Source organism: Mauremys mutica, chromosome 8 (genome assembly GCF_020497125.1).
Source record: "Mauremys mutica isolate MM-2020 ecotype Southern chromosome 8, ASM2049712v1, whole genome shotgun sequence".
Lineage (NCBI taxonomy): Eukaryota > Metazoa > Chordata > Testudines > Geoemydidae > Mauremys > Mauremys mutica.
Genome location: NC_059079.1, coordinates 25,074,648 through 25,135,595, shown reverse-complemented (window position 1 = coordinate 25,135,595; position 60,948 = coordinate 25,074,648). Strand labels below are relative to the sequence as shown.

At 40.9% G+C, this 60,948-nt stretch overlaps 1 protein-coding gene across 1 annotated transcript; it reads right to left on the bottom strand.

The window, feature by feature from the left end:
- Positions 1–1,161: 1,161 nt before the first annotated feature.
- IFI44L (interferon induced protein 44 like) lies at positions 1,162–16,873 on the bottom strand. Its single transcript, XM_045028575.1, has 7 exons — positions 16,378–16,873; positions 16,244–16,295; positions 9,925–10,120; positions 9,520–9,672; positions 6,884–7,055; positions 4,774–4,871; positions 1,162–1,774 (listed from the first exon to the last, which is right to left on the bottom strand). Exons 1-7 carry the CDS (start codon positions 16,871–16,873, stop codon positions 1,586–1,588), a joined length of 1,356 nt encoding a protein of 451 aa, XP_044884510.1. The 3' UTR covers positions 1,162–1,585.
- Positions 16,874–60,948: the final 44,075 nt, after the last annotated feature.

The window sequence follows — 60,948 nt, the reverse complement described above, 5'->3', positions numbered from 1 at the left end:
CATCCTGGGGAGGGCGGCAGATGGCCCCGGTGGCCCTCCCTCAGGCATGCCTGCGGGAGGTCCACCGGAGCCGCCGACCCGCAACCGCCAGAGCGCCGCCCCCCGCCCCAGCAAATCCTAGCCGCGGCTGGGAGTTAAAAGGCTCTGGGCTCCCTGCCCCGGCGGGCAGCTCGGAGCCCCCTCTGATTCCCGGCCGCGGCTGGGATTTAAAAGGCTCTGGGCTCCCTGCCGCGGCGGGCAGCTCGGAGCCTTCTGATTCCCAGCCGCGGCTGGGAGTTAAAAGGCTCTGGGCTCCCTGCCCCGGCGGGCAGCTCGGAGCCCCCTCTGAGTCCCGGCCGCGGCTGGGATTTAAAAGGCTCTGGGCTCCCTGCCGCGGCGGGGAGCCCAGAGCCTTCTGATTCCCAGCCGCGGCTGGGAGTTAAAAGGCTCTGGGCTCCCTGCCGCGGCGGGCAGCTCGGAGCCTTCTGATTCCCAGCCGCGGCTGGGAGTTAAAAGGCTCTGGGCTCCCTGCCGCGGCGGGCAGCTCGGAGCCTTCTGATTCCCAGCCGCGGCTGGGAGTTAAAAGGCTCTGGGCTCCCTGCCGCGGCGGGCAGCTCGGAGCCTTCTGATTCCCAGCCGCGGCTGGGAGTGAAAAGGCTCTGGACTCCCCGCGGCTGGGAGCCCGGAGCCCCCTCTGATTCCCCGCCGCGGCTGGGAGTTAAAAGGCTCTGGGCTCCCTGCCGCGGCGGGCAGCTCGGAGCCTTCTGATTCCCAGCCGCGGCTGGGAGTTAAAAGGCTCTGGGCTCCCCGCCGCGGCAGGGAGCCCGGAGCCCCCTCTGATTCCCAGCCGCGGCTGGGAGTTAAAAGGCTCTGGGCTCCCCGCCGCGGCGGGCAGCTCGGAGCCTTCTGATTCCCAGCCGCGGCTGGGAGTTAAAAGGCTCTGGGCTCCCTGCCGCGGCGGGCAGCTCGGAGCCTTCTGATTCCCAGCCGCGGCTGGGAGTTAAAAGGCTCTGGGCTCCCTGCCGCGGCGGGCAGCTCGGAGCCTTCTGATTCCCAGCCGCGGCTGGGAGTTAAAAGGCTCTGGGCTCCCCACTCTAGAGCTGGCCCTGGTGGGGGAGCTCCGCGGGCCGCAGGGAAGAGCTCCGCGGGCCGCATGTTTGAGACCCCTGTTATAGGCTAACAGACGTATTGGAGCATGAGCTTTTGTGGGTGCATACCCACTTCGTCGGATGCATGTGGAGGAAGGAATATCTTTAGGCAATTCCTTAAAAGGTTTATGCAAATGATTCTTTTAGTGGAAAGGGCTGTCTCTGACTGGAAGGTTAGGAGAAGAGTAAGAATGTGGAATGTTTAATAAAGGGATCCCACCTTGAAAGCTGGACAATCTATTCTTCCCTTGATGCATGCAAAAATACCATTAATCTTACGTAGGCAATAACAAGATATAGAACCATTGGGCCAAATTCACCACTGTCATAAGCAAGTGCAACTCCACTGAAGTCAATGGAGTTGCATCTGCTTAGGGCAGCAACAGATTTGACTTCTGATGTCAGAATTTTTAAAAGGTTAGCACATAAAATATCCAGCGTCACAGGTAAACATAAAGTTAGAGCTCTTCCTTTGGCCTCTCAAAAGGGAAATTGTCAAGGTAGCTTTCTGCTAAACGTATAAGCTGCCTCACGGCGGAAAGTAACAGGATGTCAACATCGCACGAAAGATCCAACTCGGAGCAGTAGTTTTTAACAGGTACAATCTGAGCAAGAGGGATTCCAAGTTTCTCTGCAGTTATCCGCATCTGTAGAAAGGGCACAACATGGATTATCCTAAAGAGATCCCTGACTATTTTTCAATCTTTCTGTTCCTTGAGGAAGCTAAGCAAAAGCTTCAAGGATTTTCACAGATACTGTTTGGTGAGATTAAAAGTGGAAGATATTTTAGTTCTTTAAACTTTCTTATATTGAAGGCATAACTACTTTCACACATACCCATCCTGCAACTGAAGTAGCAACTACATTTTGATGCAGCTACAGTTAAAGGCCATATTCACTTTATTTTATGTGTCTTTAGCAAATTCACTGATAGAAACTGACTGCGTAAACTGAGGCCAAAATCCTCTATTTAATCTCAGAGGTGATATCTAGAACACAGGGCTATTTTTCCTTCATAATGATCTAGAGCAGAGGTTCTCAAACTGTGGTCCATGGACCACAAGTGGTCTGTAAGCTCCATTCAAGTGGTCCGCAGATAGTTCCCTCTAAGGTGCGTGCCTGGGCGGCCACACACAACAAAATGAAGGGCCACACACCTAATTACTGAAGCTGCACAGGAGGGAATAGGGGGCTTCACTTGGGGGAAATAGAGGGTAGGTGGGAGGGGGCAATGGGGTGAGAAGAGGGGGTGGATGGAATTTGGGCTGTGCAGGGCTGCAGTGGCCAGAGAAAGGGGCGATTTTCCCCAGCTCCAGGGCTGCAGCTGCCAGGAAGAGATGGCCCTCCTTCCCAGCCTCAGCTCTGTGGCTGCTGTGGTGGGGGAGGAACCCCCCCCCCTCCTTCTCAGCCCTAGCTCGGGGGCTGCTGCAGTGGAGGAGAGAGGGAGAGACCCTCCTCCTTCCCAGACCCAGCTCGGGGCTGCCGTGGCGGGGGAGATTTCCCTCCTTCCCAGCACCAGCTAGGGAGCTGCGACAGCGGGGGAGAGAGGGCACATCCATCATATTAGAAGGGTCAGACTACTGACATTAAAATATGCATTGTGTGCTTTTATTTGTAGAACAAAAAAATGTAAATTAAGGGTTTTTTTTTATATAGCGCTTTTTTCCAAAGCGCTTTACAATAGTTAGCTAACGGTACAAAAAACATCTGGAAAGATCATTAAGTGGTCCGCTGAGACCCTCAGCGATTTTCAAGTGGTCCACAAAAAAAAAGTTTGAGAGCCACTGATTTAGAGAGAACACCCCTAAGGATTCATCTCTGGTATAATTCCACTAAAATCGATATTTGGCCTCTATAGATACAGAGAGATGCATTCTCTATACCAGTCCAGCTCCTTTGTACTGGATTTTGGTCAGAACTAGGCAGTTCAGATTCTGATGAGAATAGCTCTTCGCTGGTATAAAACTGACACAAGCCAGCTTCTCCGGAACCACGCTCCCGCACACATCCTGACCCAGCGTCGTGTGAGATGTAGGAGTATGGGGAGTATCTCAGAGGCAGGGAGGGACCAAGGCAGAGCTCTGCTTTGCTGTGCTGAACCCTTAGACCATGGTTCACACTGAGGCCAGCCCACGGAGTCAGGGAGCTGCACTCAGCTCTCTGACAGCCCTTCCCCCATAGAAAGCAATCATATCTCCTAAGCCAAGAGTCCTCAAACTTCATTGCACCACAACCCCCTTCTGACAACAACAAAAATTACTACACACCCCAGGAGCGGTGACCGAAGCCTGAGCCTACCCAAGCCCCACTGCCCTCGGTGGGAAGGCAAAGCTGAATCCCCAGGGCTTTAGACCCAGGCGGAGAACCTGTAGCCCGAGCCCCACTGTCCAGGACTAAAGCCCTTGGGCTTGAACCCTGGGGTCCAGCAAGTCTAGCGCTACCCCTGATAACTCCGCTAAAACGGGGTTGTGACTCACTTTGGGGTCCGGAACCACAGTTTGAGAACTTCTGTCCTAAGCTAAGGATTCCCCAGGTGGGGAAGTCTTCAAATGGCATAGAGTTGGCTATTCCTCTTGGCAATGCCTGACAGAGATGGCCACTTGGGCCACATTCCTCAAAGGTATTTAGGCACCTAACTCCCATTGAAATCAGTGAAGTTATGTGTCTAGATACCTCTGAGAATTGCTGATGGCTGAATCAGCCCCAGGCCAGCCTCAGTATTGGGGAACTGCAAACCACCACCAGCTTCTGATTTTCCACAACTTTCCACCTTGTGTTAGCATTTATGGCTGTGTAAAGAGAGTGCAGAGTAGGTGTAAAATTTTACCAAAGCAGAATGACAGCATTTTACAAGCACTCTGCGCAGGAGTGAATATCTACACAAGATAGAAGGCAACAGAACAGGGCCCCCTTTCACTTCCTTCCTCCCCTGAAGTGTCTCCAATGCCAGGATGAAGAGGCTAGTTGGTGCAGAAACTCTGTCTCCCCCCCGCCCAAGTTTTACAGCTATTCACACCAGGGGAAATTTGCAGCTGGCCAGTTATGGCCAGACTCCAGCTCCTTTATATGAAGTGGGGTTCAGCAAAAGAATCTGGCCCTTAATTTTTCATGAGGTTTCGGTATCTCTGGCTATGTCTACACTACTGTGGTAAGTCGACCTACACTACACAATTCCAGCTACATAAATAACGTAACTGGAGTCGACGTATCTTAGGTCGAGTTACTGTGGGGTCTACACCACGAGGAGTCGACGGGAGAAAAATCTCCCATCGACTTATCTTACTCTTCTCATCGGGGGTAGAGTACAGGGGTCAACTGGAGAGTGATCTGCTGTCGATTTGGCAGGTCTTTACTAGACACACTAAATGGACCACTGGTGGATCGATCTCAGAGCATCAATCCCAGCTGTAGTGTAGACCTGCCCTCCATCTTTTGCTGTTATACAGTTTTATTCTTCAGAGGTAACCACCTGAAGTATTAAATTTTAAGTTATATTTTCAGCTTGTGCCTACAAGACCAGAATGAGAATGTGTGTAGGAATACGCGGGGATGCAAGTATTGCAGAAGTAGAGTATCACAATACCTTGATTTGTTCAAGGCAACTGAGTTAATATGTAGCACCACAGTCAACAATGCCATAGTTTACCTGTTTCTCAACAGCTTTGCTATTGTACACACACTTGACATCTTCAAGAGTAGAGCAAATTTCATCCACTTTAGTTAGCAAAACCAGTTGTGGGATCCCTGTACCAAAAAATGAGTAAGATTTTACACCTAATTTCCCATCAGTTCTTCATTGCAGCTGCTTCTGCTTATATAAGGTGAAAGTGTTTTGGTTTTGCACAACAACATTAAAAATAAAGATTATTAAACTCATATTAATTGAACAGTTATTGGGCAGCACCCCAATTGTCTTGATGGGAAGATGCTTTTTAAGCAAAATGATTATTATTTCCCCAGTACAGTTGACAACACACCTAATGACTCACTCACCTTATTGGGAAGATTGCCAGGGCTGAGATTCAGTGCAATGAGTTCAATGACTTCAAACAAGGGACACAGAAAACATGACATACCTAGCTGAGTTCAATAGCACAACTGGGGCCCGCTTTTACCCCCATAGGTTATGTCTCTGTCTATTCCCTCCTATGGAAGTGACTCATATCGTGTAGGGAGAAAAATCAGGCCCTAGGTGTTGTGTCCAAACACAACCACAAGAGCTAATGGTGTAAACTGGCATTTGCAAGCATAAGACTCCCATTCTTCAGTTCTCTTCACTTTTTGTTGCATCCCATCTCCATGGCAGCTGCTAAATGAAACAATGTTACCTCTACTCCTTTTTTAAAAGGTTTTATTGCCTTGGATTATATGTATTTTTAAAGTAATTAATGAAACCAAAGTGAATATTTCCTGGTAAGATGTATTCCTAGAAGCCTTTACTCCTGGGGGAATTCATTGCCACTGCATGCACGCATATTCATGTTCCGGCACGTATTTTTGAAAAAAAAAATTTCCAGAAAATAGTTTCTACTGAAAAGTTACTGCAGTTCCACCTTTTGCACAACAGAAGGTGCTGTGGAGCTAGAACACAGCAGCCACTCCTGGCCAGCACCAGCTCTGATAGGGAAGAGAAAGAGCCTGCCTTCTTCACAGTGCCTCTTGGGTGACATCAGGAGACAGGGGCTATGGGGAGACAGACTGGAGTTCATAAGGGCTATTGAGGGAGGACACACTGGGGCAGGGGGAGTGGTGAAGAGCCACATGGGGATGGGGGCATGGGTGTCTGAGTGGGGATGGAGGGACACATAGAGACAGAGAAAGATATGCCTGACTGAATGGGGGAGGCGAGGAGTCAGCCAGAGTCTGCTCCCTAACAATCCCTTCCTGTCCTCCTCCCTCCCCAAAAAAACCTTTTCCATACTTTTCCCACCCATACCCAAAAATACTTGAAGTTCATACCCAGGCTCCTTCCCAGCAATTACTTCCCTCTCTCTCAGCTCCTCTGTTACCACTGACTTCCCAAAGCCTTTGCACTGCTTCTGAGGAGTGTGGGAAATATGGTTCTGTACTGTAGTTTAAATGAATTATTACTCAGAGTTCTGTATTAATATGCCTAGTAAGGAATCTATTTGTCAAAAAACTTTTCCTGAATCTTTTTTGTTGTCTGTATTATTACAGACATACTTACTGACAGGTATTTTGAAATAAAGTACTAAATAATTAAAACTGTTTGATTATACTGTGTTTATTTGTGTTTTGACAAATAAAATATGAAGAATTTTGCAGAATTTTAAAATATTGTGTGCAGAGTTTTTAATTTTTTGGTGCAGAATTCCCCCAAGAGTAATAGAAGCCTAGTGCACAGCTCTGTTTCTCTAGTGGTCTGTGTCAACAGGAGAGCTTTGCTGTACTGAGGAGCAGAAACTCAATAGGGCACACTGTAAAACCAAAAAGCAGAGAACAATGGAGGTGATCAGGAATTCCTCTATTCTCCTACCACACAAGAACCCATTGCAGTTCCCATACTTCCATCAGACTGGGGGCCTGTCCCACCAGAGTGCATTAATCTCATTCAATCTTGAGTGACCCTCAAGTACAACATGTGGCTATTTTTCCTCCCAGACCAAGGATAACCCTGGCTCCTAGCAGTACTTCAGGCCCCTAATGACCCAAGCTGCTCAGGCTTGAAAGTCAGATCACCTCCTGGGAGTGCCCACTTGATTCAGTTCTACGATATTAGGAGACATAAAACATACCAAACTGGTTCACTTTCCTTCGAAGCTGTTTCAGCTTGTCTTCCAGTTTCTCAGGAAGAATCTCAATTTTGCACCCATCAATAACAAATGCAACACAATGAATCTGATCCTTCAGAGAAGGGGTCTTGACATAGCCTGGAGAATCTGAATGAAGGGTGGCAGCTGGATTAAACTGCAAAAAAAATATTTATAATAATAATTAGCACTTCTAAAGAACTGGAGGTTCAAAGAGCTGTACAAACACTGATTCTTACAATACCCCTTTGGAGCAGGGAGACAAGCATTTTACAGAGAGGAATACTGATATTCAGAAGGGGGAAATGATTTACACATACTCATATATGGAGTGATCAAATTCTGGATTTCTCAATTCTCAGTCTAATACTATTTCTTCCAGATGGAGAGCCAGATTCTGATCTCTGTTATTGTAAACATGTGTAAATCCAGAGACACTCCTTTGAAGTCAACAGAGTTCCTCTGAATTTATATCCCTTGTGGAAAAGTAAAAATGAAACCAAAAGACAGCTCTAGAAATAAAAAGGATTCTTGACATATTACTTGTGTATGTGTGTGTGTTTTAAATCACACTTTTTATTAAGGTTCCATCTATCAAGCATTAATAAATTATGAACAGATGTTTTAATAAATGGTTAATTGATTGTTGTAGAGTCCATCAAAAATGTACTCAAAACCATGGCTTATAACCATCTGTAACATCTACTCATGTGCTTATAACCATCTTTACACATGCTGCTCAGTACTGTAACATGCTTTTAACATTCTTCATTTATTACCTCTTTGTAAACCATTTATAGATGGAATTTTAATATAAAGTGGGACCAAATAAATCACAGGAAAATCGGTTTGTGGTTAAAGCATAAAACCAGGACTCGGGCTATCCGGCTTCCAATATATCATTGACCAAGATAATTAATCACTGCTCCTCAGTTTAATATTTTAAAAATGGGATTAATAACACTTTATATCTCACTGGGTTGCATAGGCGTGTGCACGGGGTGTGCCAGGTGTGCCCAGGCCTAATGCTCGCGGGCCGGATCCGGCCCCTCAGGGCTTTGGATCCAGCCTGCGGGATTTGCCCCCTGTGGTGCCGCAGGCCCCGCACTGCTCTCAGAACATCCCTGGGGCCTCCGGGTGGGGGGCAGAGGGCTCCGTGCCTTGCTCCAGGCATCGCCCCCTGCAGCTCCCATTAGCCGGGAACGGGGAACCGCGGCCAATGGGAGCTTCAGGGGAGGTACCGTCCTGGAGGCGTGGCAAGGGCAGCACATGGAGCCCTGTGCCCCCCCTCGGGGGCCGCACAGGGACGTGGTGAGCAGCGCGGCATGGGGCCAAGGCAGGCAGCCAGGGAGCACCCCACTGCAGGTAAGCAGCGCTGGGCTGGAGCCCGAACCCCTCCTGTACCCCGCACCCCAACTCCCTGCCCTGAGCCCCTGCTGCACCCTGCACTCTGCACCCCTCCTGTACCCCAACCCCCTTCCCTGAGCACCCTCATACATCCCGCACTCCTCTGCCCCAATCCCTTGCCCTGAGCCCCTTCCTACACACCGCATCCCCCCACACCCCGCACTCCCTCCCGCACCCCAACCTTTATGATGTTCACCTTTAAAAAAAAATTCCCTGGGTGCACACCCTAATGAAATGTGCTGCGTACACCTATGCTGGGTTGTTGTGAGGATAAATTAAGGTTTGTGAGGGGCCAAGATACTACAATGATGAGAATCATACAATGACCTTAACCCTCCATCTTTGCTCCTGTAACAAGCTCAGTTCATATGGAATGGAGAATCTAAGTCTACATCTCTTGCATATTACAACAGTTAATATTTGGAATGGTTTGTAGGCAGCAGCTATCTAGTAATCGAGACAAATGACCAGATAGGAAGGCGCTATACTAAGCTTGAATATGGTGGAAGTTGCTCTTTTCTAGAGCTGGTGAAAAATGTTTTAAAACTATGCTTTCAAAAAATTCAAAATGTCAATATTGTTTCTGTTTCACCAAAATAACCCATTCTTCATTTTTCATCAGAAAAAAATATATTTAAAAATGCTTATTTCCTGAAAACCAGGTTTCCAGTAAAAAATTAATTAGAGAACCATTTCAATAATGGAATTGGTGACATTTTTGCTAAAAAAATCTTGGAAACAATTTAAAGAAAAACAAAAAAATTCAAAACACAACAGAAATTTGAGGGAGATGTGGTGTTAAAGTCCATTTTTCCATTTAAAACCTTTTTGTTCAAAATATTTCAACCAGATCTACTCTTTATATACCTTAAGCCTGATTCTCCCTTGGCTTGTACCCGTATAAAATAGGTACCAAACGTTACCCAAGCAGAGGGGTAGATAGCAATTTAAATCAACTTTGCATAACTGTAAATGACTACACAAGGTGCAGGAGAGTGGAGAATCAGGCCTAAACACCTTTCCATAGTTGATTCATTTTCAAATACACCTTACCTGTGATCACCATTCATAAGCTTTCTCTGTACAAATGAGCACAGTGGGTATTTTGTTCCACGGTAATTAAATGTAGGATATAATATTTGTACATGTAAAGAAACATTTAAGGACATCACTAGGTCTAATAAGGAACTGCACAGAATTTGGTTAAATCCTACCTGGTACCTATCAGGAACGTGGCCTTTTATTATGTTGGGCACTTCATCAATTTCCAGACCCGTTCCTGATTTTTCTTCTATGCCCATTGTGTCACAGAGGATAATAGGCAGAGGCTTGCCATCCCTTCCATCTTTAACTGGGTAAGTCCTGTACTATTGGGGCAAAAAAAAGTAAAATAGTATAGAAAGACATCACTGAAAAATGAATATTTAAAGCCAGATTACTATTTCTTAACCATATTGAGTAATGCCTTTCTCATCACAAGCAGATGCATGGAATTCAGTGGGGGAAATCACAGACCATCTTTGGATTTTCCATTTAATGGGGAGGGGAGGGAATGTGGATTTTTAACTAAGAGACTGTGATTTAGCTTGGATGTTGTTTAATTAGAAGCAAATATTTACCTGTGTTGTCATGCTAGCATTATCAGATCCTGCTAGGGCTTGGCTTGTCACATAACCTCGGAAAACTGAATTCACAGAGTTGAAAAAACTGGACTTCCCAGCTCCAACTGGACCAAGAACCAAAATCCGAATCTGTGGCACTGAGTTTAAATAAGGTTTGTAAGATCTGATTTCCTCCATTATTTTCCCTCTTTCCCTGTTAAGACAAAAAGATTTGCATAGTGTTAAACACCCATGAGATCACAGCACATGTTTTGCACTATAGTGAAATTAGGAAACTTCAAATATTCCCCATCTTTCCCTATACTCCATTTTTAACTATCATCAAACACACACTGCTAAACAATCAGTGGGGCCATTGGACAATCAAGGTGCTAAAGGAGCACTTGAGGAAGAGAAGCTAAATGCTAAATTGCAGAGAAGCTAAATGAATTCTTTGCATCAGCCTTCACTGCAGAAGATGTGAGGGAGATTCCCACACCTAAACTATTCTTTTTAGGTGATATATCTGAGGAATTGTCCCAGACTGAGGTGTCATTAGAGGAGTTTTGGAACAAACTGATAAATTAAACAGTAATAAGTCACCAGGACCAGATGGTATTCATCCAAGAGTTCTGAAGGAACTCAAATATGAAATTGCAGAACTACTAACTGTGCTTTGTAACCTATTATTTAAATCAGCTTCTGTACTAGATGACTGGAGGATAGATAATGTAACACCATTTTTTAAAAAGGCTCCAGAGGCAATCCTGGCAATTATAGGCCAGTAAGCCTAACTTCAGTACCAGGCAGATTGCCTGAGATGATAATAAAGAACAGAATTATCAGAAACACAGATGGACATGATATGGTGGAGAAAAATTAACATGGCTTTTGTAAAGGGAAATCATGCCTCTCCAATCTATTAGAATTCTTTGAGGGAATCAACAAACATGTGGACAAGGGTGATCCAGTGGATATAGTATACTTAGACTTTCAGAAAGCCCTTGACAAGGTCCCTCACCAAAGACTCTTAAGCAAAGTAAGCAGTCATGGGATAATAAGGAAAGTCCTGTTATGAATCAGTGACTGGTTAAAAGATAGGAAACAAAGGACAGGAATAAATGGTCAGTTTTCAGAATGGAGAGAGGTAAACAGGGGTTCCCCCAAGGATCTATACTTGAATCAGAGTTGCTCAACACATTCATAAATGATCTGGAAAAGGGGATAAACAGTGGGGAGTCAAAGTTTGCTGATGAAACAAAATTACTAAGATATTTAAGTCCAAAGCAGACTGCAAAGAGTTACAAAGGAATCTCATAAAACTGGGTGACTAGGCAACAAAATGGGAGATGGAATTCGATGTTGAATATAATCCCAACTATACATACAAAATGGTGGGGTCTATATTAGCTGTTACCACTCAAGAAGGAGATCTTGGAGTCATTGTGCTCTGAAAAATCCACTCAATGTGCAGCAGCAGTCAAAAAAGCTAACAGGATGTTAGAAACCATTAGGAAATGGATAGAGAACAAGACAGAAAAATAATGATACATCTATATAAATCCATGGTACGCCCACACCTTGAATACTCTGTGCAGATCTGGTCACCCCATCTCTAAAAATATATATTGGAATTGGAAAAAGTACAGAGAAGGGCAACTAAAATGATTAGGGGTATGGAACAACTTCCGTATGAGGAGAGATTAAAAAGATTGGTACTTTACAGCTTGGAAAAGAGACGACTAAGGGGGATATGATAGAGGCCTATAAAATCTTCACTGGTGTATAGAAAGTGAATGAGAACGTGTTATTTACTCCTTCTCATAACACAAGAACTAGGGGTCACCCAATGAAATTAATAGGCAACAGGTTTAAAACAAACAAAAGGAAGTACTTTTTCACACATCGCACAGTCAACCTGTGGAACTGTTTGCCAGGAAATGTTGTGAAGGCCAAAACTATAATAGGATTCAAAAAAAGAAGTGAATGGTGGATAGTTCCATCAATGAATATTAGCCAGGATGGACAGGGATGCAACACCATGCTCTGAGTGAACCTAGCCTCTGGGTGCCAGAAGCTGGGAGTCGATGACAGGGGATGGATCATTTGACGTTTCTGTGTTCTGTTCATTCCCTCTGAAGCACCTGGCATTGGCCACTGTCAGAAGACAGGATGTTGGGCTAGATAGACCGTTGGTCTGACCCAGTATGACCATTCTTATGTTCTTATGTACATAGTCTACTGAGGACCATTGCAGCAGCCGGAGTGACCATGGTTGATGGTGTCACACCAGGCATCATGTTGTGAAGTTCCTAGCTATGGCTCATTCCTGCAAATCCATAAATCTCCAGGGTAGTCTCATAGACACATCAGGTAGAATCAAGACATGCACCCCTTCACAGGTCAATGGAGAGTTTGAGAGCATCCTGGTAACATGGCCAAAGAGCATGCAAAGGTGCTTTTGAATATAGTGAGCAACTGAAGAACAGACAGATCTCTTTGAGAGTATGACCTTCACACAAAGTCAAACCACTTTATGCTCAGTATTTGGTGCTGGTATCACATATGGAATGGATATTTAACTATGGTGTCCTCTATTTTGGGTGCCCAATTTAAAGCACCTAGGGCCTGGTTTTCAGAAAGTGCTGAGTACTCACAGTTCCTATTGAAGCCAATGGGAGATTCAGGTTCACAGAACATATACAAATCTACTCTAAGGTGTCTCAGTCTGTGTACCCTAAATCAGTGGTCATCTTTAAAATTTTTGAAAAAATATTAAACCAATGCTGCCTACAATAGTTGCTTTGAACGTCACAGGGGAATAAAATCTCTGTTGCAATGTGCTGGCTCTGTCACAGGAATGGCAGCAAAGTTACATTAATTCAAACAGGTTTAGAAGTAAACTAAAAGCTATTAGTAAGGTAGGGTTAATCTGTTTTCACAACATATGTATACAGAGCATACAAGTTGTCATGCATTACGCATGTATTCTGGTAACCAGCCTCAGGTACCGTAAACCACGAAATGCAGCTTAGGTCTTGTAAGCTGTGCAGTGTGAAAACATAGCAAATAAGCAGAATCAGACAGAACTGACACATCTGAACCAACATCTAGCATGCAGTCATTGGAGTGTGACTGTTTTCTAGGTGTGCAACTGTCAACATAGCAAAGGAGTTTCTGAATAGGATGAGGTGAACAGCAATTCTCTACAATCACTGTTATAACATCAGGCACTGTGACTTCATGTTCCTGATTTCTGAAGTAAGGACAGTGGCATGTTTTATAGAAAGGTCTTTTTATACTGTTGACACATGGCATCTTTGACAGAACATCCTGTACAGATAACTACGTACAGCATATATGCTTAGTGGAAGCACAACATTCTTTCATGGAGGGTGTTTTAACTAACCTGACATCTGTTGGAAAAGTAAGACAGCAAAGCACAGCACAACCAACAAGTTCTCTGAATGTGCTGGGACCATGTTTGTTTCAGACAATGAAGGAAGTAACCAAGTGGCAACCATTTTAGACTTCATTCTGAATAACAAGGAGGAATTGGCTGCAAAACTGAAGGTAGAAGGCAATTTAGAAGTGATCATGAAATGATAGATTTCATGTTTATAAGGACAAGGAGTGAAAGCAGCAGCATGAAGACAATGGACTTCAAAAAAGCAGACTTTAACAAACTCAGAGAAGTGGTAGGTAAGGTCCCATGGGAAGAAAATGTAAGGGGAAAAGAAGTTAAGTAGAAATGGCAGTTTCTCAAAGAGACAATATTAAATGCACAGCACCAAACTATCCAGATGTGAAGGAAAGCTAGGAAGAATAGTAAGGGGCCAATATGCCTCCATCAGGAGCTTTTTCATGACCTGAAAATCAAAAAAGAATCCTACAAAAAGTGGAAACATGGACAAATTGCTACAGATGAGTACAGAAGAGTAGCACAAGGGACAAAATCAGAAAGGCTAAGGCATCAAATGAGTTACATCTAAAAATGGACATTAAAGCAGGGTGGATTATTTAAATTTTGATATTTAAATTATAAGTTTTTCTTTTTAAAGATAAACCTGTTTAAAATGAAATCTGAAATTAATACAAAATATATTAAGGCCTAAATGTATAATCTCTTAAAATATTTAAATTAAAAAATTAGCATGCTGAATCCATGAGTTTCCATCAAAAACTTTGAGTTAAAGGCTGCTTTTCTATATAAAGAAAGTATCAGGTAGAAAACATTTAATTTTTGAGGTCAAACTTTATAAATATGATACAAGAGTAGTAAATAAGCAATATAATCATTCACTATTTTCTAACATACTAAAAATGTACAATTAATAAGAATATGAAAATATTAAGTTTCAGGGTAGCAGCTCTGTTAGTCTGTATCCGCAAAAAGAACAGGAGTACTTGTGGCACCTTAGAGACTAACAAATTTATTTGAGCATAAGCTTTCGTGGGCTACAGCCCACTTCATCAGATGCATAGAATGGGACATATAGTAAGAAATATATATACATACAGAGAACATGAAAAGGTGGAAGTAGCCATACCAACTGTAAGAGGCTAATTAATTAAGATGAGGTATTATCAGCAGGAGAAAAAAAACTCTTTGTAGTGATAATCAAGATGGCCCATTTTAGACAGTTGATCAGAAGGTGTGAGGATACTTAACATGAGGAAATAAAATTAATTAGCCTCTGTTTGCAAAACCTGATGAAATTCACCCTAGGAAATAGCTGAAGCAATCTCAGAACCATTAGCAATTATCTTTGAGAACTCAGGGAGGATGGGTGAAGGACTGGAGAAGAGCAAACATAGTATTTATCGTTAAAAAGAGGAACAAAGAGGACTTGAGGAGTTACAGACCTGTCAGTCTAATTTTGATACATGAAAAGATACTGGAACAAATTATTAAACAATCAATTTGTAAGCATCTAGAGGATAACAGAATGGTAAAAAATAGCCAACATGGCTTTGTGAATAACAAATCATGCCAAGCCAACATAATCAGTGGATCAGAAGTGAAGCTGTAGACATGATGTATCTTGATATTAGTAAGGTTTTTGACAGAATCCCATATGACATTCCCATAAGCAAATTAGGGGCATATCGTCTAGATGAAAAAATTACAAGGTGGGTGCAAAACTGGTTAAAAGATTATACTTAAAGAGCATTTATCGAGGGTTTCCTATCATACTGGGTGGACATATCTAGAGGTTCCACCGGGGTTGGTCCTGGGTCCGACTTGAATAATTAAGTGAAGAGTACACTTATAAAATTTGTGGATGACACCAAGCTGGGAGGGGTTGCTAGCACTTTGGAGGACAGAATTAGAATTCAAAATGATCTCGACAAATTGGAGAATTAGTCTGAGATTAATAAGATGCACTTCAATAAAGACAAGTGCAAAGTACTAAGCTTAGGAAGGAAAAATCAAATGTGCAGTTACAAAATGGGGAATAACTGTCTAGGTAGTAGTACTGTTGAAAAGGATCTGGGGGGTTACAGGGCTTCACAAATTGAACAGGAGTCAACAATGTGGTGCAGTTGAAAAAAAGGTTAATATCATTTTGGACTCTGTTAACAGCAGAATCAAATGTAAAGCACAGTAGGTAATTCTCCCACTCTACTCAGAACTGGTGAGAGGCCCCAGCTGGAGTACTGTGTCCAATTCTGGGCACTACAATTTAGGAAAGATGGACGAACTGGAAAGAGTCCAGAGAAGAGCAACAAAAATGATGAAAAGTTTAGAAAATCTGATCTATAAGAAAAAGCTAAAAAATCTCTGCATATTTAGACTTCAGAAAACAAGACTGAGGGGGGACTTGATAACAGGACTGTTATAAAGAAGAGGGTGATCAGTTGTTCTCCATGCTTACTAAAGGCAAGACAAGAAGTAATGGACTTAATCCGCAGCAAGGGAGATTTAGATATTCGGAAAACCTTTTTAAGTATAAAGATAGTTAATCTTTAGAATAGCTGCTTAATCATGGTTTGTAATCCTCTGGAATGTCATTTTAAATCTCTGCCATAGCAGACTCACTGTGGCTAGGAATAAGTATAGCTCTTCATTAAGCTTATTTTGGTTTGGACATTAATTTCACTTGTATGTTTGACATGTTCTGAAATCATCATTTTGTACTTATCCCCAGATTGTGAGGTGCTCAGACACTATGGTCATAGGTGCCATATTACTACCTAAGATACATTGATAAGCACCTCAACAACACGTCTGTCTATTCGAGCACCATCTAGTTAATTCCTAAAGTAACTCACATCACCAGAGTATTTGGTGGCCACAGATCATTATAGTGATATATTACAACAGTTAACTTACTCAGTTGTCCATGTAATCTTCCTCCATGGAGATTCCAGGAAACTGCTAATATCTAGCGGAAAGGAACATATAACATTAAGAGTACAAAGCTATAATTTCCTCAATAAACATTTTCTCTTTTGATATCAACTTACCTTCAACTCGATACACCTCACATTTTGTAAGGCCTAGATCATTTCCATGCAAGTCAGCAACATTGAATGTGTAGTTGTCGTTAGAACTTGTTGCTGCTGCTGCTGCATTTTGGTCCAACAACTGCAGTGCTCCACCACCAAAATTAGGGCCATTGGAACTATGGTCATATATAGCAGATGTTGCAGTTTTAACAGGAATTTTTAGTGGGCTGAGCACACCCTCTTTGCTTTTTACTCTAAAGAGAAAAGCCTTCTCATCCTTTATGTACCCTCCAGATGAAACATAGCACTGATTTGTAAATCCTCCAAAAACATAACCACTTCCGTTATATGCTACTGCTACAGTTGGCCCTTGTGCATCACACTTGGCATGAAATATAGAAGCATTGTAACCATGGACGCTTGCTTTATAGAGAAGACTTAAGCTTCTGCTCCCCAACAGATGTTGCAGTTGCTCTACCTCATCTTGTGTTAATCTAGATTTGACATCAGCCATTCTTCTTAATCTAAAAAGACAGAAAAGATTTTACAATTACTAGTATAACAATAAGAAAAATGTATTATTATTTTTAATTCAACTCAACTCACCAAAGATGGAAGGTAGTGGTGAAGGCCCTGTGTTCCCCATGGAATAGAGAGGCATGACAGTAAGTCATTATCATCATTAGTAGTAGTAGTAGTATTCCAGGGCTATCTAGAGTCCCCAACTGAGGTCAAGGCCATATTGTGTTAGGCACTGTCCACACATATAGTTAGAGACAGTCCCTAGCCAAAAAGCCTACCGTCAAAATAAACAAGACAGACAAATAGGGGAAGAAAGATAATGTTATCCCCATTTACACATGGGGGAAATGAATTAGAAAGAGTCAGCATAGCTTCATGGATTTCATTGCAAAACAATTTTTCTACCTGAATGGAGACAAAATATTCTTAAAACGTATGACCCAATTGTGTTGCCTTTACTCAAGCAAAACTCCTACTGACTTCAATGCAGATCAAGCCCATTTTATCTAAATGGTCAAAACTTTCGTACTGTGACCTGATTCTAATCTTACTTACACTGGATAATTCCACTGACTTCACTAATTTATGGTGGTGTAATGAGAGCAGATACACGTTCATTGTCCCAGAAACATAGTTCCTACTTTATGGAGTGAATTTTTTTCTCTTTCCAAGAACAAAATAATGGCCATATTGGGTCAGACCAATGGTCCATCTAGCCTGATATCCTGTCTTCTGACAGTAGCTTGTGCCAAATGCTTCAGAGGGAAAAAAGAGAACAGAGCAATTTTGAAGCTTCTGGCATTTTGGAGGTTTAGGGACACCCAGAGAATGTGGTTGTATCCCTGATTATTTTTGCTAATAGTCATTAATGAAACTATCCTCCATGAATTTATTTAATTCTTTTTTGAATGCAGTTATACTTTTGGCCTGCACAACATCTCCTGGCAATGACTTCCACAGGTTGACTGTGCGCTGTGTGAGAAAGTACTTATTTTTATTTGTTTTTAACCTGCTACCTATTAATTTTATTAGGTGACCCCTATTTCTTTTGTGGTGTGAAGGAGTAAATTACACTTCCCTAGTCACTCTTTCCATACCATTCATGATTTTATAGAACCCTATCATATCGTTCCTTAATCATCTATTTTCTAAATCAAAGAGTCCCAATCTTATTAATCTCTCTTTGTATGGAAGCTGTTCCATACTCCTAATCATTTTTGTTTCCCTTCTCTACACCTTTTCCATTTCTCATATTTTTTTTGAGATGGGATGACCAGAACTACATATAGTATTCAAGGTGTAGATGTACCATGGATGTATATAATGGTATTATGATATTTTCCATTTTATTATCTTTTCCAATATGCATTACTTTGTACTTATCAACACTGAATTTCATCTGGCCATTTTTACGCAGTCACCCAGTTTTGTGATATCCCTTTGTAACTCTTTGCAGTCAGCTTTGGACTTAGCTATCTTGAGTAATTTTGTTTCATCTGCAAACTTTGACACCCCACTTTTTACCCCCTTGTCCAGATAATTTATGAATGTGTTGAACAGCACTGATCCCAGTATAGATCCTTGGAAGAATCCCTGTTTACCTCTCTCCATTCTGAAAACTGATCATTTATTCCTGTCCTTTGTTTCCTATCTTTTAACCAGTTATTGATCCAAGAAAGGACCTTGCTTCTTATCCCAGGACTGCTTAATCTGCTTAAGAGCCTTTGGTGAGGGACCTTGTCAAAGGCTTTCTGAAAGTCCAAGTACACTATATCAACAGGGTCACCCTAGTTCACATGTTTTTTGACACCCTGATAGAATTCTAAGAGATTGGTGAGGCATGATTTCCCTTTACAAAAGCCATGTTGACTCTTTCCCAGTATATCATGTTTATCTATTAATTCTGTTGTTTAGTTCAGTTTCAATCAATTTGCCTGGTAATGAAGTTAGGCTTACCAGCCCAAAATTGCCAAGATTGCCTCTGGAGTCTTTTTTTAAAATAGGCATTATATTAGCTGCCCTCCAGTCATCTGGTACAGCAGCTGGTTTAAGTGACAGGTTACATGCCACAGTTAGTAGTTCTCCAATTTCATATCTGAGTTCCTTCAGAACTCTTGGGTGAATACCATATGGTACTGGTGACTTTATTACTGTTTAATTTATCAATTTGTTCCAAAACCTCCTCTAATGACACCTCCATCTGGGACAGTTCCTCAGATTAGTCACCTAAAAGAATGGCTCAGGTGTGGCTGTTTCCCCCATATCCTCTACGAAGTATTAATTTAGCTTCTCAGCAATGGCTTTGTCTTCCCTGAGTGATCCTTTAGCACCTCAGTCATCCAATGGCCTCACTGACTGTTTGACAGGCTTCTGATGCACTTAAAAAAAATTGCTGTTAATTTTTATGTCTTCAGCTAGTTGTTCTTTAGTTTCTTTCTTGTCCTGCCTTATTATATTTTTACACTTGACTTGCCAGAGTTTATGCTCCTTTCTATTTTCCTCATTAGAATCTGACTTCCATTTTGTAAAGGATACCTTTTTGCCTTTAACGGCCTCTTTTACTTTAGTCACGGTGGTACTTTGACATGCATCCGACGAAGTGGGTATTTACCCACGAAAGCTCATGCTCCAATATGTCTGTTAGTCTATAAGGTGCCATGGGACTCTTTGTTGCTTTTACAGATCCAGACTAACACGGCTACCCCTCTGATAGGTGGTATTTTTGGTTCTTTTCCACTGCCTTTTTTTTAATTGGGGTATACATTCAATCTCAGCCTCTATTATGCTATTTTAAATAGTCTCCTGTGAAAAACAGGGCACCCCAATATTCTTTCGGGGCACAATACAGATAAGGAAAAACAAGACCGACATCTTCATGCACACGCACAGAGTTAGGTGCAGTCAAAATCCCAAGATTGGGTAAAATTGGATATACCTCCAGGGAAAATCCCAGCAGGAACCATTCCTCTACTGATAATGAATTGGCAAGGCATCCATCAGACCTTAAGAATATTGTTGATGATGTGAGTATGACTACAGTTATAATAATTGCATAGGTATTTACAGGATTTCTATATGCATCAGTAATTGTAACTTTACTTATTGACTAGACCTTGTACTTGTGAATGTATGTGTGGTCACTATCCTTGGTGGTAGTGGTCTCTTTTTCGGTAAGGTATACCTTTAGGCAATTTGTAGCTGCCTATATTGGATATCAAAGTCCTGAGTATCATGTCAGAAGGTATATACACCATTTTATTATTCTTCATTATAGAGATAAAAAAGAAATATAAAACTTTACTCTTTCAGTCCTTTATCTATAAATAGGCAAACTTTCAAGATCACTTACTGCTTAATTTCATATTAACAAATCTCTGCATGGCATGGTGCATACACTTTGCTTGGAAATGTACAATACATACTGTCCTGTATGAATGTTCTTGTCTTGTTTCCAACTTGGAAAATTTAAAAAGAACATTCTTCACAAGATTTCCAAAGTATTCCTCTGTCCAAATATATTAGAATGATGTGACAGAAAATATGAAACTCTACATTCTACTGTTGGTAGGGGAGTGCTTCCTAAACATACTATACTCCCTGCTTATCAAGATGAGCTAGACTTAACACTTGTTGTTTTGGGTACATGCAGAATGACTTCTCTTTCAATGGTAAGCCAGTAATTTCTCTGCTTTCTATACAAATATATTGCCCTGAATAAGATGATCCAGGATTCAGTAATTACCACTACAATCTTAGGAATATTTAGTTTAGAAAAGCCCATTAGAATTACAGTAGAACCTCAGAGTTATGAACACCAGAGTTATGAACTGGCCAGTCAACCACACACCTCCTTTGGAACCAGAAGTACGCAATCTGACTGCAGGAAAGACCAGTTAAAAAAAATGTATAGTACTGTGTTAAATGTAAACTACTAAAAAAAAGGGGGGGGGCATTGAAAAGATTTGACAAGGTATGAAAACTTTCTGTGCTTGTTCAGCATTTTTCTTCTTCATAGTAAAGTTTCAAAGCTGTATTAAGTCAATGTTCAGTTGTAAACTTTTGAAAGAACAACCATAACGTTTTGTTCAGAACTGCCAACATTTCAGAAACAAACAACGAGGAGTCCTTGTGGCACCTTAGAGACTAACAAATTTATTTGGGCATAGGCTTTCATGGGCTAAAATCTACTTCATCAGATGCATGGAGTGAAAAATACAGTAAGCAGTATAAATATTACAGCACATGAAAAGATGGGAGCTGCCTTACCAAGTCGGGGGGCAGTGCTAATGAGGCCAATTCAGTTAAGGCGGAAGTGGCCTATTCTCAAAAGTTGACAAGAAGGGGTGAATATCAAGAGAAGGAAAATTACTTTTGTAGTGCTAATGAGTCCAATGCAATCAAGGTGTAATATTTATACTGCTTACTGTATTTTAAACTCTATGCATCTGATGAAGTGGGTTCTAGCCCACGGAAGCTTATGCCCAAATACATTTGTTAGTCTCTAAGGTGCCACAAGGACTCCTGGTTGGTTTTGCTGATACAGACTAACATGGCTACCACTCTGAAACATTTCAGAGTTACAAATAACCTCCATTCCCCAGGTGTTCATAACTCTTGAGGTTCTAGTGTACTTGAAATTCTGCACCTAACCTGTAGTTGGAGCTAGAGTGTTGTGGTTCACACATTCACTGATTGTGCCCCAAATGCCTAGTCTCAACCTAAGCTTCAAAGCTGAAGTTATCCTGAAGAAATCAAGATTTACATTACTGTAACATGCCTATAGGTATAACTTGAACCAGAACTTATTCAGTACCATATTCACACTTCTGAATCCACATTGAAGTCACTGGTGTTACACCAGCATAACTCACAAGCAGAGTTTTGCCTTCTGTGGGTATTAGTTAAAAGAATGGTAGGGGGAGTATTTGACTACCCGTCTTGTGGTTATATCACAAACTGACAGGTTCCGGCACTCAGTGGCCAGAGTTACTGTCCATCGCTGCTGAATGCCAACTTCCCCCTAGGTCTCTGTAGCAGAGGCTTTGCTAACATGTTCAGTGTGAAACAAGGAGATTTCTTTTAAACAGTGCTTTTAGCTAAGAGGTGATGTTATGGAACAAGGGAATCCAGAATATGATTGATGTTATTTTCACCTCATTGGTAGCTGACCACGACTCTCTCATTCTGGCTCTTCAATCATGGCACTCTCTTCTTGCTCAGCACAGCTAACATACAAATGGCTTTCTGAAGCATGGCCTGGGACATGCAGGACTCCACTGGCTAAAGTGATCAATATCTGGTTTAACTATCCTCTGGTCTGATCTGAAACACATAACTTAGCATTTTGATAGCAAGAATTGCTTCAATCAAGTTACAATGCAGGTGTAAAATCTTGCAAAGGGAAATGAGATCATCTTCTAACTCATGACACCAGCTACAGTTTAGAGCACAGCGTCATAGAAAGAGAAATTTTCCGACTGCAGCCAGCCAGCACTTAAAAACCAAGCCTTCTCTCAATCCTTCTTAACATTTTAAGACACACATATATATATACATACGCTCTTACCGTGGAAGCTCTTCTGTTGGGAAAGATCAGGACAGAGAAGAAATGAAATTGAAAGTCAAACATTTACAGCCCTGCCGTCAATAGCAAAGCAGCCAGTGTTGTTGAATTTCTCCTGTCAGCCCCTATAAACTTAACAGCTCAGAGACTATTCAGCTAAAACATAAAAGAAAGGTGGTGTGATCTCCAGCTTCCAGTGAAAGTCAGTGCTACGGGGAACACGTATGGTGTAATAAGGAAAGTAAAGTATCAGAGGGGTAGCCGTGTTAGTCTGGTTCTGTAGAAGCAGCAAAGAATCCTGTGGCACCTTATAGACTAACAGACGTTTTGCAGCATGAGCTTTCGTGGGTGAATAAATTTCGTGGCATCCGAAGAAGTGGGTATTCACCCACGAAAGCTCATGCTGCGAAAGGAAAGTAAAGGGTTAAACTTTGAAATAAATAGTTATTGCAAAGTATTGTTTAAAAGTGAAGGTTTTGTGGGTTATATAACATCAATAACAGGATCAGTTGGTTAGGTAAGAAGCTGTTGGCGGTACATGACTGGTTTATAGTTGCAATAATAAATTATTCTCTTACTTTAATACCAGCCTGTAGCCACAACTCTTTATAGTCGTGCAAACAAGTTACAGTTAAACTACTGTCAAACATTAAGAATGGAGTAATAACAGTGAACATTTATTAATGTCTTGAAATTTATTATTTCTATCAAAACCAAGAATAAAAATCAAAAAAAGAATGATAATGTGGAAATTGGTTTTAAACCAAAATGCTTACTTGACTTTTGTTTATCTTTACTTAGCCATGATTTTTCTATGATGCATCACAATAGTTCTTACAAGTTCAAGTTCAAGACAAAGTCAGGATTGTCTCCATTGGTCTGATAAGAAAATTTTAAATATAAGTTAGAAAAGTGTAAGCTTTTTAAAGTAAAAAAAGACAATGAAGATGGTTAAAGTAGCAGTGGGAATTTCAATGGCTCCAAGTCCGCAAATAGATCCCCATGCACAGAATTTTACACAGAATTTCACTGCAATCATATGAGATCCCCATAAAGAACAGAGATGCTGTGGTAGGACTAGGGACAATGAGAGATACAGAAACAAAGATACATGACCTGGAAAAGAATGGAACTAGCAAGCACTTGAACAAGGTATCCAGAACGGAACGGTGCCATGAAAACTGACCAGAGCCTCTGTTTGCACAAATTAAAAGAACAGGGTGGCACTAACACTAGTAAAGTCAGAGGACGTGAAAGGAAATACTACTTCACAGAACACACAGTCTCTTTATAGAATTCACATCGGCAACTCAAGTACTGTGGATAGATTCAGTGAAATTATAATATTTGTAACTACGCCACCTAAAGACTATCAGATTTCATGCTTCATGATCTAAAATAGCCTCAGGGATTAGGAAGGACGTTTTCCCCAGGTAAGTGATATCTAATTGGCTAGTTGCACAAATTATGATAGGCACTGGCAATTTCCAGATAAATTACCATATTTCACAGACTACTGGTTTCATCTTCCTGGACAGATATTCTGTTCCTTTGATCCAAGATTCTTCTATGATATTCCCTGGAACATATTCAATATATTCAAGATAGGTATTCCTGAGATGCCTATTTCATTCTCCTTAATACCGTATTTGACTATCCAGTAATTTACTAGCACTCTAGGAATGGTATTGTATATTCCAAATGCCTTTTTATACCAAGTATATTTGAAAGTAACATTGCCAATAGTATATTACCAGGTTGAGAATCAGAATCAATAAAAAGTGCCCAAATGTGCAGTCATTTCAGCTCACATGTATCATTAAAAGTACTGTAGTATATCAACCTCATATACCCTTGATGAGAAATAAGTATAACAAAATAACTTAGAATTTCACCATTCTATTCAAAGCACTTTCTTTAAATTAGTGGCAGTAAGAATAAAGTTCAGATTGAAAACACCAATAGTGTTTAAATTATAGATCTTTATTCAATTTAATGCTCAATTAGAAGGTTACAAAAAATGTTTGCAAAGGCAAGTTGAAGTCCTATTCTAGAGTACTGTACCTATCAAATACATTTTCTCAGGTACAGAACATGTTGCATTTTCCAAATCCTTCCCTCTACTTCAAGTTTCATTTAATCCATCATTGACAGCTTTGTTTCGTGGTAGGCAAGAAGCCATTTTGGCTTCTCTTTGCCATCTTGCTGTTCTCAGTCTGATTCATTATTTTGCAGATATAAAAGAAACATCATAGCTGGGTCAAGATACTATTCAAAAGATCCTTCTACCAAAAAAAAAAAACAAAGATAGAGTATCCTTGTTCCTTCCTTGATACGAGAACATTCAGGACTGACAACCACATACTGAGTTTCTTTGTTAATCATACATACTCTACTGAGATTTATTACCTTTATTAAAAAGTTACAGTGTAGGTGGAACTAAAATACCTATCCTTTGCAATAAATGAGCATATATTCATGTGTAAAGTAGAAAATCCATTATCAGGTATGCTTTAAGTATTGTGAAGTTGTTAGTCATTTTTCTATTCTATGATTGGTATAAAAAAATTAACTTGAATTTTCCAATGTAGAGAAATTTAAGACTCATCAATTATTACCTTTGAAGTTTTTCAGATAACCTCCTCTGAAGAAAGTGTCATTCTGATTACAACAGTGAGAGTGCAAAATCACACATTTCTCTGTGCATATTGGGCCTGATCCACAGCCTACTTAGGTCTCTTATTAACTTCGGTGGATCATGCCCCTTAAACACAACTTCGCCACTATTAAGAACCTTGCTGCAGCAACTGACTGCCAAGGCTGCTGGAAAATTTTCATGTCTAAGATTCTGCTTTCAGAGTAAACTTTCAGAGTAAAGCTTTACCTTTTCTCTGCCCATAACAATGGCTATTCCAGCTATTAGCTCCTACTTTTTGTACTGTTTGACTGAGATGCATGTTTTATACAGGTCATCTGCTGTTTTTTATTAATTATTATTATTTTTAAGACAGCAAGGATTGTAGACAACATATTGATGGTAAGCATGAAAATACAAGAGAGGAGAAAAGTGACAACACCTTTAACTCCCTTTGATTGTTAAACCCAAATAATATCTTCATGCATCAAAATCTTGACAGTGGAACTTATTAAAACGTTAAGAGAATGACAACAGGGTTATTCTCATTGTCTGTAAATAATAAAGTCACTGAAGCAACTTAAAATACTGAACATTAAATATAGTTGGACTCATTTAAGATTGTACAAGCATCATTCTATCCACAATGTCAAAAAACATTCTTTTGATCAAAGGCTTTTATTCCAAAACTTGTTGGATGAAACAAAGCAAGTTCTCTGAATGATGTTCCTTCTTTTAAAAGTAATGTGTCCCAAAAACAAATATAGAAAAACCAAAATGAAGACACTTGCAAGCAAACGATGCCCGGAACAGGAGAATCAATACCACAAGGAATGATAGTACAAAATGGAAACCCCAGAGGAGAAAGATGGTTAGGTAGCATGTTTCACAAGCATAGTGTGTTGTAAGAAGGTGGGAAGGAGTAGGGATGGGAGATGGGATTCCCTCTCTATGGTCCCTTGAGGGTACCCACTCTAGGCACTGGATTTCTTAGCTGTCACCTCTGTTTCAAAGATCAATCTCCTAACAGGGGTTTTCCAGGCTGCACTATTCCCTGCCTACACTGTGGTATCCCCAACAACCCAGATTGCCTAAACAGGCCAGCATCTGCACTTTGCATTCTCTCCAAAGGCTAGCAGTCACAAGTTACCACACAGCTCTTTATAAGCAAGCACACTTGTTTCCAATCTTGGGCTCTGGTAGGTGTCAGTCCTTCAAAACCCACAGCTGGGCTTTTTACACATGGTTACAAATTCATAACAGTCTCAGATTCAGAACCTGAACAACCATGAACAGTTCAGTCTTTCCTTTAGATAGCTTGGGCAGTTGATATTGACCTCATGTAACAGGTGATCAGCGTACAAAGACCCTCAGACCCTCAGGGCATAGCTTCAAAAGGCTGGGTTTTTGCATAACTGGAGGTAGGGAATTTGCATTCACTTCCCCCTTCGTATTTCCCAGTAAAACCACTTCACACATATTGACCCAAATGTCCACTCTTGTCTGGCACATTGTACAATATAGTCCTTTGATCATCCAGGCCTTATATCCCCCTCCCCCAAGAGGTTACATACTATCCTGGTCCACAATAATACATAAACTATTCATGTAATACAATGGACCCTAAAGATATGTAAACTTAATTCAAGAATGCCTCCCAAGGATATGGCAGGAAATGGTCATATCTGTCACAGGTAGGTTAAAATTGATCATGTTACAAAGGGGACTGGAGAGAACAGAAAAAGTTATTGTAAAGTATAATCCCCAGGAAACTACAGCATTTCTCTTAATCCCCTCCCCCCAAATGCTATAAACAGCTGCAACTCAGGCAGCAGGAGACAAATCTAAGTGTTTGCTCTGTCAACAACTAAAAGGTAACAATAAAAGGAGCAGATGCATTTTCACCTTAACTTTACTGAAGTGAATACAATAATAACTAATGCTGCAGCAAACTCCTTCCCCTGGCCCATTAGGTCCCATACTATCCATCTTTGAATCAGTAAAAGTATTAGAAAAAGAGGCCACATCAGGCAAGATAAATAAATCTGAAATCTGTGCTACTGCCAAAGCAACTACAGCTGCTATCGTCACTTTTCCCACCAATGCACCTGAAATAGGAGCAGTAGCCCAGTGAAAATGAAACATCGTCTGAATTTACATTGATAGTGACATGAAGCAAGGCTTGATCTTAATGCCTACAGGCTTTGGCATCTTCTTCTCTATTCTTCTTAAAATAATCTCAGAGCAGAAGGCATGTTGCCCAGTTCACACTTCGGGATCTGCTCTTCGCAGATGAGGTTGCATTCATCTCTAACTCGTCTGATGAATTGCAGATCATGATGAATAAGTTCTCTGATGCAGGTATCAGAGAACTTGTATCGGCATGGTAATCATTTGTCATGTCACAGGGCACTAAGATCCCACCTAAAATGTATGTCAATAATGAAGCTCTGGACAACATGGATCACTTCTTCTATGTTGGCTCAACTTTAAGCAGCTCACTTAACCTTCATAAAGAACTTGACGAGAGAATCAGCAAAGCCTCTGTCAGCTTTGGCAAACATACCTTACGTGTTTGGAACAACAAGCTGTTAACCCTGAACACAAAGGTGTCCATTTATCAGGCTTGTGTCCTTAGTACCCTCTTTTATGGATCTGAAAGCTGGGCCACATACTCCAAGCAGATGCAGAGATTGAACAGCTTCCACCTTCACTGTCTCAGAAAATCCTTGGAGTCACTTGGGACCAACAGATCACCAACAAGATTCTTGAGAGAACCGGCCTACAATCTATGCGGACTACACTGGACCCTCACAAGCTTCGCTGGGAGGGACACATGGAGTGTATGCCTCAAGATAGTTTGCCAAAAGCTGTGCTCTATGAGCCAACACAAGAACTACCCGTGGAGCAGAGAAAGGCCAAAGGTCTGATACAGCAACAAAGTCAAGCAAGGGCTCAAGAAATTCAGCATTCCCACTAACAACTGTGAGAAGTTAAACCTTGCCTACAACCTCTCAGTCTGGAGAAGCCAGGTCAAGTCATTGCAGAGAGCCATCAGAGCCCAGGCACAGGCCCTCAGGCCAGCCAGGAAGCAGAGCGTGCTCCAACCTCCATCTGGCAAATGAACCTGTAGCCACTGTGGGAAGGTTTGCCCATCACACATTGGTCTCTTCTCCCACACTACTGTCAAACACCATTGACTGATTGACACTTCATTGTGTTTCCTTTCATCTGTCAAGATGCTGGATGGCCATACATATATAGCCCATTTAGAGAACTGTGACTGTTCTCATTCCTAACCCTGAAATATCTGAAGTGAATTGAATTCTCAGAAACAGTGATAAATTGACAGTCATAAAGTCTCCACTACCCTCGCCTATGCAGTCATTTACACCTGGGGAAAGTGAATGTAAAATGGATTTGACAGCAGTTTACACCACTTTACATGAGTGTAAATGACTTTACCAGGTGCAAGGCAGAATACGATCAGGTCCCACATCCACAGATATGTATACAGTTGTCAGCTTTCTTTGCTGAGACTGCCAATGAGCATTCCACTTTTGATGACAATTTTTTATATGGCTACCTGTCCACTACAAGTAAGATTGAGGCCATAAAGTAAAGTTAATAAAAAAGGTCAGGTGCTCCCTGCCTGTCCCCCCACCCCAACTACAGAAAAATTCATTTTTTCAAAAGTTTGAAAATCAAACTATTTAAGCCTAAAATCAAAAAGAATTAATTTGGAAGTGCTGCCTGTTGGTGGCAGTTGTAGTTCAGGTGCTCTGTGCTCTCACTGTCCTTTATAGCAAGGTTCCCTGCTCACACTACATGTCTCACGTTGTGGCATGATCACCACTTTTGGAGAGATAGTACATCATGGGAGATGTAATGCAGTCAAGAAGCCCAGCCCATAGATGAGAATGGGGACATAAGGTAACCAAACTACAGCTCCCTGGAGGCACCACAGCAGTATTTCCAAACTAAAGTATTTCGTTTTTCAGCCAAAATATCTCAATGTTGGGGTGTTAAAAATAAAAAACATCTGCAGAATGCAGACAATTTTCACACAAAAAAAATGTGTCAAAAATCCAATTGTCTATCAAACACTTTCAAGACAAAAATTTTGACCAGTCCTACCCCTAATTAATTTATATAGCCTAACCAAAAGGTCAGCAGGTAACCAGTCACTACAAACCTGGCTAGGGTCTACTGATCAAGTACTGTTCTCTCTGGTGATAGTGGCAGGCTTTGCCTTCAGTACAAGCATCTCTCACTGGATCTTTCAGAAGCAAATCCCAGCAACAGAACTAATGCTACTGTCACTGTGAGAGAAAGCCGTAGCCATGTTACAACTGACAAGATCTTTAGATCACATGGTAAGCCGATGAAGCTCCCACACTGCTCTGAACAGAGCACACACAGTCACAATATAATCAGAAGTCAAAATTTACCTCTTCCTGGGATCTGGCTTTACATTAATTTAAAACAAAAACAAAAAACCAGGCCTACACTTTCAGTCTTTTCCCTGCATCATCCCTGCCCCCTTTTTTTGTCCACCACAGACAGGCCCTCCAACTTCTCTCATATCTTGAATGACGCTTACATACTCCACCTGCAAGCATGGGCCATCAAAAATGACTGTCTCTTTATGCAGGGTTCTAGTACCTGAGCATAGGGTTACTCAACAGAACAATCCTGCATTCCTACGCAGGGTCCTGGAATCTGCCCCTTTATTACACACAAGACCAGGCAGGAAGGAGTTCACAAGGACCATGGTCTCCCTGGAAAGACACTGACTAAGACCCAAAGGACACTCTGGAGAGGGAAGGAAATTGAGGCAGATCTTGTGTATATGCATTTTTTTATTTTTCCATGGAGCTGTATATCTCTTGCACTTTGGCAATGAGTAAAGTGTGATTGATTTAGAAATTCCTTTGTAAAGTCTGTGTCTCCCTTGCTTTAAATGTCATGAAATCCCCAGATGGTGAAACAGAGTGTCTGTGAGAACAAAGCTCGGATTGGGCATGTGTAAGCTACTGGGGAGACTTGGGGAGGGTCAGCATTGTCCAAGAGGTTCCACATCCCTGTACCCTGGGGGAGTGCCTGAAAGGCCAGATATAGGGACAGTAGCTGAATGCTACTCAGACTCAGTAAGCTTAAAACCGGTGGGCTCCAAAAGTATGGGTCCAATACAGCAGCCTCAAAGTGGAGCTCACCTAGGCCTGTAATGGACAAAGGTGGCTTCAAGCTACTTTTGCATCCTTTTGATCTGGGGTCATTCCAGGGGCCAGTGCAGCCCCGGATATAAGTTAGATCAGCCACGGATACTCTAATTTATGCCAGGCATCTCCCGAGTTGCCTATGAGGTGGTCTTGCAGCAGCACAGACTCTCTGGCACTCAGAGCTGTGGAGACTGCCCGGCACACTGTTGCTATCCCAGCATGCCCCTTGCAACATGGCTTGTGCATGGGAGGGAAAGACAGTGTAGGGCTACTTATGGCAGTTCTGTAGAGAGCCTGAATCAGAGAAATTCTCCCCTGAGCAGCTGCAGGGCTTTTATGACCCGTGTATGCCATTGGATCAGTGTACAGGTTTTACGGGGGAAAGAATTGTTCCCCTTGGATCTAAATACTCCTTAGCAATATAGTGTTCAAAATCTGGATCCACATCAAAATTATGTGTCTGGAGACCACCTCTAAAAATATACAAAATAATAAATACACAGGAGTAAGAAAACTTTTTTTTAACTGTACAGAACTAGCTCAGATTGTCTTGTAGTTAGTGTGAAACAGTCATGTGTTTTGGGGGTAGTCATCCTGCTGGACACAAGCAGGTCAGCATTATTCTGAAGGCTGTTACAAGAGTTTGTTCCTGAAAGGTCAGAATATATTTCCCACCCCCTTCCCATTAATGTCAGTCTCCTTTACAATAAATAAAGTCAGTAGTTGAGCTTTAGTCAGCCTTTCCTGGATGATTTATGTCCTCAGTTTGTAATAAACTGAGCTAAAGCTTCCCTGTCCTTGATTCACTCCAACGTTATAACTGTTTGGTGACTTCTTTCCATCCTTTGAAATCAATTATTCAGCACGTTAGTGCTGATGATGCAATTTAAAGCCAGGTATTTTGCATCTTCCATTTTATTACATGCAAATTGCATTTGAAAATGGAAGTGGACACTGCTGGAACTATGCTGACAGATGATATTGTTACCAGCTGTCTATAGAATTCGAACTAAATAGAATATAGCAGAGGGAAGAAATTGTGTCAGTAACTTTGCTTTGCCTGTGTTTAAATATTAAATCTAAGCTATTTTGCTGTTGGGGGGACACAAAGCAATCACATATTGCAGCAAAGGGCTGTCATTTTGTGTCCTTTTCCAGTCCCTCTTCTACTACTTGCTAGTAAATCCAAAAAGATTTCTCACTCAAAGATTGTACAAGATTTTCCAGAAGGATATTAGAATAATAATCAACTATGTAGCACCAGCTACCTAGTACCAATGGTTGTGGGTCACATTTATATAAAGGCTACTTTTTAAAATACGTCAATTAATTAAAACATTATTAATCAATGTTATATATGTATTATAGACATATTGCTATGCGTTACAGATGATTGTAAGTACATCAGTAGAAAGCACAATAGGTGGCTGTAATAATACATCTAGCACTTTTCATTAGAACTCAAAGTGCTTTACAGAGGAGATCAAGTAACATTATCCTCATTTTACATATGGGGAAAATGAGGCAAAGAAAAATGATTATGAGCAACATACTGACCTGTTGATTAACCACTTATCTAAACATCTATTAATAATGTATTAATCCTTCCTGGTAACTGCATCCTTAATGTGAAGTGTGACTCGGTTTTGGTACGTCAAGTGTATTCTCTCCTACTCTGTGTGGATGAGAGTTCTGGTAGCTTGATACAAGGAGAAAGTCTAGGACTGAGTCAAGATACATGAGTTCTAGTCTCAGCTCTGCTGATGATTTTGTGTGTGACCTTGGGCAAGTCATTTAACCTTTCTGTGTCTTCCTTAGTTGTAAAACAGGATAATTTACAGTGTTGCCAACTCTTGCAATTTTAGGTATTTTTCTTAAAGTCCCTGTCCCTGGAGTAATGTGGTATTTGAGAATCTCAGATTTCAATGAAAAAAGTAAGTTTTTAGCTCTCATTTTTGTGCAAAAAACCTTGAAAACATGAACATTAAGACCTCATAAACCATTACGCAAACCATTATTATTTTTAAAACTCATGATTTTAAAGTCAAACATAATTTGGGGGGACTGATTAATGATTTTTGAAGGCTTGGGATTGGCAATATTGAGTTTTCCCACCCTTGTAACATTTTAAGATTAGAGCAACACATAAGTGCTCTTTATTATTAAAGTGAAAATAATGGGGCTTTGTCGGATGATACTTTTTCAATTCAGGGAACTAATCTCAATGGAAAGGAAGGAAGCAAAACTATTCTAGGCAAGAGTAAGGTTAGATCCTTCTACAGGACTCTCATCACAGGGATTCTCTCCACAGGATTTCTCATAAGAGCTGTGTAGCTGACACCAAAAAAAAGCCTCCTTTTACGGGGATTTGGTTTTAGAAGTAACTTAAATTACTCGGGCTGTCGATCACAGTTAACTCAAGCGATTAAGGCAAAACAAATTAACTAGATTAAAAAAGTCATGATTAATTGCAATTTTAATCGCACTGCTAAACTAGAATAGAATACCAATTTACATTTATTATAAATACTTTTGGATGTTTTTCTACATTTTCAGATATATTTATGTCAGTTATAACACAGAATGCAAACTGTACAATGGTCACTTTATATTATTATTTTTATTTCAAATATTTGCACTGTAAAAATTATTTTAAAAAATAGTGTTTTTCAATTCATCTCATAAAAGTACTGTAATGTACTGTAAAAATGTAAAATGACAAAAGTAATTTTTTTATAAGCCAGTTAATACCTTAAATCAGAATTTTGCCAGAGGAGATTCTGAAATGGTGCAGCTTAGAACTTGGCAAAATGTTCACAACAAAACCAAGACTATGCTCCTGGAATCAGGTTTCCTTATAAGTGTCAAATTCAGATCAGGTTTTTCAAAGGGTTCCCACGAGATTCTCAAACGTAGTTCCAAGCAAGTCTGGGCTGAGTTTCAGTGAGCTTAGACTGACTGATAAGGTTTCATGTTAAAATCATTTGAAATTCATAGATCTTAAATGGTTTCAAATTGAAACCAAGAGAAACACAGTAGTTTCCACTGAGTTTTTCTTTCAGGTATTGAACCCAGAAAATCAAAGCAAGGCATATTTTGTATAAAGATTATTATAATGATGTATAGGGTGTTGGGAGCAGGGACTAGGAGTGAGGGCAGGGCTTTGGGAGGAAGAGGTGGAGCAGGGATGGGAAAAGAAGCAGCCGGGCAGGGCCATAGGGCAGAGCACGGCCTGGATGTCCTTTCAGCGGCGGCACTCCAAGGGCCAGCGTGCCTGCAGAGGGAGGTGTGCTGCATCCTGTTTAGGGAGGCTTAGCCTCCCCTGGCCTCTTATACCCGTCACCCATGTGTGTATGTGTCTCAGTAGCGTGTCATATTGTATATCCATTCTCTGATGTAGAACATTTGATCTAAGAAGTGAATTAATCAAAGATGCAGAAAGCTCTCTGGCCAGGATTCTAATATGTTCCTATGTCATAAACTGAATATTTTAGGATAAGACTTTTTCCTTATTTAAAAATATCAGTTTATAAAATCATAATTTTTCTTTTTGCAGGTTACAAGGTATTCCCCCCTTTCCCCCCCCCCGATATATTTCAGTGTTGATTCATAGAGACTGAGCTAAATGAGAATGAAATTCCTACATTCCCAATAGATTTAGTGGCACAGATTTAGGGCTCAGCTGTGACTTAAAGTCCCAGTCCACAGCAGAGAGCATTGTAGAGACATACTGCTCTATTGGGAGCTCTTGGAGGCATTGTGCAACAGGCATGCACAAAAGCATAGGGAGAGGGAGATTACACCACCCATTCATAGAACACAGCATGTGCTTCCCCTGTACTTGCCAGCTCATATAACCCTCTCTGCTTCTCCTGTTTCTCCTTCCGGTGAGGCCATCACTAGCAGAGGCACTGCCATTGTGCAGTGTGCAAGAGGGAGCTGGTTCTATTGTCCTCTCACCAACATCTGCACCCGCAAAAGGGCCAGGCCCAATCAAGCTCTCACTGTGCAACAGATAAATCTGAGGATTATGAAGCAGAACCCTTCACTCATTAATTAATGATTGGTGAAACATACTGTTCTCTTTGGACACTGTAGCTAATAGTATTTCACCAATATCTGAGAGAGCGCTATAAATGTTTGCTTTGCGTGACACATAAGTTTGGGAAAAAACATCCACTGCCATTGAATGACACATTCCAGGCACTGTAGATGATCTATGCATATCCTTGCTATACAAACCTTTTAAGTGAAAACAGTGCTAACTTGCTAACTTCTGATTGGAACTTGGATAGCTTAACTTTCAGCTACTCACCAGGAGAAATAATGCCATTACTGCATAGCTTTTATAGCCACTCACTTTCATTTGGAAGCTGATCGGGGACTGTTCTTGGCTGTTCTTCATTTCCATTTACACCCTGATCTGTCAGCTATTCTCAACCATACTAAGGAAGCATGAGCTGTGTAGCTGAAACAATGAATATTTACAGTGCAGCTCACTAACGGATTGCTCTCAATCTATCAATGACTCTTTGCAGAGGAAAACGTCCCTCCCTGTGGAACGGTGTGCTATAATTTTAGGACTTGAGTTTTTAAAAAGCAAGTGTACCTGTGCAAAGCCATTCAAAGAATTAAATAATGAATAAATATTAGTAAAATACTTCAGTAAGGTAAGAAGTTGGAATGTAATTATAATAATCAGTCACGTGTGGAAATAGGCTGGTTTGACTGAAATTAAGAAAATTATTATTTACTGAGACTTATCTACAGCAGAGCTAAGACCATTTGTACCAAATGGTTGGCTTAACTCATTCACTTTGGGCTATGATCTCATAAGCTAAGCAAAGTTGGGCCTAAGTCAAAGTTGGGCCTAAGAGCTGATTGTTCCTTCTGCTGCTGTGAGTAGAGGGAACCCTGAGCAGCTGCATCTTCCTTAGGAAGCACAGAATGGGAGGCTGAGTAGCATCAGGGGGGATGGGATGATGATGAAGAGAGAATACTCAACCTCTCCTTCCATGCTTCCCACAGTAGATTCATCTGATCTGCATAGACAAAGTTCACTTTTCATTCAGTAACCTAGTCTTGAGTCTCTCTTCTGAAATATTGGCATACACTGTATATACTGATAAATTGCTGCTGTCTACCCGAGAGGTGGCTACATTTCAGCAGAAGTGGGCGAAGTGTTCCCTAATCATAAAGTTCATAGAGCACTAGAGGATCCTCAGAGGAAGAATGCTAAATAAATGTCTGATCTATTATTATTTGTTAAGTTGTGACAGTGTGTCCTACCTTTTTTGTATGGTGCTTTTCATCCCTGGACCTCAAAGAGCTTTTCCACGGGACAGAGAATAAAACACTGTCACTGTCTCAAAAAGTTTTCAGGGAAAGTAAATGCAAAAAATTCAGAAAGAAAAAATGGTCTTGAGGCTAAGAACTCAGGCAATTTAGATTCAATTATTAGCTCTGCCATTGATTTCCTGGACAGATCACTGTGGCTCAGATTTTTTCAAGTTATTTAGGTGTTGCTGTGCTCAGTGTTGCAACACCTATTTGATTTAGGAGCCTAAATTTCATTATCAAAAAAGATTTAGGCAGTTAGGACCCTAAATCCCATAGACAATTAATGGGATTTAGATGTTGCAACACTGAGTGCAGCAGTACCTAAATACCTTAAAAATCTGGTCCTTCATCTCTTTGTACCTCAGTTCAATATCTGTAAAATGGGGATAATACTTCTTGTAGCTCAACTTTTGCCTATTTTGTCTATTTAGATTTTAATCTTGTGTCCAAATACACCTCAATATTCACACTCTACATACCATTATAATAATCTGTATACAAAATATGCTTGAAAGGTATCACTTGAAAACTAATAACTTGCTGGTCAATAATCTCAAAATGTATGTAGCAAAATTATACGTAAAGTTTTGAACATAAGCTGAAATCATGACTGTAGTATGTTCTGGCAGACAAGTTTGGGGAGTGGGTAAACCTGTTTCTCAAAGACAAAGGACAAGCTGACACCTCTAGCCAGGTGTCATCAAAGATGATGGGCAATCACCTGTCAAGTGACCATTCTTTGGCAAGGAATGGGGCAGGAACAAACAGATCGGCATCTTAGCAAACAACAGCCTGGAACCTCTTTAATTACGAGACTCCTTGTCTCCATTCTCACAGCGGGAATGAACTTTATCTAATGGTAGCCATCAGGAAAATGTATTTCAAAGAGTGACTGAACTATAAAAGTGAGGGGCAACCCCAAGTTACCCATCTATCCATTGCAGTCCATTGCTCTCGCTCTCTCTCCTTCACCTAAAAAGACAAAAGAAACAGGCTTTAGACTTTGGGAGCAGATCCTGGCCTGAGAATTCAGTCAGCAATGTTACTGGGAACATGTGGTAAGGATCTTCACCTTGAACCATGTCTAATTTATTAAGTTTTAGTACTAGGAAGTGTTTTATCTGTATTTCTCTTATAACCATTTCTGTCTTTAGTGCCTTATACTCGTACTCACTTAAAACCTATCTCCTTGTGGTTAAATAAACTTATTTTACTCTTTAATCAAAACTAATCCAGTGCTGTGAACTGTGTGGGTAACTCCATTTAGGGTAGCAAAATGTGGTACACTGATCCCTTTAGAGGGGCAACAGACCTAATATATGGACTGTCCAAGAGAGGGCTGGACAGTGTGGAACACATGTTTTTGGGAAAAAATCCAAGCCTAGGAGTGTGTTGGAGTCACCCTGCAACCAAAGCTGGTGGAAGCCAGGGTGTGACAAATGTGGGACTGGCAGGCTGTAGCTACACGCAGACACTCAGGATGTGACCGGCATGCTGGCAAGCTGTTTGTGAGCAGCCCAGGTGAGAGCTACAGCAGCAAAGCATTTTGAGGCACCCCAGGGTTGCGGGGCAGGAGTGACACAGCCCATCACTGCTGTGGATTGCACCCTGGAATGTCATAAGTCTCCAAAAGGCTTATTATATAAATGTGATCCTGAATGCAACCATGCAAAGGCTTCCTAAATCCTGGCCCAGACAGAGCCTTGGAATGGATACCTGAAGGCAGTACAAATACACACTGTTAGCAGCCTGCATTACTTTACACTTATGGCTACCTATCTCTTCCAAACCCAAAGTAATTACTAATGGTTCAGCATAGCCCAACAATTCAATGTCACTTCTTTAAAGTATGATCATTTACAAAGGCATGATTCATGTGGGGAAGTTGACCTTCAGAAACTCGCCATCATAAGCGCAAGAAGAATGAAACTTTCTAATGCTGCAGTTAAAATGGTATTATGGTATTTATAGCTTGTTGGGGAAATGTTCAGGGTTTTTCCTCTGGAAAATTTCAGTTTGTCATCAAAAAACTGAGAACTTGAACATTTTCAGCTGAAAACAGCCGCAATAATTTTTTTCAGTTTTTGGCAAAGAAATTTCAGCATGGGGGGTTTCAATGAAAAATCAAAATGTGAAGAAAAGCAAGCTCTTTCTGTGAAAAACTTCATTCCTGTGAAACTTCAATCTTCCATACAAAAAAGGTTCTTAGCAGCCCTGTTATTCTTCTATCCACCTTTCCGAAACATTTCCATGTTGTGCACCTGTGGTGCTGGAATTTGAACCCTTTACTGGTGCTAGGAAGCACACCCAGACACAAGTATTCCCACTTACTTCCGTGGAATTATCCACATGATGCAGTGCTCACCATGAGTAATGGTTACCCAATCAGGCCTATGGTGTTTTACAAACTGTAGTCCATTCTCTAGAATTTAGATTCATTAATAATGACGGGTGCAACACATACAATATGAGCACTAAGGGCAAGTCTCTTGACTAATAACCCTATTCCTCAAAACATGGATAAAATGTGGAATGTTTTAACATTTTATATAGTCATGTCGGACTGACTGTTCAAATTAAGATGATGTATCACACCAAAGAAGCAGGAGGAACCATTTGGCCTGACTCCCTAATGATGGGACTAAATAGAAATATAGAAGTTGTACTTGTAAGTCATGTGTAATATACTGAGCTGGGAATTGACAGCAGATGTTCCTGTGTGAGTGTATTTCTTCCTGATTCTCCCTTCTTGTTCTCCACTCTCACTATCCTGAAAAATAAACTATAAAACCAGAAGGGAGACAGGATCCTCATGAACTCTTTCTCTCCTAACATTCCTGTGAAGATTTGGGGAAATCTGTCTATGTACAATTTATGAATTCTGGTTGAAGTGATGAATTTGTTACAAAATTGTAGTATTAAATTGTAGTATTATAAAATGCCCATATGTCAGTGTGAAATCCACCATTTGCTTATAGGGCAGAAACATCTCCTAGCCAGACTAGGGAAAACATTCAGTCATTAAATCTTACAGGGCTGCTTATTCAAGTGGAAATAACTTGGGACAATGGGCATGCAAAGGAAGTTGCCTCAGCAGAGAAGCTAGTCTCTCCAGGTTCTCTTCAGAGAGAGGAAATGAAAAATCCCCAGTGTGACAGATAAGGTGATTGTGATGTTACACTCCATATTCTTCAGAGGAATATGCTGGTTTCTTTTGTCTTCTTGGGAGATAAAGGGTCTCTGACTGTTCCTTATAGTCCCAAAGAACTGTCTTTGTTCTTAAAGTTAGCAATGCCTCCTATGTCTCCTGTGTCTCTCTTGGGTGCAGAGGAGCCATGTTAATTCTCTGTCTCTCAAGTTCAGGCTCAAGGCAACCCCCTCTGGTTTAGCTGGATAACTTCATTTACAGTTAATAGGTACACTGAGGTGAACAAACATTCCTTTGTCTAGAATAGACCTGTTTAACACCATTATTTAGGCTAGGCTGACTTTGGTTTAAACATGTTCTACTAATATTATACAAAGGGAATTCCTAAGTACACATATAAAGTGAACACGTGCAATTTACAATGACATTAATAACCAGTGTGTTACTAGTTTTCAAATGATACCTTACAAGGTATATTTTGTACGAACCTCATTGCAGTGGGGTGTATGGTATAAATACAGGTGTACTTAGGGTCACAGTGTCCAGTGGGGGGGAACTCAACCAGATCTGTGACAGGACTTTTATTCACAATTTTGGTATAAATAGGACTTCTGATTTTAGGTTTTGCCAGATAAACACCAGTAAAACACCCCTGCTGACAAGTATATATCCAATAAAACTGGGACAACACTAGAAATGGTTACTTGTAACTAGGGCTTGTCTACATGGAGCAGTAATGCAGACTATAGGGATATGATTTCTAAAGCACATTATCATGTTACACGTTAATGGGTCTGTGTAAACACTGCTGGCACACACAGAAGGTTCCCCAGTGCACTTTAACACAGTGTGGTTTAAAACAGTATTATGTTAAAGCACACTAGGGAATATTAGAAAGAGATTATTCTTTACACTACATACTACTGTAACTAGTAATGTATGTTATATACATGAGACAGAAAATGGCCCCAAAACCCTGATTTTTAGACATCTACATAAAACTCAAAAATTGCTAAAAACAAACACTGGAAAATGAAACTAATAAACTCTGAAAAACAAAAGCCCTGGATATAAACCAAATTGAAACCAAAGGATTCAAGCTTCATTTACACTTTAAATCTGGATTAACACTTCTGTAGGTGGAGTCACTGGTGTAAGAGATCAGACCCAGTGCTTAAAGATGAAAAGCCGGCGTAGTCTGCATGTATGCATAGCGAACAAGCATCTGTAGCGAGATTAGTTATTTACCATCATACATTCATAGAATAAACTTTCTCTTACCACAGGATGGCTCTCTTAGTACATTCTCTTACATAGCCATTGAATAAAATATCCTTGCTAATTTAACACGTATAGATTTTAGTCTGAGAGTTTCACTTTTTTGCATTACTTTATTTGTCCTTTGTCACCTTTTATTATCCAAAAAATAAAAATCTTAATAGGACAGAATCAAATTACCATCAGGACTGTGTGTCTTGAAAACAAAGGGCCAGACTGGGTGATTAATATCCAGGCCCATATTGGGGATGGTGCAAAATCACATTGCCCTAGGCTAAGCTCCAGGCTGGACTGTACGTCTGGGGCACTATCCCTCCCCCACAAGACATTTGCAAGTGACATGCTACACTACTGTGACACACTAGACCTCAAAGTAGCACCCTGTAACCCCCGTATTCATCATTCATATGTTGTTGTAATATTTCATACAAAGCGTGCCATGTAAGATACCATATGAAAGGTCATGATCTGCTGTAACTCATTGCTATGCCAAAATATGTATATTGTTAGTGTGTAAGAAGTTATGATATTTTTCTATATGGTTGTTATTGAAATATGCAGTGAGCTTGGAAAACGCCCACTGCTAGTTCACCAGTGACAACAGAGGAGGTGACCCATACCCAGGCAGGTATTAAACAACCATTGACCAGCAGGGGAATTGTAAACAAAAGATCTACAATTCAATAAGAGGCAGCTGCGCAAACACCACACAATGGAGATTGCTCAATTCTATGACTTAGTTGCAAAAGCACCACACAATGGAGATTTCTCAACTCTGTGATTCAGCAAGGCCCACCAGGACATGCCTGGGCCAGTATCTTTCCAGGGACATGGATTGAGAATATAAAATAAGGGGCAGTGGCATCACGTGACCACCTCTCTCCTTCCCCCACCTACACTGAAGGCAATAAGAATGTTGGAAAGACAATGACTTCGAACTGAGGAGATTGGTCCCAGGCTGAGAAGCAAATTCAGCCAATTGTTAAATCAGGTTAAGAATTGTAACCTACTTGCAACACCCAGTGGTGTGAGAAAAGCTGTTTGATTCAATTCTTACTTAGTCTAAAAGTCTAGGATTTAGAATGCATGTTTACTTTTTATTTTCTTAAAGTAACTATCTCTGACCTTTATGCCAACCAACCACCTAAAATCTATCTTTCTTTAGTTAATAAACTTATTTTAAATGGTCTCTCCTTTCCAGTGAGTTTGTCTCAAGGTCTTGGGGAACCTGCTCAGATTACAAAAGCTGGTGCACATTCACTTTCCTTTGACAAAGTGGTGAACATCTTGAGTAAAACAGTATATTTCTGGGGTGCAAGGCTGGGGGCTTGGGAGATTTGCTGGTTTTCCCTGTGTATAGTTCATGAGTGGCTTGGAAAGTATTCATGCAACTTAGCTGGGTGTGCCTCTGCATGCTGGTGGCTGAGTGATAACAATACCAGGAGGGGTTTGCTGCTTGTCACTGACAAAGCATTATGGGAGACAGCCCAGGCTGGAGAGTTAAGGGGGCACAGCAGTCCCACAGTTCCAGGTTGTACCCTGGGGATCCTATCACAATCACCCCCTCAGTGTGCTCCCCACATGTGTGGCCAGACCAGTGCAGATGGGATATCACATTTCCTAGTCCCACCCTACCCTTACTCCCCAACAGCATGTCAAGTGGAATAAACCTTGCACTGCCCCAAGCACGTGAACTGTGATTGTGCCATTCTGCAAGGGTCACAAGTGTGCATGTTGGGGGAAAGGCTCTTGCACCACCACCCCTGCCTGCCCTCCTCCCCTTCCGCCACCTCAACCCAGGGGTACAATTGTAATCAGGCCAGAGCCTGGATGAAACACCTCTAACTCTAGTGGTGCATTAATCAATGTTTCTTTCTAAAATGTAAATCAACAAGCAATGCCATAGAACTTTGTGAGGGAAAGGAGGCCCCACCTTTATTTTCAGCATGCAGCAGTATGTCACTTTCCTCTCCAAACACTTTGGTTGAAACAAATAGATTCTTCAAAATGATGAAGAGGGAGATGAAATTGTCTCATTCAATCTTTACTTTTAGCAGCTGGGGAAGAATGTTATCATGATACAAATCCAATAAGTGGAGAGTAAAGTACCACTCCCACATAGGTAATATTCTAATGAGCAGGCCAAAAATGGGGTACAGATTTTTATTGTCAGCTCAATCCTGTTGGAAGTGAAGTTATATTTGGGCCTAACAGAGCTTGCTCTGATAACAGTTTAACATAAGTAGAATTGCACATGTGCAAGAAAGATGGAGAGTAATCATGTTTGAGAGGAAAACAGAAGATAAAGTAACTCCAAAGCTAGACAAGACGGGTTTGAGCTAACACGAAACCTGCATTGATGGGGAGGAGAGTTAATAGGAAAATGAGGCTCTAATACAGATGTATAAGAAAAGATAATGGGTGACCTCGCACAGGGAGAGGGGGGTGCCTCAAGCAAGCAGCTGGGGGTGTCCCATTTTCTCTTTGAGAAATATGGTTACTCTGCAGCTTCCAGCTGCTGTGGGAAGAGGAGGAACCCCACAGCTTCCAGCCACCATGGCAGAGGGAGAAACCGACGGAGCCATAGCAGTAAAAGTCACAGACAGGTCACGGCTTCTGTGAATTTTTGTTTATTGCCCGTGACCCGTCCTTTACTTTTACTAAAAATAACCATGACAAATTTTTAGCCTTACTCATAAGTAACTGATTGCTGTTTGCTGGTGTTTTGCCTTACTAATAAAGACTTGTTAATCCTATCTGCTGAGTGGTGAATCTCAATCTAATAAATCTTACTCCACTACAATCAATGTGAATTTTACCAATTGCCACACTAGGAGTAGGCTGGACCCACTGAAAGCTGCTATATTGATAAGACTGGGTTCTCAGGTCCCCAATGTCTGTTCTGCCATGTAGAGAGACAAGGTGGGTGAGGGAATATCTTTTATAGGACCAACTTCTGTTGGTGAGAGAGACAAGCTTTCAAGCTACTCTGTCATTATTCAAGCTAAGCCAACAATGAGAAAACAGACCTCATAGTACAAGGTTGATACGCTGGAGGGTAGGGATAGGATTACAGAGGGACCTAGACAAATTAGAGGATTGGGCCAAAAGAAATATGATGAGGTTCAACAAGGACAAGTGCAGAGTCCTGCACTTAGGACGGAAGAATCCCATGCACTGCTACAGACTAGAGACCGAATGGCTGGGCAGCAGTTCTGCAGAAAAGGACCTAGGGGTTACAGTGGACGAAAAGCTGAATATGAGTCAACAGTCTGCCCTTGTTGCCAAGAAGGCTAATGGCATTTTGGGTTGTATAAGTAGGGGCATTTCCAGCAGATCGAGGGACGTGATCATTCCCCTCTATTCAGCACTGGTGAGGCCTCATTTGGAGTACTGTGTCCAGTTTTGGGCCCCACACTACAAGAAGGATGTGGATAAATTGCAGAGAGTCCAGCGGAGGGCAACAAAAATGATTAGGGGGCTGGAGCACATGACTTATGAGGAGAGGCTGAGGGAACTGAGATTGTTTAAGCCTGCAGAAGAGAAGAATGAGGGGGGATTTGATAGCTGCTTTCAACTACCTGAAAGGGGGTTCCAAAGAGGATGGATCTAGACTGTTCTCAGTGGTAGAAGATGACAGAACAAGGAGTAATGGTCTCAAGTTGCAGAGGGGGAGGTTTAGGTTGGACATTAGGAAAAACTTTTTCACTAGTAGCGTGGTGAAGAACTGGAATGGGTTACCTAGGGAGGTGGTGGAATCTCCTTCCTTAGAGGTTTTTAAGGTCAGGCTTGACAAAGCCCTGGCTGGGATGATTTAGTTGGGTTTGGTCCTGCTTTGAGCAGGGGGTTGGACTAGATGACCTCCTGAGGTCCCTTCCAACCCTGAGATTCTATGATTCTAAGGTTAAACTGATCACCACAGGGTAAAGGAAGTTGTTTTCCTACCTATTTGTAACCCTGGGTGATTGCTGAAGGGATTCACTATTCTTTAAGCTATCAGGCACTGCTATTGCAAGAGCCTACATAACTATGCAGCCCAACGTTCTCTTCTGGTGAGGTAATAGCTATGTTCTTGTCCTTTTTAAAGAGGGTTTGGAGCACCCAGAGAACTTCATGTTTGGGTTCTGCTGTCAGCCACGAAGGTGGTTGAACATTCAGAATCCACACTGTGCTCGCTCAGGAGCTCAGAGTTCTTGGCTGTGTATTTCCCCATATAGCTGTCCTGACCCTTGCATACCACCCACATGACAGCAATGGACTTCCACAACATCAACTCCCAACAGGAGGGAAAGATGCAAAAGTTTCCTAAGGAAACCTGAAACTAGAGTAAATTCACCTGGTTTCATAATTAGACTGAAACTTAGCTCTGGTTTGCTGAAGTTCATAAAGCTTTGGGGTGAATTTGTAATCAACTGAGTGAAGCTGTGCCAAAGTTTCAGGGAACTCCAGGGATTCATTGAAACTCGGCAGTCTCACATGATTTCTCCCAGCAGTCTGGTAAAATATGGTGTTTGGGGCTCAGTCCAAATATGAGTTTTTGGGATCATTTGAACACAAGTTGCAAGAATGCAGACTCGCCAAAGCTGAAACCAAACAAGGAGGCTAAATCTTGAAGCTGCCACACTTCATTCAGCTCTAGATGCACTTAGCCCAGTGTCAGTGAAGCAGCCAGGATTTGGATGAGGCTTACACTCAGCCTTTTGGCAAGCTTGCAGCATATTACACAGAATACTTGGGGGCCCTCACAATGCGATGGCACATTGTCGTCCTCTGCCTTTGGAACCTCCCCTTTCTCATGCCCCAAACAACCTCCTGCTCCGCCTCAAATTCAATATTTGCATGGAGCCTTTCTAGGTTGATCACCTCACCAATTGTGTCTCTGGCCCGTCTGCATATTATATTTGCCAGGGATAGACTAATCTTCCTATGCAGGGAATTGGGATTTTTTATATTGTCACCAAAAATAAATAGTGGTGTTGGATTGCAGTGACAATGCAATAAGTAGTAATGCCATTTATATTGTGACAGTCATATTATAACAGGGATATGCAGATCCAGATCCTCAGTTGTTATAAACTGGCATAGCTCCATAGAAGACAGTTTATACCAGCTGAGAATGGGGCCCTTTGTTAGTGGTTTAACTGGATAGAAAGTATTAGATATGGAGGCAGCCCTTGGAAAATTGATGTCACAGGGGAGGCCGCAGAAGCACAAGCAGCAAAAAAGTAATGTGTTTACTCCATACTGATGTACTGCAAAGCAGAAAACTGATTGAGGGGGGATTAGAAACCCACATTGCATAGGATAAAACAGCTATTGAAGACCAGTAGAAAATAATGTTAAATAAATAAATGCACATAACCAAAGCCATTGCGATTACATGTCAAAGCTTTATCATGAATAAGTTTTGCTTTATGGTTTAGTCAATACATTTTATGCCTCCGTCATCTCGGCAGGAAATGTGGGTTAAAAAGCAGGAAGCATCTTCAAATCATGCTTTGTTTTTTAGCTCAGCTTTCCTGTGTACATAAATTATACACAGAAAAAACAGCTCAGGTTAGCTTCCTAATGCATCCAGTGAAGCTGTCAAGCAGGTAATCTGTCACCAGGAAACCAGTAGTCTCTTTACACATATCCCAATAACATCTGCTACGTTCCTTGATTTTGCACTTGTGTTCTTTTGAAACATCTAGTTAAACTTGTGTATTCTAATCAATCTGTGAAATTTGGAATAAGCTATCTTAACGTAAAATCCTGATTCTACTGAAATACTCACTGAACTATTTTAAAATATTTATAGCTCCAAAAGGTACAAGTGTAACAATCCAGAACCAATCAGCCCATCCTCAGGAGTGTCATTGGCATAATGTTCATTGTGTTATTCCAGTGAACAAGATGAAATGGGAATTCAAAGCACTCAGTGAACATCACTTGAGTTGAACTGGCAGTCTTCAGCTAGCTGCTAGAGAAGTGAAACTAATTCATTTGTTCATCAATAATATTCTCCCCAGAAAAATACAAATTTTGGAGAATTCATCCAAAATATTTTAAATGACAGTGGGATAGCATTTCAGCATAACAAAAAGTTTATTATATACATAGTGCTCTATTGACGACTATTAAGCCTCCCCCGGAGTGCCCGGGGGATGACTAAGCCTCCCCCGGACCTGCTCCATCTCAACTATTAAGCCACACACAATGTAAGGCACTGATCCTGCAAGAAGCATTATGAATGGACCTCAGTAAGTTGAGGGATCTACCCATGTGGAGCCCCTTCTAGAATCAGTCATGAAGGGCCTGATCCAAAGATCAGGGAAGGCAATGGAAACACTTCCCCTTTGTTAGAGGATGTAGCAATTTGCTGGAGGGCCTCTTCAAACAGAAAATAATGCTATGCCCCAGACTGGCTCAGTTGCGCTAGCCAGTTCATTGAGGACATACCTTGGCTCGACTTGTTCCTCACGTCTTCCCACATGCCTGCCTTAAGACCAAGTACTTGGGCATGGTGTACATGAGAGTACATGGGGGCATTCTTACTCCCCTGCTTGAATATGTATTCCAAGTTTTTATCTAGCCCAAAAAGATCTGCTTGCAATTAGCATTGGACGATCCAAATTCTATCTCCAGAGGAACATAACTGGTTGATGATTATGCCAATGATGAGAATATATATTAGCTTTACCTAACCAAAATGAATGCAAATGGGAGTTTGGATGAGCATAGACATGCGACTAGAGCCCTAAAATTGGACAGGCAATAAACAAACTCAAGGCAAGGAAAATAAATAAGAATTGAGAGTTACATTTGGAGCAATTAAAAATGTATGCCAATGAACTTTAAAGCGGCTTTAGAAATAAGAGATGTAATTAAATCAAATCATGCATCTCCAGTCTAGTATTCACAGAGGTGCCATTGTCAGAAAATAATAGTTTCCATAAAACTCTGTGATAGATTATATAGAGAAGCTTTTTTTAAAAAACACAAAAAACAACAACAAACTTTAAGCTTTTGCGAGATGGGTTTTAGAGGTGAATGGTAAATTTCCTAATAGAATAAGTTATTTACATGAGAAAAGGAGAGCTGTTCCTTGGGGTGGGCATGCAATTCAGGTAGAAAGTCAAGCCTGCCCAGCTCACCTGGCCAGTGTCTGCTGGATGAAACCCATGTCTGCCAGCTTTGGTTCAGAGACCATCCAGTAAATACCAATACAGCTTCAGCCTTTGCTAGCAGATACCACAGATATTCCAATATTCCTCCAGACATTCGAATACAAAAAATGAGTTCTCAAATATCACTGTGAGAATAGTCAGCTGATGCTAATGATTTATGGCAGCCATTGTAATGCCTTTTAGTAATCTCTAGGACAGACAATATAAATGTTATGATATTGTAGGCCTGGTTCGTCTCTCGCAGTAGTGTCAGTTAATATAAAATATTTCAAAGAAACAAATAGTACACTGTGGGTGCCCATTTTTTAACATGTGGGAAAGACAGTATGACAATTTTTCATTCCTGCTGACTCATTACTATTTAAAATGGAGATAACATTGAAAGGCACAGGACAGAGGATATGCATATTATTTTACATCCATTGTTGTAAGGGGGAGAGGCTGAAGAAGGTTCTAGATAGAGGATCTGCAGTAAAATGGAGAGATTCAGAGAGTAACATTAGGGGTGAAACTATTTTCCTTCATCTGAAAAGTGCCTTGTTCAGTGTTAAAAGAAAATTATTCTCTCTGTGATTCCTTATCGTCACATCCGTTCTCTTTTCCCTTACACTGGTGTAAGTCAGGAGTAACTCCCCAGAGGTCAAGAAAGAGGCATAGGTGCCAACATGTGGGGAGAAACAGGTTAATTCAACTGATGGTTTTTCTTTGCTGAATCTTCAGTGAAGTTGGTCCAACAAGAATGGACACAATATTCCTATTCTCTTATTCCACTGGGTTTCTTGAGCTTCCCTGGGAAAAGATCAAAACCTTACATTTGAGGGCAGTCTTCCAGTTTCAGACACATTAAATTTGTATAAATTATAGCCTGTATTTCAAAAATTAGAGCCCAATCCTGGGAAGTGTAAGTGTGTGTGTGGGTGTGTGTGTCTTTATTCTTGCAATTAACCCCTTTGAACTCAATGGCACTGATGATGTTTGAGAGTGTATGAAGGGTCAGGCCCTTAGTTAGCTATTTTGGGGGTCTCCACTGGAAATGATTTACACATCTGTTTCCATATTCATTTAGTGAAAAAGCCCTAGCAAGCAGTGCACCCTGCACTCTGACTTTAAAACATGGTGTAGGAATGGTTTAGATCAGTGATAAACAGCAAACTGTATTCATAGGTCACAACAGACCCGCTGGGTGCTGTACATAAACTCCATAACCCCAATTCTCAGTTACTCTTTCCCTGTGTTTGGTTTAGAACTAAGGGAAGGGGGTAAAGATCGCTTTCCATCACCATGAGCTCCCCATCTTCTGCATTCCCTCACATGGTCCTTAGTGTAACTTAGAGAAGGCTCAGGGCTATTTGGAAAACTTGGATCCAGATCTGAGTTCTGATTTTGAACCCCCTAAGGGCCAGATCATTGAACCTTGTTCAAGCTGCTTTTCTCTGATGAGGCACTTGAATAGAAGGCACATATAGGTGAGGAGGGGCATGTCAGGGATGGAAGGAGGTGGGCTAGAGTGCACAGCACTCCAGCCAAACCTGGATTGGCAACCATGTCCTTCTGAGACTTCTGCAACAAGTCCCTTTGGTACAATTTCTCCTCAGCTGCCCTGGATGAGAGCTCAATGCAGCTTAGGAGTTAACCCCGAAATTTGGGGATATTCCGATTTTTCCCTTTAAAATAAAGTTTCTTGAATTACATGAGTATTCCAAAATCATTTACATTTGGACATTGTGCCCATTATTTCCCAGCTCAGCAGCTTGAAATTTCAAACTGTAGCTACAACAGCATTTTTCATTTCAATGGGCACTTCTAAGCCTTTTGCTGTTGCTGGCAGTCTCAAGCAGTGATGCTCCTGAATTTGCTGCTTAGTGAAAAACCAGTTTTGCCTCTCATTTGATGCTAGCAGAATGGGGCTGTGAATCTCCCTGAGAACATAATTTGACCTGAAAACTATTACCAGCAATGAAGCACAAGAAGGAAAGAACTAGTTGACTTTCAAAGCCCAAGATGAGTTTGCCAACGTGGCAATTAAAATATATATTTTTTTTTCTCTCAAACAGAACATATTTGATTTGAAGGCTCCGGCACACAGTAAGCATGGAACCCCTTACCCCAGTACACCTTTTTACAATCACTTTTCAAAGCGAAACTGCACTTTAATAGAGATCAATGACAGAAACAAATGGAGCAGGGTGGGGGGAAAAACCTCAATTACCAAACTTCAGGGAGATACTCTCTAAATTGCGACAAATTTATTTTCTCTCTCTCTCTCTCTCTCTCTCTCTCTCTCTCTTTCCAGACTCTTCCTTGCAGGTCTAACACTAACCTGCTTAATTCATCTCATCACCAGACAATAATTAGATGGAAGGCATCAATTTTTAGCTGCTCTCTGATTCTGCACAATTTTCTGGCAGTTCTCTTTGCCAGCTACTGTAGAACGTTGGGACTACGGCACAAATTATAACTCTCACTGCGTGGTTGGAATACAATATACTGTCCATGGAATTCCAGCCAATCAGTTCAGGCCTAGCTAAGGTGTTCCACATCCATCTTTTGTGCTTGTTGACAGCAGTTCAATGGCAGGCTAAGTATCTCTGCAAATCTGTGCTCAGTTTAGATTGTTTAAAGTGATAAATGCTAGTGCTTAACCTCCCACATTTTCCCATGCGTTTAACTGACAGTGGAGAGAAGGGGGAGTATGCCATCCCCGCTAATATTCACTGCCCCCTTCACCCCCCGCAATTAAAGCAATGGAGAAAAGATCTCAAAGCTGGATTTAAGCCTGCTCTTTGGGGTAGCCTTTGAGAGCCAGTCTGACAGAATGGCTGGGATTTGTGTCAGCCATAACTGAGACGTACATTCTGGTCTTAGTTCTGCCTTATGTGACCTTGTGCATCCTCAAGAATTTTCAGTTACTCTTCAGTTTAAAATGAGGTCAGTGTGGTTTGCTTGTCTCTCAACAGCAATCAGTGGCAAGATGAGTTGAGAATTTACAGGCTCTTGGCTCCTCACCCAGTTTACCTCCATCTGGGCTGGAGGATATTTTAAGGAGACAGTTCAGGACCCATTTTGCCTGTGTCCTGTACAGAGGTATAGTTTGGTGCCATCTCTTCTATGTAATTTAGTGCGGCAAGAGTTTGAACTTTTAGAAATTATGAGCAAGCATATACAATTCTACTGCATACACACGAATGGAGATTTTTCCATGGCTTATAATTGTTTGTAAAAAGTCAGCCCATGTTTGATTGAAACAGCAAGAGAGTCACCTCTAACCTCAGAACTATCTCCCCCTGCCAAATGTCAAGTTCCTGAGGCACTAGAGCTTCTCAAAAACATTTTCCCATCATTTTGTAAACATTAACTTTTCTCTAATAACTTCCTGTTCAGAAAGGCCTGAACAGTTTTCAACCAAAATTTCCAAAAAAATTCAACTTGAGGCAGCCACTATAAAGTCAGAGGCATAAGCAGATGCATTCAAGGGACTATAATGGAAAGTGTTGGAAAAGTTTAAAAGTAGTGATGCATCTGAAGAAGTGGATCTTTTACCCACAAAAGCTTATGCCCAAATAAATTTGTTAGTCTTTAAGGTTCTACCGGACTCCTCATTGTTTTTGTGGATACAGACTAACACGGCAACCCCTTGATACTTTAAAAGTAGTGTCACTACTGCCCTCCATGTAGTTCTCCTGGTGCCTTTGTTGGACTCCAGTCGTCACAGCACAATAGAGAAATGCAGACTGGAGTAGGTCTTGTGTAAGGATTCTGTTAGCGTTCTTAGCCACTTTCTTATTCGGGTATATATCTTCCTGTGTTGAAGCACATTTTTGATCTCTAGTGACCTGAATATGCGGCTGTTATTTCACCCTGAAGTCTAGTTTCCTTAGAGTTAGATACTAGGGTATTTGACTGAATACAAATATATATAAAATCAAATCTGCAAACAAATGTTTTGATGTTACCATTTGGCTAGGTCAATGCAGCTCTACTAAGAGGTCCATCCTGGCTCATTGCATACACTTTTAGATTGCATATTGTTCCTCTCTCATCTGAACAGCTGCACACAACCTGGCAAATATTCCAGGTTGGGTTGAAACTTGAAATTTTAGTCAACCATATGATTGAAGCAGGTGTCTTCTGTTTCAGTTTTTTTCTGACCATTTCTGAACTAATGGCTTCCAAGCTGTGATGCTTTTGGGACCTCCATTTAATTACTGTGTCTCAGAAACATGTTTACAGCACAGTTTGTTTATCTCAAATGTTATAGTGTGCTTGCTAAGCCTTTTAGACCTTTCTAAATGCTGAAATCCTTCTCTTGTTGCTTTTATCATATTAGAGTTGCTTAATTTGAAAGGACAATTTATTAAAGACAAAATATATTTAAGTATCAAATATCTTTCCCTTAATAAAGTAATCTATATTTTAATACAGATGCATAAGGAGCCCATAATTTCATCCTCTAATGGCATATCTTAATTTTAGGCTTCACAATCTTAGCTTTCTAGAGCTGTGCTCTACCAGAATCTAAATCTGCTAAGTGTGTGTGGGGGAGATGTGAGGGGGAGGTTGAATACTTTAATATTGTTATTTATTTGCAGAAAAACATATGATCTAAAACAGCTGACTTTCTTGGTCAGTATTAGATATGTTGCTTTACACAATGCTAACCCTTTTTTTTCCCTTGCACAAATGTAGCATTTTATATATAAGCCCTATAAGTAGGCTGGGATGCACAAACACCGCAAGAGGCTGGTCACTGATAGAATGTAATTCCTTCCCTGCAGTAAGGGAAGAATACCTGTCCCATGTTTAGAGCCTTAGGCATTAAATCAGGGACCAAAAATAAAGCTCATTAAGGCCTCCCATTACAGAGATCTGATGGGAGTAAATGAAGAGCAGATAGGGAGTTGGGATATGGTTGGTGATTTCGTAATATGGTTTGCTGAGCCTTCTGCACATTTGCAAAGGTGCTGGTAGTATTTTGTTCGTTTAAGTCAGAGCTAACTTCTGTCATCAGTTGGGCCAGTCAGATGTTTACAATAATGCATAAATACAAACCCAAAATAGTAACAAAATTATAAATGTTGGCTTGGTGTTGGGGTACAAGAAGGAAATATATTCTTTTTAAAAAAATAATACTTCTTAGACCTGAAATAAGGTGAATACCTCTCTTGGAAAAGGGGGAAATAATGTATAGTTTTCAAAACATTTGAAGTTAATTTAATACATTCCACTTTTTTCAAACAGCCTAGAAAGAACCTAACATGCGAGCCTTACTGGCCTTCCTAAGAAATATAGAAGCAGTCAACTAGCAAGCTACTGCTTACCAGTCTTCAGCCCAAACTCCTCTTCCCTCCATTCTCCTAGGATTTTTGGTGTATGAATATAAAGTATACATAAAACAGTCATCTTGAAACCAATATAACTTCATGAGGCAAAGTGTTCTCATGGTATTTCTCTTTGAAAACTCACATGAATGATCTCTCTTATCCAGAATGTATTTAAACATGGGGGCCCTAGGGTCTACACTGGGGTAAATTCTAGTAGTGTCTGGTTCAGAAACAAAGACTTATTTCTTCACTTTCCAAATAAATAAATCAATAACACAAGGGGAGCTGGTCAGGAAATGGATTTTCCATCCCATGAAAAGATTTGATTTCAATTTTTGTCCCATATTAGAACAAAAAGCCAAATTTCAAAAAATAAAATAAAATTCTGAATCAGAATGTTTCATTTCAATACATTTAAAAATGTTTTGTTTCTAATTTAACCATTTTTTTAGAAAAAGTTATATTAAAATACATTTCTAAAAAAATAATTTTGAAGTGAAAAATTGAAACTTACTATAGTGAAAATGTTGAAGTGTGATGTTTTGACATTTTCACATTTTTTAAAACAAAATTTGAAATAATACAATTTTGTGAAAAATCTCAGATTCATCAAAATGGAATTTTCTGACAGAAAACTGTTGGTATTATCAAACCAATTCTAAACTTGAGTCCAGTCACCACATGGATTCCATTCAACCTCCCTCCCCAGGATGTGGACAGGGGAGCACTTACTGAGCATATCTTAGCCCCAAATGTTTGGAGAAAGCAGGCAAGTTTATTCTAGCTTTTTTCCTCCTTTAAACCTTGTCAGAAGGAAATAGGATACATTCTGACTAAGCTCTCTCTCTTTGGAAATGCTCTCATTCTTAGTGGCAGCACAATAGACTTTGATTCCATTCCATCTTGAAAACCAGCAGAGTAAATGGTCACAGAAGAGCTGAAAAGCTTTTCACTGAACAAATTGGGCCTGTCACCAGAAAGATCTAACTTATGCAGTTTCTTTTTGTGTGTGAAAAAACACTTCTCTTTCTTCATTTCACAGGACAAGTTATCATATCCGGGTTGTTTCTGAGAATGTTATTACACGGATAAGAATTAGAGTCGTGTTATTCACACTGCAAAACTGTTCTCAGGAATGGCTTTGATATTTTCCTGGGAAAGCTCCAACGAGCCAAGGGGGAGTAAGAAAGAAAACAGTATATGTTTTTCTGTCTTGCTCGGCAGTTTTCACTGTATATTTGGCAGATAACAGTTTACCAGGGTAGGCCTAGCATGACCAGAGAAATTAAACAATGGTTAAACAATGAACAAAGCATGAAGTTACACCAGCCTTGTAAATATGTGGCTAGTAGATTAGGCAATATTAGGGAAATGATTAGAATGTATCAGACTGCACCTGCGCAGCATGTGGATAGCTCATGACCTATATGGGGATTGATCCACAGGAGCTAGTGAACCAATCATAAAGCATGTGATACCATGTAAAATAGAAGATGCCTGAGGCAGCCTGTTTTAAGAATGTGAATGTGCTTTGGAGTTGTGGTAACCCTTCACCCACCCCTAGCCTAGAGTCAGGTCAACTCAGCGTAGCTCTTTTGAATTACAATAAAAGGAATCTGCAGGACAAGTCTGAGTCGAGGTGAGTTCTTGGGAACTGGGAAGTTAATGTCTCAGAGGCAATGTCAGCAATCAGATATATACTAGTAATTCTCCAGATGATTCTGATTTGCTAAGCCCTATGTGGCAATGACCCAGAGAGCAAGAGAAATTAAGAAACTGATTTGTCCATATACTTACCTAAAAAATTGAGATGCAAAATGCAACATTCCAAATGGCCAGAGAGGTTAGCTCTAACACAACATAACATCAAATATGAAAGCAGAACAGATGTGGGAAAATAAAATAAGCATTTTTGTCTAAGTAGATACCTTTTGGCTCAATGATGTCATCATGATTCTGAAATCATTTCAACCTAACCAACTGATTACCGAATATTAAATGAAATACTATTAAATAAAGATCTCTAAACGCTTCAAGTCCTCCTATCATATTTTCCTCTAATATTGGTATGTTATACCAACATTCTTAAGGTATTCTTTACAATATTCTCATCTCAGGTTTCAGATATTTAATGTGCTTCTTGTAATTAAGTAAGATCTATGCTATAAACGATAACCCCATTAAAAGGATTAGAGTAACTTTAGGAAAATTGGATACACTGATGTAAATATAGGGTAACTCCACTGAAACAGTGTAACTAAGAGCAAAATTTGGCCACCTGATTAGCTATATAAATCTCATCATATAGTATCTCTGGTAAATTAGGTTACAAAATAAAATATTTTAAATATGTATAAATTTAAACATTGAACATCAACCCTTGGCAGAATAGACATGAGCTCACTGCATGTAAGTTTACAAAAGAGATAGCTAAGAGGCAACTTGATTACCCACAGAAAGAGGAGATATCTGATACTAGAGGGTTCTTTAATCTGACAGATAGAGGTATAACAAAATTCAGTGGCTGGAAGTTGAAGTCAAATTCAAACTGGAAATATGATGTAAATTTTTAAACAATAAACTAATTAATCTCTAGAACAGATTACCAAGGGATGTGGTAAATTCTCCATCATTTGGAGCCTTTAAATCATTACTCAATGCCCTTCCAAAAGAAGATTCACTGTAATTCAATTGCTAGTTGTGTGGGTAGATTAAGGAACTGCCAAATTAAATATAGAGCCTATTTTATGCAGGCAGTCTAACTAGATGATCATAATGGTTCTTTCTGGCATTAAAATCTATGAATCTACAAAATGACCATTTTCTCAAAATAAACCTAGCACACCTCATAGATGGCCCATTTTGTTTTAAAAAATAGATTCTATTTTCTCATTAATTCCTGGAAATTTATAGCCAATAGGAGTTAGTCTACATCAGGGATCTCAAACTCAAATCACCACAAGGGCCACATGAGGACTAGTACATTGGCCCGAGGGCCGCATCACTGACACCTTTTCATACAAAGATTCAAAAGCCCCCGCTTTGTCCCCGGCCCCGCCCCCACTCCACCCCTTCCATGAGGCCCCACTCCTGCCCCACCTCTTCCCACCCCTTCCCTTCCCCAAAGTCCCTGCCCCAACTCCACCCCCTCCCTGCCCCTATTCCAACCCCTTCCCCAAATCCCCACCCTTGCCCCACCTCTTCTCCACCTCCTCCCCTGAGTGCACTGCGTCCCTGCTCCTCTCTCCTGGAAAGTCCTAAGTGCCGCCAAACGGCTGGACAGGGGCAGAGATGAGGGCGGGGGGTGAGGGGAGCTATGGAGGGCCGCAGGAAATAACTCCATGGCCTGCGTGTTTCAGATCCCTGGTCTACATGGAAGTCACTGAGATTTCACTGGGATTTCCTCTGTGGCTTTATGAACAAAAAACATGTCTTCCCCATTTGATCGTGAAAATGAATTCACTATTTGCTCCTGAAATACATTATAAAAGCTTTCTGAAACACTTAAAATGTGTAGATAAGTCACTTATTCTTTTGACAAGACCGAGAAAGGATGTTTATACAACCTGTATTTTATTATGAATGTCAAGTATACTTCAATGAGGTTTCGGCTTATGGGAAAGAGATGCTTTGAAGTAAAGACCTTTCCACACACACATGTGGAAGGGCTGAAGAAGGCCTCAAAGACAGCAGAACTGATGTGTTTGGTGCGTAGGGTGCCCAACTGTGGAAAGCCAAGCAACAGGATTCTGTGCCTCTGGCATACATTGGGTAGCTGTTTGAGAAGCAGTCTCCACACAGCAGCATGGCAAAACAACACACATATATGTATTGTAGGCCAGAGCTACTAATACAGACCTGATGTCATGGATGTGGAAGCCCTCTACACCAACATTCCACACAAAGATGGACTACAAGCCGTCAGGAACAGCTAACCCAGTGACTAAACTTTGTGACTTTGTCCTCATCCACAACTATTTCACATTTGGAGACAACATATACCTTCAAGTCAGCGGCACTGCTATGGGCACCCGCATGGCCCCACAGTATGCCAACATTTTTATGGCTGACTTAAAACAACGCTTTCTTAGCTCTCGTCCCCTACTCTACTTATGCTACACTGATGACATCTTCATCATCTGGACCCATGGAAAAGAAGCCCTTGAGGAATTCCACCATGATTTCAACAATTTCCATCCCACCATCAACCTCAGCCTGGACCAATCCACACAAGCGGCCCACTTCCTGGACACTACTGGGCTCATAAATGATGGTCACATAAACACCACCCTATTCCGAAAACCTACTGACCACTATACTTACCTACATGTCTCCAGCTTCCATCCAGGACACACCACTCGATTCATTGTCTACAGCCCAGCTCTAAGATACAACCGCATTTGCTCCAGTCCCTTAGACAGAGACAAACACCTACAAGAGCTCTATCAAGTGTTCTTAAAACTACAGTACCCACCTGCTGAAGTGAAGAAACAGAATAACAGAGCCAGAAGAGTACCCAGAAGTCACCTACTACAGGACAGGCACAACAAAGAAAATAACAGGACGCCACTAGCTGTCACCTTCAGCCCCCAACTAAAACCTCTCCAGCGCATCATCAAAGATTTACAACCTATCCTGAAAGATGATCCCTCACTCTCACAGATCTTGGGAGACAGACCAGTCCTCACTTACAGGCAGCCCCCTAACCTGAAGCAAATACTCACCAGCGACCACACACCACACAACAAAAACACTAACCCAGGAACCAATCCTTGCAACAAAGCCCGATGCCAACTCTGTCCAATATCTATTCAAGTGACACCATCACTGGACCTAACCACATCAGCCACACCATCAGGGGCTTGTTCACCTGCACATCTACCAATGTGATATATGCCATCATGCGCCAGTAATGCCCCTCTGCCATGTACACTGGCCAAACCAGACAGTCTCTACGCAAAAGAATAAATGGACACAAATCTGGCATCAGGAATCATAACATTCAAAAACCAGTAGGAGAACACTTCAACCTCTCTGGCCACTCAGTAACAGACCTGAAGGTGGCAATTTTGCAACAGAAAGACTTCAAAAACAGAGTCCAATGAGAAACTGCTGAGCTTGAATTGATTTACAAATTAGATACCATTAACTCTGGCTTAAATAGAGACTGAGAATGGCTGAGTCATTACACTACTTGAATCTATTTTCTTATGATAACTATCCTTAACCTCTTGTCAACTGTCTGTAATTAACCATCTTGATTATCACTATAAAAGCTTTTTTCCTGATGATAATAGATCATCTTAATTAATTAGCCTCTTAGAGCTGGTATGGCATCTTCTCTGTATGTATATATATAGTCTTACTATATGTTCCATTCTATGCATCTGATGAAGTGGGCTGTAGCCCACGAAAGCTTATGCTCAAATAAATTTGTTAGTCTCTAAAGTGCCACAAGTACTCCTGTTCTGTTTAAGCAGGGACTGCTTAGGGCTGAACAGATATTCCATCCCCTGGGTTTGGGCAGGATTCTCTCTCCCAGACGCTAGCATAGGTCCTATTGATAATTGCCTGATACCAGAATTCAGTCTTAAATTCCGTTCTATTATGAAATGTACGTAAAATGCTGCAGTGATTCCCCTATGATATTTCATAAAATGTTTCATTCCACAAAGCAATAGAGAGAGTAAGAAATACATATAAACCAAAAGAGATCTCAAGAAACATAGTATATCACAGTTCATTCACGTGGACAGGATCACTCTTCTAGCTAAAATGCTAAATAAGAATAAAAAAGAATAAAAAGAGTAAAACCTCGTAACCATACTTCTTGCCTCCATTTTCTTTTTGCTAATGAAATCTACATTACAATATACATATGTTCACCAGAACTGGTCCTTGGCATTTGCCCCTATTTCTGCTGAAAAGTCTGTAATTCCGTGCAGCCCTCCAAATCTGGATTATGTTATTCATATTATTTATTATTTGTATTGAAAGAGCACACAAAAGCATGAGTCAGAATCAGGATCCTTGATCCTGTACCATTGAAGTCAAGGGGTGTTTTGTCAGTGACTCTACAAAATGCAGGATCAGGCCCTTATTTTCTAACCAATTCGTTGGAAGAATTTTTCTACCCTCAGGCTTCTTGTTATCCATTTATTAAAATAACTGTTTAAGATACACAGTAACAAGCAGACTTTGTAAACTCCTCAGGACAGGGGCTATCTCCTACTATAGGTTGGTACAGCACCTAGCACAGGAGGACCCCAGTCAAACTTGGGGTCTCTGGGCTTAATCCAGTTCTTATTAAAGTCAATGGAAAGACTCCAAGCTGCATCTTGCCCTCAAGATTATCATGGTACAAATAAAAATTTGAAAAAATATTTATGGAAACAATATTTTGAATATAAACACTCAGAAAACCTGGCTGACAAATCTGCGACAAGAAATATGCTACTTGGCTGGACAGTTGACTCTTGGTTTGGGTGAGTATTTTTTGCGTTGTAATGTGGTTGCTATAGACATAAGTTCCAGAATTGGCATGGCATTAGAACAAAAGCGGTTAGAGGATGTTATTTATGTTTACAATTAACGCTGTTTTAATGGATGGTACTTACTGAGATAATCTGTGTTAGTGTTGGGGTTTTGTTTTGTTTTTTTAAACTGTTGCCAGGAGCCAAATCTCAAAAAGTGTTGAGCATCTGCAGCTCAAATTGAACTCAGCTGGAGCTGAAGGGGCTCTGCAAGGTCTTAGCAATTCTTGGGATTTGGTCTTTGATCAGCAGGACTGCAGTGTACTAAGGATCTCTAGTGAGAGACTTCTATTTAATATACACCTACCCCGCTATTCCCCTGTAACCAAAGGTTATATTATTTCAGACATAGAGCTTTAAAAAAAAGATGATGCTTATATTAAATAACAAATCTTCACAGGGTAACAGCTGTAAGTCTTAAGGCAATAAAATGGTTAACAGCATGAGAGAAGGAGCACTAAACTCCACATTTATGCCTGCAGATGACATTGTCCTTTAGAATGTGCAATTTTGGGGGGCATTGTAAATTAAATTGTATTTTTTCCTAAGTGAAAATAAGCAAAAGATGATTTTAGTAGTGAAGATGTTGAAGCTAACTGAAAGATAACAATTGGCAGTAATCGAGAAATTAAGTTCTATTGTGGAAACTCTGATTAGAGTCTTGGACTAAAATTGAATTTTTCTACAGAAATCAAATTTTTCTGGAACAAAAAGCTTGAACAGAAAGTATAGTGTGTTCCAGTGAGATTAAAATAGAGACTCTAATTTGTTCCCTTCCTTTTTAAAAATCTGTTTCCTTTTATGTATCAGGTCAGTTGTTTGTGCTATTACAGGGTTCAAACTGGCTGCTAATTATTTCTTCAGGCTGGACCCTGTGCTCTTGAATTCAATGATAGTTTTGACACTGACTTCAGCAGAAGCAACATGTGGCTTCTACTGGCCCTTTATGCAGTTACAGACGGGAAATCAAAGTTAAGGCCCCAAAATCAGAGCAATGTGAAAGGTCTGACAATCTTGAATACACTCAAATATTTGCACACCAGCATAGGCTCTTGAGAGCTCTCTTATCTTTACAAATTGTCAACTGTCTGTCACCATTTTGCGCCAGATCCTGATTCCTGCTGTGGCCATTTTGCACCAGCTTGGTGTCCAAAGCCACCATAAAGGCAGCAGATCCAGCTCCCTGAGGATTATCTAACACAATGGTTCTCAACCAGGGGCCTGCGGCCCCCTGGGGGGCCACGGGAAGGTTTCAGGGGGTCCCCCAAGCAGGGCCAGCATTAGAATCCCTGAGGCCTAGGGCAGAAAGATGAAGCCCCACCACATGGGGCTGAATCCCAGGTCCCTGAGCCCTGCCACTCGGGGCTGAAGCCAAAGCCTGAGCAACTTAGCTTCAAGGGGCCCCCTGTGGCGTGGGGCCCTGGGCAGTTGCCCTGCTTGCTACCCCCTAATTCCATGCAGAAAACCAGTTGTTGTGGCACAGGTAGGCCATGGAGTTTTTATAGCATGTTGGGGGGGCCTCAAATGATGTAAAAGTGGCATTGCAGCTCCTATCCCCTTTGCCTTACAGCCCATGCCAAAAGGGGCGTGACCTAAAAGGCATGACTGGCAGGACAGATCCCTAGCTGATAAAACTACCCTAGCAGACTAATAAGCTTTTACCATTGTTTAGTCTGCAAGCTCTGTAGTGCTATGGGAGAAAGGTCTGTTGATATTTAATTGTAGGTCCAAATCCTGCCATCATTATACCCATGAAACTATTTTGAAAGCAGTGGAATTGCATGGACATAACTAAGGACAAAATTTGGCCTGCCCAATCTTTACTGATGATGTATGAGAAAGAAAGAACATACTGACT

What these genes read in the sequence shown, in the direction of transcription:
- IFI44L (XM_045028575.1), bottom strand. Translation starts at nt 16,873, where the DNA reads ATGGCTGATGTCAAATCTAGATTAACACAAGATGAGGTAGAGCAACTG. An exon ending in TGAGGTGTATCGAGTTGAAG is followed by an intron (nt 16,296 to 16,377) that starts GTAAGTTGATAT and finishes CCTTTCCGCTAG; the next exon opens with ATATTAGCAGTTTCCTGGAA. An exon ending in GCAAAGCTGTTGAGAAACAG is followed by an intron (nt 1,775 to 4,773) that starts GTAAACTATGGC and finishes CCCTTTCTACAG; the next exon opens with ATGCGGATAACTGCAGAGAA.